Source organism: Pinus tabuliformis, chromosome 1_1 (assembly GCF_031772625.1).
Source record: "Pinus tabuliformis cultivar Carrire ecotype Pingquan chromosome 1_1, CPIR1, whole genome shotgun sequence".
Lineage (NCBI taxonomy): Eukaryota > Viridiplantae > Streptophyta > Pinopsida > Pinales > Pinaceae > Pinus > Pinus tabuliformis.
Genome location: NC_142297.1, coordinates 550,740,210 through 550,812,298, shown reverse-complemented (window position 1 = coordinate 550,812,298; position 72,089 = coordinate 550,740,210). Strand labels below are relative to the sequence as shown.

General features: G+C 37.6%; 2 protein-coding genes across 2 annotated transcripts; both read right to left on the bottom strand.

The window, feature by feature from the left end:
* Positions 1-29,329: 29,329 nt before the first annotated feature.
* LOC149214312 (disease resistance protein L6-like) lies at positions 29,330-39,705 on the bottom strand. The gene is made up of 3 exons (XM_089390874.1): positions 38,230-39,705; positions 37,764-38,096; positions 29,330-30,712 (listed from the first exon to the last, which is right to left on the bottom strand). The coding sequence occupies exons 1-3, from the start codon at positions 39,160-39,162 to the stop codon at positions 29,417-29,419; spliced, it is 2,562 nt and encodes an 853-aa protein (XP_089247000.1). The 5' UTR covers positions 39,163-39,705; the 3' UTR covers positions 29,330-29,416.
* LOC149214311 (toll/interleukin-1 receptor-like protein) lies at positions 39,430-39,984 on the bottom strand. Its single transcript, XM_089389360.1, has one exon. The coding sequence runs from the start codon at positions 39,982-39,984 to the stop codon at positions 39,430-39,432; it is 555 nt and encodes a 184-aa protein (XP_089245486.1).
* Between the last annotated feature and the right edge of the window lie 32,105 nt (positions 39,985-72,089).

The following is a 72,089-nucleotide window of genomic DNA, read 5'->3' as shown; positions in this document are numbered from 1 at the left end:
GATATGAAATTAAAACTCCCATGAGAGCAGAGAAGGAGCAGGTAGCAGATATACTGACCAAACCATTGGATCAGAAAAGTTTTGAATTTTTGATGAAATGTCTGGGTATGTCTAAACGCCCAGCAGTTGAAATTAAAGGGGAGTGTTGGAATATTAATTCCAACTGCAGGCAGAGTTTGCGGACGCGGACCGAGACAACAATGGCAACAGGAAAACCACTTCAACAAAACCACCTGACACTCATCGGACCGCCTTTTGCTGTGAAGTTGTTTCCGTACACACAAGCCCGATGCAATAAGATTTCTCCACGCGTCCTCTGTACGTTTGCAAAACCACTGCTCCATCGGAACGTAAAGGTTAATCAAGTAAGGGCTTCCGATATTTAACACAACCGTCCGGTTGATTTCTTCGTTATCCACCGTCGATTGCAATCAAGCTACCAGAATTTGACATGCAGTAAAAGCTTTGAGTTTGACCTCCGTATCACTGTTGAAGCCGTATGCAAGGCTGACTAAATTAATTGACCGCCATGCTGAAATAGTTAATGAAATTAATTGAGGTCATAGAATGTCGGTAAATGTTTTTAATTATATTGTTTTTTATCCACGACGGTATGGCATAAAAAATGGTATTGTCATGTAATTTTCATTATTCATCGAATATGCAATGAAACGCACTGTAGTGTGCAGAACGAAGAAGAACAGGGGGCAGAGTAAAAAGAAGGCGGGCAATATGCAGACCATGTAATTTGTAACCATAGCAAAGTGTGAGTATTTTTTTATGGTTGAATGAAAATGGGGACAGCACGCAGTAGCGTAGGTAATGTCCAGTCCAGTTTTTTTGATATTGTATTGGTAATGAAACAGTGGAAAATGCACAGCTCGTGCAAACAAAAAATTAGTCAGAGTCTATGGTCAGTGTGTTGCACAGTAGTGCATAAGAAATATATGTTTTTGTGGTGTTGACCATTCGAAAAATGAAAAGGTGAAAACGCACAGCAGTGCAAAGAAAATGAAACTGGAGCAGCTTGCAAATGGAGCATAGGTTTTTTGACACAACAGTGTGAATGGGAATGTACAGGGTGGTAATTTTTGTGGAGTTCATACATTGGAATGCATAGCAGTTTTATGTAATGTGAAGAACGGATTTGTAAGTTACAAAAATTTACACACATCTATGTAATTTTTTTTTATAAAGGAGGCAGAGTAATCTTGCTGAAATGTTTTTGGTGAATTCCTCTGAGTGAAAGAGGATGAATCTTGTATCATGAATTTTGTTTTAATGAATACAAAGCTTTTTATGGGGTGTGTAATACTCTGTTCTCAGAAATTTATTAAAGCTTCCCTGTCCTAAGATCCTGGAGTAAAACAGAGCATTGTTCTCAGAAATTTATTAAAGCTTCCCTGTGCTAAGATCCTGGAGTAAAACAAAGCATTGTCTCTGTGTTCAGTTTTTATTTGTTTTTGAGATTTTACCAGAAAAATCCCCAACACATTCTTATCTGAGTTTTTTGTTTAGTTTTTTGGCACTAAAGCATCTCCCCGGTATATGAGATATGTCAATCCACGATATGTTACTTACTTGTTACTGTTTTATACAGGATCAATATAATATAATCCCGCTTTTTTCTTCCTGAAAAAAGTTCAACTCTACTTTCAATTATTTATAATAGGGTTCCTCTGCCTTTCTTGCAAATACTCTGAAATTCTTTTAATATTAAACTTCTTGTGTTGTGTTTAGTTAATGATTGGTTAATTGTTTTTTAATATTAAACTTCTTGATTATTGGTTTTTTTTTTGTATTTAATTAATAATTGACTTACTACCTTTTTCATCTTATAATGTATATTTCAATTAATTAACTTGCTATTTTTCATATTATTCATTGAATAATAAGAATTTAATATTTAAAAGAAACTATGAAAAAGTTAATTGACTTGCTGCTTATCTTATCCCTGGAATAAGAAGAATGTGATCCCTTAATAAGAAAGCTGTGATATTCAAGGAGACTATGAAAAGACCAAACCGATCATTAATATATTATATAATATTTAATATGAAAATTACAAAATAGATATATTTTAATTTGTGTGATTATCACATGAAAGAGCTAACAGGAATACTATAGGGCATTAAATGTCCGGCTACATGCGTCCTTGTTAGCTCTTTAACACGTGCGTGGGTATTTTTTATTTATTTATCACCCCCCGCGCGTGTTAAAGAACTAACGAGAGTGCATGTAGCCGGGCATTTAATGCCCTATAGTATGCCCGTTAGCTCTTGCCATTATCATATATTTTACGTTGAAATTAATTAATAATCGAAGGTTGTACTTTCTTTCACAAGACTTGCAAGGTGGCAAAATCGTTAATATATTATATAATATTTAATAATTTTTGAAAATTACAAAATATATAAATTTCAATTTGTGTGGTTATCATATATTTTATGTCGTTGAAATTAATTAATGATCAAAGGTTGTACTTTCTTCCATAAGACTTCAAGGTGTACTTTCTTTCATGCGCTCAATAATTTATTTATACTTTATTCAATTAAATTTTTATATTTAAAAAGAAAACATAATATATAAAATTTAAAAAAATAAAAAATAAAAAAATATGTACCTCATTTTCTCTCTCCCACAATGTTTTCCACTGGCATGAGTTCAACACCGCAGAACCATCATCTAATTCCTACACTTGGCAAATGTCATTAGGCAGTTCCAAAGCCATAGAAGATTTGAGTATGTCAGCATGCTGGATATGTTTCTCAAACAATCACCATTAGCCCTCAACAGTTGCAACCTGCTCATATTAAAAAAACGCTTCCTACTCTGCACAGATTCTGCAAACAATTCACCAAAATTTCGACGCACCTAAATTGTTCTCCGAAACAATTAGAATAAAAAGATTCTCATCATTACAAAGTTTCAGAAATCACAATGTGTAATTCCATTTCTCTGATCTTAAATTTCAGAACACGACAAAATGTTAAGCTTCAAACACTTACAGATGATCGGTGGTCGGTGGGACACAAAGGGAGAAACCTTATTTGTCGGGTTCCAAAGGTGAATGCAAGGCTCTCTCTCCGCCAAAGTTATGCCCAAGTTTCCGAGGTGATCGTGCATTCTTATACAGTTTTCAGTGTCTACCTCAACCAGACACTTGTTCTCTAAATTCTCTCTAAATTCCGAAGACCAATGGAGCCTCTCTAGCCACAACCATCCTATATTCTTATTGTTTTGTGTTAGACACAGACCAAACCAAATACAACTTTATATTAATCGATCTTAATGAATGATGTATAAAATGTACTTATAAATACATATATAAATTGTTGATTCAGTTTCTCGGCCTTCTTGGACTCTATAACCAATCAACCTAACACAAACCTAATCCCGAGGATTAATTTTCTAACATTTCCCCCTTAATCCAAAGGGATGTATGAAAGTCCAAGAATGAGAGCCAAAAATGCAAAAATGCATCTAAGCCAAGCGTTGAATGTCTCTCAAAAATGGTTTTTAAGGATGACCACAAACTAGTGTGGGAGAACTGAAGGTCTCAACTAACACCAAATCTGAAACCTTCAGAGCAATTCAGAGAACAACCAAAAATGTGGTTTTAATGTGATCACTAACTCTGGAACTATCAATGTAGTTCCTTGAAAAATTCTGAATCTCGAAGTGCTCGTTCACAAACTCATTCAACAAAAACTAAAGTCTCTTTGGCTACAACTCTGGCTCTCATTGGTACAGGTTGTGACTCAGTGGATTTCTGACTCAGGCTCACTTGGCATCTCGAACCTGTGGTAGACCATCAACAATTCTCCCCTTGTCGGATTTAAGGTGTGTTAAAATTGGCAACAAGGGCCAAATTTGACTTTGGACAGGCATTTTGAAGAAGATAATGATGTCATTAAATTCCTCTTTTCGAGAGGACCAAATTCAACCTAAGTATCGTTAAATTTGGATAAGGAGAAATGGGTTTCTAAATTTATGTTCTCTCACATGTAAATTATCAATGTCGACCTCACCTCTGTGTCAGCTCATCAAGCCCAATGATCGCGTCTCTTGACCTCCATCGATTTTATATATAGAGGTTCCTTCTCCTTCATTTTAAACATATACATATCTCATTATTCTCTCTAAACTAGCTGTAGAAGAAGAAGACCTCCAGCGAAGGTAATTAGGGCAAGGATGGGATCTGTTTTGGGCCGAATTCCTCAGGTAGGAGGCCGAGGTCTGTATGGAGAAACTCTGGGCTTATCTGTGGCTCATTTAACATCAACTTCAGGACCGAGTTAGAGGAAGCTTGAGGCAAGGAGGTCGAGCATCTTCTTGGGTTCAGATTTTTTATAAAAGGGAGTCGTGGACCTAGGGCAGTTTGAGCAAAGGCTTGAAGGATTATTTCGGGTAGTTTCTTCTATGATTAAGTGCAGCTTCCTTATCAGAATAGGCCGCTTGATTGAAGGTGAGTTTAGGGTCCATTTTTATGTGTTTTTATACTCTAAGTTGGGCCACAGGAAATGGCAGCCGTTCATACAACCCTTGCTTTGTTTTGAAAGCAGTCTTCCATGCATCTTGTTCTGCTACTCTGACCTGATGGTAGCCACTACACAAGTCTAACTTGGAAAAGTAAACAACTTCTTTCAGCTGATCTAATAGATTATCAATGTGAGGAAGAGGATAACGATTCTTGATCGCTATTTTATTCAGTGCTATGTAATCAATGCACATCCTCCACGAACCATCTTTCTTTCTCACCAACACAATTGGAGATCCGCATGGTGATATGCTTGGTCTTATGAACCCTTTATCAAGCAGCTCCTGTACCTGCTTCTTGATCTATGCGTTCTCTAAAGCGGATAACATGTACATTACGATGTTAGGCAATGGAACATCTTGCTGCAAATGAATATCATGTACAATTTCCCTTTTGGGTGGCAGACCTTTAGGTTCTTGAAATAGAATATCATATTTTGAAACAATTTTTTCTAAATCATCTTTCTCTTTAGCATGACAGCCTTCAAATGCATTGGTTTTATCAGGGTTCTTTTCTTTTACAACCATTAGTAAAAAATGATTGCATGAATTTACAATTCTTTTCATCTGCCCTGAGTTAATGAGAGTGTAGTTATTTTTGAGCTGATGAGCTCTTACAATATATTCTATTCCATCTTTTGTGAGTTGATACTTATTTTTAGCTCTATAGAAAATGGCTTTTCTATCATACAAGTAAGGACTTTTTAAAACAATACCACATATATCCAAGGGAACTATATCCAAGTCAACCTCATCTACAAATGTTGACCCAAATGCAAGCCTAAGTTTACATTTTCTAGTCACTTGTAGCTTTGCTTTATCACATACCCAACCTAATGGATATGGCTTCTTGTGAGGTGTGGTTAGTAGTCCCAACGTCTTTACAGTTGCTTCAGAAATCAAGTTTACTTGTGAACCACTATCAAATAAAGTATCAATCTTTTGATGCTTGGAAATAACTCTAATATGAAAAAGCTCATGCCTTTTCCTCTCATTTTCTTCATTATCAATAGATTGTGCAGAATTATTAGTAGATGCTTCACAAATTTTTCCTTTTATACCTATAGCTATGACTGTTGTTTCATCACCTAAGTCTGACCCCAAATCTTTCTGAATAGCAGCAACAGTCTTCTTCTTCTTGCCATCAAACTTCTTGGGTTTTAGCTCTGGATGTAAAGACCAACAATGTTCATCATCACGCCCATCCTTCTTGCAGTGAGTGCATGAAGGTTTGTGTTTATGTACAACGTTTTCCTTCCTCTCTTTCCATTTTTGCTTCTTCTTTTCCTTATTCTTGCTTGCAGTGGGTTTTGATGATCCCCCAATCTCTTGGTTCACATTTTTTCCTCTAGCCTCTACATGTGTAGCATGAACAGATACCTCATCTATGCTAGTGGGGTTAAACATGAGAATGGTGTGCTTCAAATAGCTATGCAGACCACCTATATACTTCAACAAAGTTTCAGGTGAGTCTAGAGAAATGCCTACAATTAAAGCTCTTTTTCTAAATTCCTGGGTATAGCTTTGTACACTTTGCCCCTTTAATTGGTGAAGAGTTTGCCAACTCATCATTGCTTGTTGCATATAAGCTAGTAGATAGAATCATTTTTTAATGACAGAAACAAATTCACTTCAGGTAGAAAGAATTTTACCATGCTTCTTCAAATCAGCTTGGTTCCTACCTTCCCACCATACTCAGTTCCTCCAAGGTGAAGGCTGGCCAGCTGAATCTTTCTCCTTTCTGAATTGATATTCTGCACCTTGCAATATACATCAATCTGTCTAATCCAGTTATCTAGCTTTTCTACATTTAATTCTCCATCATATATTGGAAAATCAAATTTTACATCTAATTTAACCAGACATGTTTTCTTCTTTTTATTTGCAGGGCTAGAAGGAGGAGTTGATGGAGGAGGCTTTTCTCCTTTCCCTTTGCCTTATGGATGGCCATCTAGAAGAGGTTATTCCTTTGTCTTGTTTAGAGGTTGAAGGACTTTCACCTCAACCTTTCTTAAATTCTCGATTCATTTCTTCCACCATGGCTCTCATGGTCATGAAGTTGTCCATGAACTAAGAGTCTGATTCCAAGGGAATTTCTTCTGCCATTCTCCTCCTAGAATAGGCTCTTCCAATTTTTGGTTTAGCCTCAACCAGTTCTCCTTCTCCTAATTTGAGCTTTGACCTAGTTAGCATTCAACAATCCAGCACAATCTTTTCTAACCTTAACAAACCTAATGCTCTGATACCACTTGATTTGTAAATGAGATCTAAGACAATTTTTAAGGTATTACAGACTCATGTGCATGGATTTTCCTATGTTACTTTGTGCAATGGATTGATAAGATTGTGAAATACATAGACAATGAAGTAGTTAAAGATCATAATAGACAAACACACATAAACAAGGAGTTCACCCAACACTCCTGGGCTACGTCTCCGGGTCCAGCCTTCAGTGGTGACCTCTCTATTATGTCTTCAAAAGCAGAGTTTTTACAAAAGTGAGCTCAATTTGAGTCTCACACAATAGATACAAAACAAAAAGGCTTTACTTTGATCCCCCAAGTCTTTCTGAGTACACAGACTCTCCTCACTGACTCTCTGTCTCTGTTTGGTCTTTGTCTCAGCACTGCTTGCCTCTGTCTTCTGTCTTCTGTGGCTTTAAAGCCAATCGACATTGTCTGTTTGTTTCTCCTTCTCGGGCTCTCTGGTTTCTCAGCCTTTGTCCGCTCATAGCCCCCTCTGAGCATTAGCAATCATTTCTAAATGCATTCAAGGATGGTGGCCACCTGTTCTATAACGGAATGGGTCATCGATCCTTTGAAATCCCTAGAAACAACGTTCTCTGTGTTCACAGAGAAATACACTAAAAACACAAGGAAATTCACCAAACTGTCGTTTATCGGATTTGAAATACTATAAATTCCCCTTATAACTCCTATCAGATCCACCTTTATGTCGCTTATCACATCTCCATCGTTGATCTAGAAGATCTAGATCCAACGGCTATGGTTCATTTTGGGTGGCCCATGCGTACGAGAGTTAACCGCCCGAAAAGAGTGGTTTTTTTCTCTACATGGCATGGACAGGTGGCAGCCAATGTATGGGCTCGGGCGAAGCCCGACCAAAACCTCTTACTGCCTTTGGTCCTCCTGAAATCTCGCTTGTTTCGTGGTTTCCTTTTATATTTAAAAATACATTAAAACATGAAAATCCTACTTATATAAAACTTGAAATAATATATATTTGCATTAACAAACCCTTTCAAGTCCGGTTTCATCGCATCGACACATTTTATTTTGTTTTTCGTTTATTTAACAAAAATGCGATTTACATTGAAAAAGCCCTTTTTCCGGACTTGAAAATATATTAGATATCATTTATAATTTTATCGAGTCCGGTTTATCACAATCACATTTGTTATCGGCCTGCTCTTCTATGTAGCTCCGTGCGATATTGCGATGCAGCTTGGGTTGTCGATCTGCGCGTTTGATCGACGGTCCTCGTTGACCTCGCTGATTGTTGTCGCATATTCCATTTAGTAACCTCCGATAGCCTCCGCCGATTGCGGTTTGCTGATCAGATCTGAATCGTTGATTGACCAGACTCGACGACTCCTGTGCATCACTATCCAAGTTGCCGATAACTCTATTTTTGGTCATTTCTTCCTGTTTTTTCCTCCTGATAGTGTAATCTAATATTTCTAAAACTTCTTCTTTTGCGATGGTTTTTTGGATTTTGAAGACTTAGAGGGTGTTTTGGATCAATTTGGATCACCTCCACAAATTTTCCTCCTACCTACTTGGACTGAAAATCTGAGAGGAGAGGTTTTTTTTTTTTTTGAATATGTGACTCTTCATTGTGACTTTTCTCCATCATATTATAGTGTTCTTCTAATTATTGGAATTTTTCTTTCCTTTTCTTCCCTGGGGGTTAATAGTTTTCTTTGAGCCATTTCCTTAGATCCGTCTTGACATTTTTTAGCTTGGATTCCCAAACAAAGTTAGGGGAGCCTTGTATTTTCTGAGTCCAAGATTGCTTTATCATATTCCCAACTTTTTCATGTAGGCACCAATCTGCATTAAATTTAAATGGCAGTGGCCCGAGGTTTTCTACCTTTTCCATGAATATCATAATGGGGCAATGATAGGCCATTAAAGAGCCAATTGTTGTGAAACAAAAACCTATCTAAATGAGTAGCAATGAAATGATCACCGACCCTTATGTTTGACCAAGTGTAATTCCCGGACTTGGGTTTGATATCAATTAGATCCCACCGAACCAAGATTTCCTCCATTCTATCTCGAAAGTAATCCTTGACTAAAGATCCACCTCTTATTTCTAAAGCATTTAGGACTGTATTAAAGTCCCCTCCCATTACAGTATTAATATGGAGGTTCCTTTCCTTTAAACCCCCTAAAGAGGCCCAAAAGTCTCCCTTGTCGCTGTGAAGAACTGGGCCATAGATGTTTATGAAGGGGATTCTACTCCTTGTATCCTTTTCTTCCAAAAGAACCATTAGCTAGGATTTTGTCTTAATTTCCTCTATCAAGGTAAATTTGTTGTTCAACCCAAATACTCCTAATCCTCCTGAAGCTCCCCTTGAAGGCTGTGACGACCGCGCACTATCTCTCCAAAATTTTCCTGTTGCTTTCAAATTTTTTGCTTCTTCTAACTTAGTTTCCTAAAGAAATACTACTATAGGAGATTCTTGTCTAATCAATTCCTTGACTTCTAGGATTTTTGCAGGGGTTCCTAGTCTCCTTATGTTCCAGGATATAACTTTCATTATTTAAGGGTGGCGGAAGAGCGACCACCATCCATACCATCATTGTTTGATTTTTTCCCTTTCAGCAAATATGAAATGACTGTTTGATTCCCCAACTTCTTATTTATTTATGCATCCCTTTCTCTCTGAGTCCTTTTGTTTGGTCTTCCAGCTTTCTTGTTGGAGTCAGTTTCCTAGTTGTTGCACTCATCAACCCAGGTTAGAGTTTGGGATAAGTTCCATGTTACCACCCGATCTAGACCTTTGTGCAAACTACTCGGAGGAGCTTTTGGGATAGAGGTTGACTTTAGAGGGGAAACTTCACCTCCTACCTCTTTCAGACTATTTTCCACTACTCTTTCTTCTCTTTCCTGAGGCTCGACCACGATAGTCTGGGGAATCCCTTCCGTTTCCATTTCCCCAACACATAGAACTTTGAACGAGTTCGAAGAGGAAGGAACCACGTTGGGGATTGGAAAGTTCTGAGCTTTTAACGACGCTCTTTTGCCTTTCAGAGCTTTCTTGGGCTGTTGCCACTACTCCTTCTGAACTGCCTGAGCTTCCAAACTGTTTGCACTTATACTTTTAGTACAATCTCTGGCAAAGTGACCATAGTCATGATAGTGCCTGCATTTGAATGGTATTTGTTCATAGTCTAATACCTGTTTGTGCTTCCATTCTCCCAAATTTAGGTTTATTTCAGCTAGAAGTCCTTTCTCCAAGTCTACTTCCAAACAAATTTTAGCACAAGCAAACTGAGATCCTTTTGATTTAGCCTTGTCTAACTATTTCCCAACTCCATTGCCTATAGCCCGAAGGCAATCATCGCTCTAACAGGAAATGGGAAGATGAGGAAGCTTGACCCAGACAAGAATGGCAGTGAGAATGTCCTCATCAAGATTGAAATCCAGAGTCCATTTATTAAGGTACATCCCTCTGGAGCCAAAGAAATATTGTCCATTATGAAAGATGACCTCCTTATCCTTTTGAACTTCAAATAGAAAGATAAAAAAGCCATTACAAACAATAGAGAGACGAATTTAACCTGTCATCACAGGACCCCATGTTTTCTTTATCCAAGTCTCCATAGATTTGGGAGAAGGCCACATACCAGTAAATTTTCCAATAAGAGCCCTTTCAGAATACCCCAGAGAATTCTGCCTAGCACCATGTGGTAAGGAGACTTCCATGACCTCTGTTTTCTTCTTGACGAATTTGGAGGGAATGAATGTTGCAGGATGGGGATGCTTCAGGAGGGAGATCACCATATAATGGAAGGCAACTTCCACATCCATAGAGGGAGGGTGGGAGGCTCCCTCTGCAGATGCCATATGGAAGGTAGAAGGTTCAAATATGTTCCCGACGGAAGCTATGCACAAAGCCCGAGCTGTCGTCCTTCTTGCTTGTTGGTATCGGTCTTACACAACAGTGTTTTGGCAAGGCTATTTTGATTCATATTATTGTACTCTCTCTCTTTGTTGAACATTTGGTAATAATAATAAGAAGAATTGATTAAGGGTTTTCCCCATCTTGGGGTTTTTCCCTGCCTTGATCCATATCATTGTGTTCTCTTGTCTTGGCTTGTCTTCTGCATCTTTTGGTTATGTTATTTCTTCAATTATTGTCAATTCAATAATGATTTATGTGATTTCCAATGGAAATGAAATGGATTGATAAATGAGCTCATATGGAATATTGAAGTAACTATCCTTAACAAAGAACATGTTATCTAAAATTAACATGGAATTAGAACCCAGGTGAAGACAAGCCCAAGCAATAGAGAAAGCAATCAATAAGAATTTGCAAAAAAAGAAAAAAAGGATCACTAAAGATTAGGCTTCATCGCGTCAAAAGGCATGGATATATCTAGGACTGAGCTCCTTGAGGTATTAAGATAAATTCAGGGCATGATCTCAAGCCATAGTCATTGAGAGTAGGTCGAAAACTTATCCAAGGAAAGCAAAGACTATTTGAAGAGCAAAACCTTGATGCATAATCAACACTTTTTATTTTCGGACTGTTTTTTCATGTTTTTTTGAGGTTTTTCGGCTCGAGTGCCCGTTTTGAGGTAATAGTTCGTGTTTGATCAATAACTATGTTTATAATGTCATGATTACAAAAAGGTCATTATGAAGACTGAACCTAGTTACAATTTCCAATAGAAAAAACCCTGGGCACTTGATTTCTTTCGCTTACGTCATTGAAACTTAAGATTCTAAAAAAAATTAACCAAAATTAACCAGAATAGTTTCCGGAAAAGAGCAAAAACTTCTAACATTTAGACTACATCCATAAATTTATATCAACTTTATATACAAAAATATAAAGGAAATGAAATTAATTTTTATGTGTAATTTATTCAATTTTTAATATGAAATAGATGTGGCCTTTAAAGTCCTCAAGGTGTTGGATTAACAGTGAGGTTCAATTCCCCACCCTATCCAGTGTGTTATTCTTGGACATGACCATGATGTAGTGAGGTTCAATTCCCCACCCTATCCGGTGTGTTATTCTTGGACATGACCATGATGTAGCCTCACTGTTGCCAAACTTATACATATATATAGAGAGAGAGGTGCTTTCTAATTCAATGTATGAGGCAAATTTCATAATTCCTTCCATGCTTAACACGAACTTTACATATACCATTTAAAAAATATATATATCAATAACTAAAAATTCCATGTAAACATTGAGAAAGTATGTAAAGAAAATGAAAATAAATAAATAAATTGATGGTTAAAACAAATTATGACAATATTTGATAATTCCTCCCATTATTAAAATGATGTTTACATGTAACACACATATATATATATATATATAGATATATATATATATATATATATTAATAACAAAACCTTCACTAATTAATATGAAGTTAAAAAAATATTAATAACAAAAAAAATCAAGAAGAGATCAGGTAAAGAAAATGAAAATAAACAAATAAATAATTGATGGTTTATTAGTGTGTTGCTCAAGATAAATGAGTTGTGTAATTTCTTTCATTGATATGGGTTGTGTAATTTTTTTTTAATGAGTTGACATGGAATATCTAAAAGGAATACTAATAAGCAAAAAAAATTACTCAATATAAATGTCTATTTATTTATATAGAGAGTAAAACTTTGTCTATATTGCATTAAAATGAAAAACATATTATGTTAAAACATTTTATTAGTGTGTTATTAAATGTACTTTCTTTTATGCTTTGCATGAAATTGACACGTGGCACATATATAAATAACTAGCATAGATCCATGTTAATCTAATATTTTTCAAGCTTAGAAAGGAATCAAATTTTTAGATGTGAAAAAATTTATTTAAGTTTACACCTCAAGAAATTTCATCCCTCTGAGCCTCACTTGAATTGAAATTATGCCAAATTAATATTGAAAGTGCATTGATTATTTCATTAATTTAATATTGTTTGCTTTAATTTGTTATATCTATTATTGATTATGAAATTTTTAATTAAATATATTACTAGTCTAGATCCATGAGCCGAGAAGGATCAAATTCTTGAGATCAAACCTCTTAACACGGATCCCTTTCAATGTTTGGTAGATCTAGCGTTAAGATGGATAAGTTAAGATTGATGGATCTAGGTTGATTATAGTTATAATTATAAAAATAATTACTATTTTTAATTTTAATTTTAGTTTTCTGTAATTTTACCAATGTTTGATTGATAATTATAATTATTGATTTATTTTATTTTATTTTAGTTTTTAGTTATATTTTATTTTGATAAGCCAACGTATTTACAAAACATTACCATATCTCCCTGTATTAATGTAAAACAACAATAATATTATATTTCGTTTTTAATTTTAAAAATATAATAATCAATTTACTAAATTTTTAATATTTTTATATTTATTTTAATACAAATTTTTTTTTTTTAAATAAATCAACAACATTTATTTATTTTGTTATTTAAAATAAGATATTAAATAACATTGTGTTTAGAGCACTCCCTCTCCCACTTCGCAAAGTATTACAATACGAATTAATTGGAGGTGTGCACCTTCGTATGTTTCATAAAAATTACGATTTATTTAGAGGAATAATTTTATATATTGAGTATATGTAATAAAATAAAATAAAATTTATTTTAATCTCAAATGGAGAGGAATTGAGAGGAAAAATGTAATTTTATATATATAATTGATTTTCCTACTATTTCATTTAAAATCATTTTTAATTTACTTAATTCAAATAATTATATTTCATATTATTTAGATTTTATTAATTTTATAGGATGGATTTAAATTAGTTTTTACTTTACTTATTTTAAATAATTTAATTTTAAATAATTTAGATTTTGTTATGGTTTATGTAAAGTTTTTCCTGGAATACTGTATGGTTTTAGTGTATCACTGACGTGAATACTGTATAGCATCATTGTATCACTGAGGTGTCTTATGTTTTAACTCCACATTTCACTTATTTCTTATTTTTAAATTTGTATTAAATTTTATTCTAAAGATAGTTTTTTAATTTAATTAATTTTTTTTAAATTTAATTTTGTTTTAAATATTTGTATTTACAATTTTTTTTAATTATATTTTTTTCAATCAAAAAGTATAATATTTGAAGAGATACATTTCCACTTTAGTATGGTAACAATATTGTAGTGTCACATTTTGACTTAGTTAAAAATAAAATAATAATAAATCTCTCAATGATTAAAATTATAAAATAAAAATAAAAATAAATAATTGTAGTTTTAAATTATAAAATTATAAAATTACCTTGGTTTACAAACCCATGGTATTGCATAACTCATGGTATACTTGATCTTCCTGAACTCTTGGTTGATCTAGATTTAAGATGAATCTAAATTATTTATATAAACATTAAAAAAACCTATTATTTATTTTAAATTTATTTGACAATGATTTAAAATAAATTTTATTTTTAAGTTTAAAAAAAATTGGTTAAATTATTTAGAAGTTGATATTCTTGATTGTGTAGGAAGATATAAGCAATATGAAAGCAAGTCTTAATCAATGATACAAATAATATGAAAGCAAGTCCCATCACTAACTTCGGCCTCCGGAGTTTTGGTGTTTGGAATTGATTTGCAGTGGTCTCACTGATGTTGTTGAGCGAGTGGGTAAACCACATGATCATATGGCACCTTTCTAGCTATGTCTTCTGTTGTTGGCAAATATTAAGTATTATGTATTACACTAATTACAACTATAGATCCAGATCCAGTGTTATAACACAAATATTAAGCATAAGGTTAATTATTAGATTAGTATTTTTTATCTTATTCATTGAATATTAATTTATTTTCAGTGAATTAACAATATAAAAAAGTAGTATAACTACTTATGTATTACTTGAATTACAACCAAAGATCTAAATCCAGTGTTATAAGGCAAATATTAAGCACCATGTACTATGTTAATTATTAAGTTAGGTTTTTTTTTTAATCTTATTCATTAAATATTACTTTATTCTCATCTAACTAATAAGATAAAAGAGTAGTAAGTAAATTGTAAAATATTAAGCATCATGTATTAGGCTAATTATTAGGTTTGTATTTTTTTATTTTATCCAGTGAATATTACTTTATTCTCATCCAACTAACAAAATAAAAGAATAGTAAGTTAACCATTTGCTTAATGTATGATGCATAATATTCTCCCGGTTATAATACTCTACTCAAAGGCAGAAACTAATTATAAAATGCAGGAGCATGATGAATCCAAAACTAATAACATCTTGCTCAAGACATTGAAATTTTGCTCATGTGAGCCAAAAAAAATAAATTAAATAACTATACAAAACATTTAATAATGCTCACTCATAAAAAGCTTTGCACGTGAAGAAATTGGATCCCTCGGGGCTTATGTTAGATCCTTATTTAAGATGGATCTAATAAAAAATATATATATTTAAATTCTAAAAATTAAATAACTATACAAAACATTTAATATTGTACACTCATAAAAAATGTGCATGTGAAGAATAAAAAAATATATATTTAAATTCTAAAAATTAAATAACTATACAAAACATTTAATATTGTACACTCATAAAAAATGTGCACGTGAAGAAATTGGATCCCTCTGGGCTTATGTTAGATCATTATTTAAGATGGATCTATGTTGGTAATAAAAAGCAGGACAATGATAAATCCAAAGCTGTAATATTCTATTCAAGGCAAACACTGATAATAAGAATCAGGGTTTGGTTAGCATTTATAACCAATATACGCAGAGGCACCTGTGTCCAAGCATGGAATTTGACAAACATTTCTCTACTTTCTAGAGGTATTTGACTATTATGGAAAATTTTGAAACATGTGGAATTCTTTTTTTTTTAATAAGATCGGATAGTGGATATATTACCAAAGGTTGTGATGGAGCAAGCTCCTATTACAATCAACTGTAGCATAGGTGGAAACTAAGTCGTGAGCATGTGCTAGGAACACAGTCCCTTCTCTTGTGCTTATATTCAAAAATTCATAGATTTCTGTAGCTATTCTTGAATATTGTCTAACATATTGTCCTACTAGTAAAGCAAATTTACATAACATTGATTCTCTGATATTTTTTCATGGTTTGTAGACTGACTACTCTTGAGAGTGTTGATTCTTCTTGACTTGAATTCCATTTGGTTTGCTTCCTTCTTTTTCCCCTTGGGTTGCTTTTTCTTCCTTTTGTTGTTGTGTTGTTCCTTCTGTTGGTTGCTACTGTTCCTTCTGCTTGTTGTTCCTTTTGTTGTTGTGTTGTTCCTTCTGTTGTTGTGCTATTCCTTCTGCTTGTTGTTCCTTCTATTGGCTGATGTTGTCCCTTATGCTTGTTGGTTCCTTCTGTTGTTGTGTTGTTCCTTCTGCTTATTATTCCTTCTGTTATTATGTTGTTCCTTCTGCTCGTTGCTCCTTTTGTTGTTGTGTTGTTCCTTTTGCTTGATGTTCTTTTTATTGGTTGTGGCTGCTTGTTGTTCATGTTGCTTGCTGCTTGGCGTTCTTGAGTGTGACTAACAGGGAGGAGAGGCGCTGATGGGGGTGAGGTAAAGCGACGGAAATGGTCGCTAGAGGGGGAGAGAGGTTGGTGGTTGGAGGTTTGCACAGGCAGATGGTTGGAAGCTTGACATCTTTCCAGAGAGCCCTAAAGTGAAGATCTCCTTCGTGTCTGGGTTTTATTTCAAAATTCCGAGTACAACGCTCAATCTGAGTGTTGAGGACAATGAATCCAGATCTGCCTATTGTAGCTTGGTTAAGGCAGAGGATGAAGCGAGCAGGATCCTCCATTGAGACTAAGGTTTCCTTGAGGTAGCAGATAGTCTTTATTTGCCAGAGAGTTTGCTTGCTTGTTTAAATCCTGCAGAATGTGGTAAGAGTCAACTCTGTCAAAATCTTTCAAAGTGTTTGGATTCGCCGTAGAGTTTTGTTTAATGTAGGATTACAAAAATGATCTTCGGAGTTTAAAAGTTTAATCAGAAGCTTTGAGTCTTCGAAAATTTGAATTATTTTATAGCCTAGCTTCTTCGCAATCTGACAATCTTTTAAGAGACTGTAACTCTCTGCTTGATTGTTCGAGCTAGTGCCTAGGCCCTAACTGAAGCCGGTTTCACTCGATCTATCCGGGGAAATAATCAAACCCCTTGCACCTGTAGTTCTTGGGTTCCCCTTCGACGTTCCATCAAAGAAGATCGTAGCTCTTGAGGTCCCCTACCACCACGTGTTAAAGTCACATTCAGTGAGTCGCAAGTGCCAAGAAGGAGCATTCAACGATTTGTTGACTGAATCATTCCTCTCTCTTGTCGAGCAGGTTCCCAGCCACGCAGAAGCTTCTAAAGGTAAAGAGGAGGCGGGAGCTGATTTACCTGCAATTTGTAGCAAGAGGGCTTTCACTTTGGCCGCCACTACCACTGAATTCAGAAACCTATTGTTGAAAACGCAGTCGTTTCTAGCCAACCACAGTTTCCACTAAAGGCATTTTGGAATAAGTTGCCAGATGTTGTTCCAAACTGCGTTTTTAGCTTTTTTCTCTGGATTTTGGTCTGCCCAGGAGATGTAAAGAGAAACGATGGATGTCTGGGAGGGGAAGGCAGCACTAAGACTGAAAAGGACCAAATTCCAAACTGCTTGTGTGAAATCGCAGTCAACTAGTAAATGATTAGAGGTTTCAGTAGCAGAGTTGCATAAGCAGCATCTAAAGGGGCCGGGGAACCCTCTTTTGTTCAGATTTTCACCTACTAGTGCCTTTCTATGCATGAGTAACCATGTGAATAAATTCACCTTTGGTCGGCTAAAGGGGAACCAAACTGATTTCCAGAGTTACGGTGTCAGTGAAGGGGCATGAGTAGATTGTAAAGAGGAGAAACCTTGAGCTGCTGTGTAAATTCTTGTTTTTCCTTACCCCCATTTGTCCTTGGATGAGCGGTGGACAGGGGCGAGGCCAGAGAGAGCTGTATACAACAAGTGTTTTTTAGTGTGAAGAGGTTCTGGGACCCCTAGAAAATTCCATCCTGCCCAATTCCCTTTGCTATCCCAAGAGCTAATATATGCTAGTCGGAGGAGACCTTTGTTCACTAGCTAGATCTTTAACTCGTTGCAGGAATTTAGGGATGTAGAAATTTTGAATAATATGACACATATTCATAGAGATTATCCTGATTATACACTTATAAGTGGAACATGCATAATACATAACCTCCTCTACGTTGATCATCAATTTACAGAAGTAGAAACATTCACAGGAATACATAGAAGCATCAATCACACATATCAACACAGTATTTTCCCGGGGAAAGCATCTCGCTAAAAACCCCAACTATCTGTATATTATAGTGATTGAATCATGTAACATTACAAAGTACAATGCTTATCACAAGCAACCCAGTACCAGCTCTACCTGTTACACACAATATAGCTAAGATCTGATCTCCAAATCTATTCCACTGCTTGCCTGCCTCCACAGCTCAATACCTGCTCAAAAATTGATGAGAATGGTTTACCAAACTCGTATTTGGCCTGCAAATAATCACTCACACTGTGTTGGACGTGATCACAGGCTACAATTCTTGATATTGGCCAATTCATTGGCATACTCAATCCCTCTGATTTTGCAAATCATCATGCACATCTACAGTCACAACTGATAGCAATCTGATCCTCTAACACCTGTCCCTGCTGAACTGAACATGCACTGACATGCAACTGAGTTAACTGATGTATTCTATAGTTGAATTATGAGTTAATAACTTGTGAATTAATTAATAACTAATTCACCCAACTCATCTCTAGTCTATTGATCAGTTAGACTAAATACAACTAGTTTAACAAAGTTAAACTGAACACAACTCCATCAACTGCACCTCCAGTCCACTAAACTCAACTCACTTGAGTTCTAACTGAAGTCCTGCATGCAAATATTAGTCATCCCATAGGTAACCACGTATTTCCTTCTGGGATCTACATGTACCACATCCGTAGCTCATCCTGAAGTGTTCCAAGAGAATAAGATCAAGTTTATAGTCCAAATATTATTATGAGACAATAATATTTGACTTTTCTATTTTTGACAGCTAGTCTAAAAATAGACTTTGATCACTCATACTGTGATCACCCATACTATGGTCACCCATACTGTGGTCACTCATACTGTGATCACTCATAATGTGATCACCCATGCTGTGATCACCCATACTGTGATCATCCCTGCTGGGATCAAAAATAGAACTTGCACCATGATTTGCCTGCGGGCCCACTTGGTGAAGGCGACTCTTTTCACTAAGCTCCATCATCTTGTTGCAATCTCAACAAGCATTTCTTGTTGCACACTTTTCAACACTCCCTCTCAACAAGAAAGGCTTCCTCTCAAACTCGATCCTGTAACGCTGGAATGTTCTCCATGCAACGCATCTAGTCGGTCCACTTTCTCTGTCATCAAAGTCTCTGACTGCTATTGCCTTTGTCGATTGAAAACTCTGCATCTCTGTGCTCTTCAGTATCTGACTGCTCTAGCCTCTGTCACTTTGATCTCTTACTGCATCTGTGCTGCTGCTAGTTCTATCTCCCAACATTGCATCCGCACTGCACCTCCCAACTGACCTCCCTGTTGGGATAGAAACACCCTCTGATGTTGAAGCTCTACCTGCTGCTGACAAGTGATCCCTCTCTGATATCTGCGCTACTGCAACATCTCCATGCATCCCGCACAATTGCACACCTCTCTGTGCCACCTAGCACTGTGCAAAACACTTGTGCCTCTCGCATTGCTGCAGCCTGCTAGCTATGCGCTGTCCTGGAATTCCCTACACTGTCGCTCTCTCTGCCGCTCCATCTGCATCTGTCTCTACCCAATCAGTCAGTTCCTGCTACTACACATCTGGGGCTCCCGTAGCAAGGTCTCATCCAAGAGGTTGGGTACCTCAAGGATCCTACCCCTCCTCCTTGGGACGATCAATCCACATCACCCCACCTCCTACCTGGAGGTATGGCTGCATGCGATCCCTCAGCCCACCTGGCTCGAAGTTTCCCCTACTGGAGGTCTCTGGATGAGTAGATGTCTCTACTCGATCTCCTCTCAGCTTCCCCTGTTGTGGCTCCTCCACAACCTCCTGAAGCTGCTGCACCAATCGTGGCTCCTCCACAATCGTCTGAGACTTCTTCTAGCTCTGCATGTTGAGAGGTAATATACACTCCCTCTCAACCACCAAGTCTCCAACATTTGCCTCACTGCTCAAGGCTTTGCATGCATCTTGAACCTCAAGAGCATATAGGTTCCTGACCCATGAACCAATCTCATGACAACGAAAGCATCTCACCTTCGACTTATCAACCTTCTTCCCATCACTGGAAGTACTGGATTCAGAAAGAGAACCCTTCTCCTTCCCCTTCTTCACCTTACTCGCTAAGGCACAATTCTCCTCATCATCCATAGATGAAGAACTGTCTCTAGTGCGCCGTCTAATCTCCTCCTGCATCAAATCCAACCATAGTCGTTCCCAATTTGGCAGTTTCTCCCTTCCATTCACCAAGTCCTAGTAGCTATGCCAACTCTTAGGAAGGTCAAGGAGTGCTAGACTCACCATCCTCATTCGACAGTCACCCCCACACTTCCCAGCTCATCTCGGCATTGGGTGAACTTCATGAGATACTGGGGCATACTTTCACCATTCTCGCACTGAATGTTTCTAAGTTTTATCTCTTGCTTTGGAATTAAATTTGAATTCCACCAGCTCAAAAAAACTCAACCACTTCCGATCTAGAATTTGTGAGAACAAAGTATTTCTTGTATAGAGATCGACTGTATGGGCATTCACTGGATATCTCACCTTCCAAAAGAAGGATGAATCCAGAGGCTACCTGGCCCGATTACAGACTCTGCCTGAAGAAATAAAATGTAAACACTTTCTGAATAATAGATCTGATGATCAATCCTCGCTTGATATCCTGTAAAAATCTCTTCTACAAATCAAGCAGCTCCGATACCATGTAGAAACTTTTTCTACAAATCATCTAGCTTTGATACAATGTAGAATATTTGAATAATATGACACATATTCACAGAGATTATCCTGATTATACACTTATAAGCGAAACATGCATAATACATAACCTCCTCTACGCTGATCATCAATTTACAGAAGCAGAAACATTCACAAGCGTATATAGAAGCATCAATCACACATATCAACACAGTATTTTCCTGAGGAAAGCATCTCGCTAAAAATATTATAGTGATTGAATCATGAAACAATACATAGTACAATACTCCTCACAAGTACTCAGTACTATCTCCACATGCTACACATAATACAGCTCAGATTTGATCTCCAAATCTCCCCCGCTGCTTGCCTGCCTCCATCCGCATATGTCTCTACCCAATCAATCAATTCCTGCTACTACACATTGGGGCTCCCGTAGCAAGGTCTCATCCAATAGGTTGGGTACCTCAAGGATCCTGCCCCTCCTCCTTGGGACAATCAATCCACATCACCCCACCTCCTACCTGGAGGTATGGCTGCATGCGATCCCTCAGCCAACCTGGCTCTGATACCATGTAGAAATTTTGAATAATATGACACATATTCATAGAGATTATCCTAATTATACAATTATAAGTGGAACATGCATAATACATAACCTCCTCTACGTTGATCATCAATTTACAGAAGCAGAAACATTCACAGGCGTACATAGAAGCATCAATCGCACATATCAACACAGTATTTTCTCGGGGAAAGCATCTCGCTAAAAACCCCAACTATCTGTATATTATAGTGATTGAATCATGTAACATTACAAAGTAAAATGCTTATCACAAGCAATCCAGTACCAGCTCTACCTGTTACACACAATACAGCTAAGATCTGATCTCCAAATCTATTCCACTGCTTGCCCGCCTCCACAACTCAATACTTGCTCAAGAATTGATGAGAATGGTTTACCAAACTCGTATTTGACCTGCAAATAATCACTCACACTGTGTTGGACGTGAGCACAGGATACTATTCTTGATATTGGCCAATTCATTGGCATACTCAATCCCTATGATTGTGCAAATCATCATGCACAGCTATAGTCACAACTGATAGCAATCTGATCCTCTAACACCTATCCGTGCTGAACTGAACATGCACTGACATGCAACTGAGTTAACTGATGTTTTCTATAGTTGCATTATGAGTTAATAACTTGTGAATTATTTAATAACTAATTCACCAACTCATCTCTAGTCTATTGATCAGTTAGACTAAATACAACTAGTTTAAAAAAGTTAAATTGAACACAACTCCATCAACTGCACCTCCAGTCCACTAAACTCAACTCACTTGAGTTCTAACTGAAGTCGTGCATGCAAATATTAGTCATCCCATAGGTAACCACGTATTTCCTTCTGGGATCTACATGTACCACATCCGTAGCTCATCCTGAAGTGTTCCAAGAGAATAAGATCAAGTTTATAGTCCAAATATTATTATGAGACAATAATATTTTACTTTTCTATTTTTGACATCCAGTCTAAAAATAGACTTTGATCACTCATACTGTGGTCACTCATACTGTGGTCACCCATACTGTGATCACCCATGCTGTGATCACCCATACTGTGATCATCCCTGTTGGGATCAAAAATAGAATTTGCGCCATAATTTGCCTACGGGCCCACTTAGTGAAGGCGACTCTTTTCACTAAGATCCATCATCTTGTTGCAATCTCAACAAGCATTTCTTGTTGCACACTTTTCAACAAGGGAGGCAAAAGGGGCATTCCCTTGAATAGTATCCTCCCACAGTAAGGTTCTCAGACCATTGCCCGGGATTCTGTATAAATGTTGTTGTAAGTGATCAATGCATCTTTTGTTTAAATTCCAAATTGTTGTTCTTGTTGGAGTAGATGTTGTTGTAAGGTTTCTCAAGGAGCCTCCCTTTAGGTATTTCATCCAGAGGATCTTGCTGACAAGATGTTTTTTTTTTGCATATAGCTACCATATGATTTTTCCACCAAGACCCAAATTTTCCAGGCCTGGATCCCGAATCTATAACCCACCTTCCTGGAGTGGTCTTTTAAGGATATCCCATCTTACCAAATGTAACTTGCTCTGGTTGCCCTTACCCCCGTTCCATAGAAAATCCTGAAGGAGCTTGGAGATCTGTTTCGTGATAGACTTGGGCGCTAGCAAGAGGGAAGACTGGAAGATGGGGAGGGTGAAGAGGACTACCTTTATCAAAACCAGCTTCCCAACCTTTGTTAGCCATTGGTCTCCCCAATATGCTACTTTTGCTTTTATCTTGCTAATTACTTCGATCTAGAGGGAGGGAGGGCTTGGTCCCAAGGTTAAGGGAAGGCCTAGGTATTTGATCTTTTCCCATTTGTCATACCCAGGGAATCTCAATGAGCAAGCGATTTGAAGGATAGTTGGATGATATACATTCCAACCATAGACAACACTTTTTCTTTTGTTGAAAGGCTCCTATAATTAAGCAGAAGTGTTGAAGAATTTCATTGAAAGCCCTTGCTATCTTAATCGAGGTCCCTCCCAAGAGGAAAGAGTCATCCGCAAAGAGGGCATGATTTAGAGGATCCACACCTCTTCCTACCTTAATGCCTGGGATAGAGCCTACTTCCCTTTCAACTGTTAGCTTTCTACTTAGGGATTCTCCCAACAAGATATAAAGAAAGGGTGACAATGGGCACCCTTGGCGGAGCCCTCTTGTAGCTTGGAAGAAATCAGCAGGTCTGCGATTGACCAGGGGTGTTATCCAAGGTCTATATGTGCAAGCTTTTATCAAGTTGACAAACTCAGCACTAAAACCAAAAGAGAAAAGGATTTTATAGAGGAATGAGAGTTTAACCTGGTCAAAAGCATTTGACGTATCCAACTTGATGAGCATGCCTTTTTCCCTCCGAATGTGGCTAGAGTGGAGGGCTTCTTGCACTTGGATCACATTGTCTATGAGGTGTCTTCCATTGATAAAACCGCCCTGAAGAGGGGAGATCAAATTCCCTAACAGAGGTTTGAGTCTATTAGCTAAGAGTTTGGCGAGAATCTTGTATGAGGCATTGCAGAGTGAGATAGGTCGGAACCTATCGAAAGTCTCTCGGTTAACTTCTTTCGGGATTAATGCAAGGAAGGTGGAGTTGGTGCACCCTCCCATTTTGGCTTTCTTTTGGAAGGCTTTTATAATTAAGAGGAGATCGAGTTTTATTACATTCCATCTAGCTCTGTAAAAATGGATGGTGAAGCCATTCGGCCTAGGGGCTTTATCCGGCTCCATTGACCATATGACTTCCACTATCTCTTTTTCAGTAAAAGGCTTCAATAACCTAGTGTTTAAATCTGCAGTGACAAGTGAAGGGATGTTTGACAAAAATTCAGCCGCCAAATTATCATAAGAAGAACTATCCTCCTGAAACAGTTACTGAAAATGATATGTGGCAACTTGTTTTAAAAGAGGCTACCCTTTGATGAAGTCCCCCTCCTTGGTGGATATTTCCAAGATTTGATTCCGAGAGAGACGAGCTCTGCATTGTCTGTGAAAGAATGATGTGTTTCTATCTCCAGCTTGCAGCCAAAGGCTGTTGAGACTTGAGGCGCTAGTACTCCTCTTCGTGGCGAAAGGAGAGAAAAGAGTTGAACTGGGCATTCTGTTCGATGAACAGCTGAGCTTTGGTGGTTTCAGTATCTTTCATGCCTAGCTGAATCTCGGCTAAATCCTACACATACTTTTGTCTATTGCTTGTTGGAGTGGAGAGGGGTTTTTTTGCCCAGGTTTTTAAGGCATACTTAGTGTACTTAAGTTTCTGCTCCCACACAAAGCTGGGGGATCCTTCAACTGGTTGCGATCAAGCTTGAGCCATTATTTCCATAAAGCAAACTCTCGCTACCCAAAGAGGACTGAATCTAAAGGGAATAGGGCCTAAGTCTTCCTCTTTTTCTAGCAGTAGCGAGATGGGGTTATGGTCAAATGTTATCTTGGGCAGAATTTTTGAAGAGATTAAATGCTTCCCCTCCATCAAAGAACTTTGAACTAGAAACCGGTCTAGACGAGTAGCAATGTTGGCATTACCAACTCTATTGTTGGTCTAGGCATAACGACCTTTCTTAGGTGTGAGGTCGAGGAGGTCCCAAGAAAGAATCACAGACTCCACCGAGACATGGAAGCGATCTTTACCCCAAACTCCACCTTTTTTCTCTTTCGGATCTAAAGTGATGTTAAGATCCCCTGCCAGTATGATGTTTGGGGGAGTGTAGATTTCTAGGAAGTCTGAGAGAGAATTCCAGCAGTCCTTCTTTTCTAGGAAATTAACAGGGACATAAAGATTGAAGAGAGCCAAAGAAATCTTACTTGGAAGATGTTGAAGTTCTGTGTATATCCAGTGTTGGGTTGCGAAGGAGATTTTCAGCTGAAACATATCCTTTGACCATAAGGTTGCAAGACCCCCTGAAGTACCTCGGGCGCTGACCATTTTTCCTGAGTTCTTATTCCACCTGATTCGACTTAAGGATAGAAGAGCATCCTCTTCTTTCTTTGTCTCTTGGAGTAGGAGGATATTTGAGGGTTCCATTTTTTATAGACCTTTTACTGCTTCAGCTTTCAATGGGTTCCCAAAACCCCTACAATTCCAAGAGACAATCTACATTATTTACCAGGGAAGGAAGGAGTAGGCCCTCCCTTTGTGGGTCAAGCCCTTGTGTTTCTGCCTAATGACATTTCTATTGTGGACTGACTGCTCTGCATCTTTAATCTCTCCGCCTCTTCTTCTCTGATCTCCTTATGAGACTTCCTTCTTGCCTTTTTGGTGGATCGCTCAAAAGAGTCTTCTTCAGAAGAACCAGGGTTGTCTATCAACTTTTTCTTTTTGATCATTTCCGCATAAATGAGTGGGGATATGGCACCTCCTGGAGAGCCATGGGTTTCCTACGGGGTTGCGTCTACACAAGGGATTTCTGAGGTAGCTACTCTAGTTTGTTCCTGAGATCTTGAGCTTATTTCTGCATCTGCTATCTGTTCAATATATTGTTGCACCTATCCCTCTTCAAGTTCTGGTTGGTTTTGATCTTCTAGATGGTTTAGAACAACAAAAGGATTTGTTGAAGTGGTGGCATTTGCTGTGGCTTGAACTTTAGGTAGTCTCTTCCTAAAAGAGGGTCCTCCGGTCTCTGCATTCCCTCCTTTCCCTTTCGCTATGTTGGTCTGCTTGGATGTGCCTGCTTTTCGGGCTTGTGTCCACTGTTCGCCCTTCTCTTTTTCAGATTCTTCCTCAGTTTTCTTCTTGCAGTTTCGAGTGAAATGGCCATAGTCGTGACAGTGTCGGCACTTGAAGGGGAGCTGTTCATAATCAAGTTCTTGTATGTGAGACCAGCTAGCTACGGTTAGCTTGATCGCCTCGAGCAACCCTATCTCCAAGTAGACTTCAACACATATTCTGGCACACGAATATTGTTATCTCCTTTCAGCCCTATCAATGTATTTGCCTAGTTTGTTCGCGATGGTTTCCATAGATTCCAGATTCCAGCAATGAAGAAGGAGGTGGGGTAACCTTACCCACACAGGAACGGTTGAAGGAATATCTTGGGAAGGATCAAAGTCTGGCACCCATTTATTGAGATAGATCCCTTGGGGGCCCATGAAATATGGACCATTTCGGAAAATAATGTTTCGATCTTCTGCTGAATCGAAGACAAAAACATAATAGCCTCTACCTACCAGATGATTTCGGATTCCTTCAGAGACAAGGGGCTTCCAATTTCGCTGGACCCATCCATCAATAGCTTTGGGAGAGGGCCAGAGGCCCATAAATTGGCCAATGAGCCCACGTTCTGCTAGGTTCAACTCAATCCGGCACGGGTGTTCAGCAAGGAGTTCAACAAAGGGGATGGATTCGGCTTTCTGTACAAACTTCTGTTGATTCGAGTTTGCTTTCCTCCTGCCGCAAGAGGCTACCAGGCGTTTGAAGGCATCGATCTTAGGAGGGAGTGGAGGACGAGGGTCCCCTCCGGCATCCATGCAGGCAGAACTCGAATTTTTACTAGTTGGATTGTTTTAAGGTTTACCAACCAGCTCTCAGCACTACCTCTACATGTGGAAAATATTTAAAACCTTAAGCATTATAAGTATTTAAGTCGCCTATCATAAATAGTTGAAATAGATGTTAAGTTAAACCAGTGCCTTGTTCCTATTCTTTTAGTTGCCTATCTTTTTTTTGTAAATTAACTCGAAATGAAATTTTTATAGAAAAAAACAATAGGAAAAAAATATTTAAGTTGCTTATCATAAATAATTTAAATAAATATTAAATTAAACCAATACCTTGTCACCATTTTTGGTAGATTGACTAGAAATAAGATTCTTATAAAACAATAATAATAAAAAATTGAAATAATAACATTCTTTATTTAAGTACTATTGGTATATGTTTTATAAACAATTTTTTGATTTTATAAAACTAAACTAATAACTTATTGTGTTTTATTTTTAAAAATGACTACCTTCAAACTTATTTTTTAACTATTATAAAAATATTTAACATTTAAAAAAAAAATTGAGTGTCAAACATCTACAACGTGAAATTCAAATCTACAAATTCAAATAACATGAAAAAAAAACAAATAGCCGTCATCAAATTTCCAGGGTTTTTTGTGACCCTTTCAGTCACTCAGTCTACCCCTCCAGGATTATTAATGACTCAAAATCGCACATGTGCTTCCTCCACCTCTGCATATTTATAAACCATCGCAGTCTGGAGGTTAAGAAAACCTTCGCCAGCCATTTGTACCGGCGTTTTCTTTCCTATGGATTCGAGTATCTCTGCACCAGCTGGAAGGGACAAAATTAAAAGAAGCTATTGCTCTGTTCATGTAGCCATTTTCTCTATGAGATACCCAGAGTTAAATTGGTGCCTTGAGGTACTCCGTCTTTTGTTGAAGTCGAGGGCTACCAGTATTTCAATATTTTTACCATTTGAAGCCTTCCGAGATTAGGTGGGCATAAGGTAAAGAGAAAGGCACTATATATGCGTGGCGCGGCTCTCCAATTAGTCAAGTCATGCATATTAACCAGTCTCGGAGACTCAAGGTAGATACCATTACCGCTGAAGTGAGCTAGCGTGGGATACTCAGCGGCTGTCAGCGGTTTTTGTTTCGAGTAAAATCTGTCAGCGGTTTTTGTTTCGAGTAAAATTGTGATTTTAATATTGTAAATTATTGTGTTGGGTTCTTAATTCACTGATACTTGGATATTCAAAATTGCAATTTCCAATATTTCAAAACAAATTCTTCCCAATATAATTCTAACGAATACATTCCTTCCAAAGCACACATTCCTTATAAAGCACAATTTATTATTATTATTATTTATTTATTTATTATTATTATTTTTACTTTATTTGTCAAGCAATGAGACTTGGATACTGTAATTTCAAATATTTCAAAACAAACTCTTTCCAATCTAATTCTAAATCACATATTCTTTTTTAAGTACATTTTTCTATTTTTTTTTAAGGCTACCATAATTAGTGTTCCACGAAACTCGTCTCCGAGGGTTAGGGTGCGCATCCCCCTTGGGATGGGGGGACGTCTGGGGAAACGTTTCCCCACGTCCCTCTTTTGGGGAGACACAAAGGGGGACATTTCTCCAGTGTGGGGACGCCTAGGAGTCCCCTCAAAATGGGCTATGCGTCCCCTTTAAATTTGCTTGTAAACAATGATTTATGACAGGGGAAACTTAGTATTTGATCATATTGCCTTATTAATGCTATGCAATTCATTGTAATGTTAAATTCTTAAAGTAAAAGTGACATTCTCCTTTATTTTTCATTTTCATCATTTTACTTAAATTTTTAACATTACCATGAAATGACTCAAGATGTTTGAGAGTGGTTCCGACCTCATTGGATTTCATATGCAGAAAGTAGAATTTTAGATCTCACTCAAAATCCAGCAGACTTAACAGTTTTTCAAGAATTCAAGATTTGATGGATTAGAATTCAAGATTTGATGGATTGCAATGTTTCCATCGGTTTTTCAAGAATTCAGGATTCTATGGATTGCAATGTTTCCATTAGATTTTGTTATGTACAAGGTTATGGAATTAGTATTTAATCAAGAGCACCAAGCCCTGTGTGTACTTTAGAGTGACTTTTAGACTTATCACTCCATTATTTTTGAGTTTAGTTATATCAATTTACTATTCCAGTCTTTAGATTTCAGTGTTTATTATAGTTTATTTTTCATAGTACTAATTAGATTCTAGAATGATAAATGATGAATTTTAATTTTAAATCAATTTAAAATCTAGAATAATGAATAGTGAATTTAATTTTTAAATCAACGTAGATTTTAAAATGGTGAATAATGAAATCCACTCTTCCTGCATGCCACAAAGAAGCAAATCCTTTTAAGTTGCTTTCATTTTATAACTGCACAAGTTTTTAAATTTCCACTCTTCCTGCTGTAGTTTTGTAGGGCTCTTCAATCTTCTTTCGTGTGGGCTGAGCCTGCTCAAGTACTCCATGACTGAAACAGAGGGTTGCCATACAATCCCCCTTCGCCCAATCTCAATTCTTCGGACAACTACTTTTCAATCCAATGGCTGCTGCTCTCATCATGATTGGAAAAATCGCTTTCATCACCACCATCAGAACATGGTATTTGAAGATTCCACGCCAAATCCCGACTCCTCTCCAGATTGGCAACCTCCAGAGATAACAACGTTCCCTAATCCCTGACACTCGTGGATGTCCAGAAGTACAAGTTTTGAAAGACCACAAAGCCCTGTTATTTTCTTCAATACAGGACAATCTTCTAATTCCAGTGATACCAGTGATGTTGGCAATGTTCCAATCTCGACCAGCTTATGACAAAATTTGATGTCAAGATGTTGAAGGTTGGAGCAAACCCCTTCAGAAAATGATATTTCCTTTATTTGCGTCCCCCAAAGCTGTAACTCTTTGAGACGGAGCATACACTTGCCAATAGAAGAGAATAATATGCGCCCATCTATTGATGCATTTTTTCCTTTTGCAATCTTTCCAATTCCGGCAAATGACAGGGCATGTAGTGGGCAATCTGTTACACTCAAATCTTCAAGATTGTTCAACTCAGTGACACACATTGGTAAATACTCTATTATTCCCTGCCGTATCCAAAGCTTTGTCAATTGTTTCAACTCGCCAATTGAGTCAGGCAAACATTTCAATCTAGAGCACCCAGAAAACGTCAATTCCTTTAAACACCCTAGATTACCCAGGGAAGCGGGCAACATTTCCAACATAAGGCATTCTATTACCAGAACTTTTAAATTGCTTAGGCTTCCAATAGCACATGGCAATTCTCTTAATTTTGTGTTCCACAAATATAATTTTTCCATGGAACGCTGACTTGTGACTTGGGCAGGCAATTCTTCCATATCCCCACAACATTGAAGATCCAAGCTTTCCAATGTGGTGATATTCCCAAATGTTTCACCCGACAGCATCAACCTGCTGCAGTCCTTCAATCTGAGATGTTTAAGTTGAACTAAATTCCTGAATGACGGTGGGAGCGTTTGCAAATTGAAGCTCTGAGACAAGTCAAGATATTGAAGGTTTGTAAGATTCCCAAAGGAATGTGGCAGCATTTGGAAATACGAGCCAGACAGGTTAAGATAGTGGAGATTTGTAAGATTCCCGAACGAGTCTGGAAGCTTTTGCAAATAGGAACTTCCGGACAAGTCCAGATATTGGAGGTTCGTAAGATTCCCGAGCGACTCTGACAGCAACTCCATATGTGTGTGTACTCTCAGATGCTTCAGTGACCGGAGATTAAAGAACTCTTCGTGCAATGTTTCGACATAATTGGCTACAATTTTCTCCAGGTGCTTCAGTTTTCCTATGGACTTTGGAAATTGTAGAAGGCTATGACCAATAAGCAACTCCCTCAACTCCAAAGGTGCCTGCAATGTGTGGAAAAATGGAGTCTTTAAATGTTTTTTTTCAATCACAAATTTAAATGAAAATTTAAATATGAACTGGGTTTTACCGATACCCAATCTAAATTCTGAACTAAATTCACCCAATCTAAACATAAAACCCCTCACCCAAGAGAAAAATTCAATACACCAAATAAAAATTAACACATAACTTTGTATATCACCATCACCCTGTTAGAATTAATGGAGAAATATATTTGAGGAGGGACTTAGTTCATTAGTTGAATATGGTTTTGATTAGGATTTAGTTCCTATTTTTTTGGATTTTGTTCTAACTTCTCTACTTGTGTAAAAGCTATATATATTTTTGAGTGTAAGATGAAAAGGGTAGAGCGTTTTGCCAGTGGCAGTCTCCAGATATAGTCTCTCACCTGAGAGCTACCCAGTTTATCAGTGTGTTTGATTCTTTAATTTCTATCATGGTATCTGAGCCGCTGAGGGCCTGTCCCCTCCTAAGCTTGGCCCGCCCTGGGCTGAGGGAAATAAAAGAAAAGTATATTTTGTTTTAGTTCACCCAACTACAAAATTATATTTCGTAGACACACCCCGGGTGCATTGCAAGCATTAAAAACCAGGTTTGAAAACTGTTACTGAGTACTGTCAAAGAAAGCTAATCGGAGCAGATCCGATTGAGTCATGAGATCCCTAAAAAAAGATTTTTAAATTAACAAAATAGCAAAATAAAACTGGTTTCAACCCCGTTCAAGAGGTGAAAATCTGAATATTGTTGAAATCGTAATTTCAACGCAGACGCCAGAAACCGTCGAGCAAACCTGCCGGAGAGTTCTCGGGCCAGTTTCCGGGGAAGGGAATCTCCGTACTCTTCAACCCGAGAAAATTTGGAGCTGACACGTGGTTTACCATTGACGTAACGCAACGTAAGTTTCTCGGGAGGTATTGTTCAGTCACATGATGTCTTCCGATATTGTTGTCAGCCGTCCGATGGGGCTCTTCGTTCTCCGCCGTCGATCTCCGAAGATGCAGTCAGCCCGCATCAAATCAATGTTTGCGTGGAGTGAAAACTCAAATCTGTTGACCGCCACTCCTACCTGCATACGAGCCTGCAACGATTTAAATGCTTGCGTGGAGTAAAAACAAGTTGGGTTGACCGCAGGTTTTATTAACGCATTTAATAAATTGTCATAGTGGTGGATAGAACTCTTAAGTTTCTTTTACGGCATGTAAATTTAATGTTTGTTCTTTGGGAGTCGTAGTTTTTTTTTGCATTATGTTTTAGCGTTAAATACATATATAACAAGGCAAAAATAAAGTGTGCTCTGGGGTTGTTATATGTGGACTATTGTAAAAGGAATAGAGGGCGCAGCATAGGTTACATATATGGTAAATTGTAAAATGCACAGAGTGCATGGTGAAAAGAAGAACGCATATGAGAGTGCGTAAAAATAGTTTTTGCTGCAGCGAAAAAAAACTATGTTGACTTGCAAGAAAACTATTGTGATGCACAGACGTGCATAAGTGAATGTGAATGTTTTTATGCGTAGACCTCTGTTGATTTTGTAAAAAAAAAAATGCACAGCAGTGCGAAGAAATTACATGGAACAAGTTGTAATGTTTTTGTGAGACATAGTAAAACAGAGGTGTAGCAAAAACCATGTGTGGTTTTGCACAGCAATGCATAAAGAAAATGGTGGAGCGTTTTTTTTGTAAGTCTGTGTAAAAATTTGTTTTACAACAGTAATGTAAAAATGGGTTTTACAGCAGTAAACCCAGCTCAGTAAATTCTGAGGAGACAGAGTAGTTTTTATTGGTTGAAATTTTTGTGGTGAATCTCTCTCAGCAAAGAGGATGAATGTTGTTTCAGGCTTTATATTTTAATTAATAGAAATGTTTTATGGCTATGTAATACTCTGTTCTGAGTAATTTTATTTAAAAGCTTCCCTGTGCATAAAGATCCTGAGGCAGAGAAACAGAGCATTACCTCTGTGGTGTTAAGTTTGTTTGGTTTTGGTATTTCCCCATTGAAAAATACCCAATAGTGGTATCGGAGCTAGTCCAGGCTCTTTGAAGACTCAAAGAAGCTGAAGGAAGGTGTGGTTGCAGCACAGAAAGCTTCTCCAGCAGTGTGAAGTTTCAGCCAAAGGGATTCAGGTATTTCTCAAGTTTTTGAGTTATTATTAAAGGAACAGTGAGTGATTTAAAGAAAACACAGTCAAGTATTTAAAGCCTAGATAAGAATGGCAAGGTCAAAGAAGAAAGCCTCCAAGCCTGCTAAAAATGTGTCTCCCTCCTTTATTAAAATAGAAGACAATTTATTTGAATACATTTTGTTTGAAACCCCAAAGTTTGATGGAAACTTTGATGTATGGGAAATAAAGATGAGGGCTTTCCTAATGTCTGAGGGGATTGAAGTCTGGGAGTCAGTGATTGATGACAACAAGATGGATGAAGAATCCATGGAGTATGATGCACAAGCAGTAAAACTAATCTTGGATGGACTCCCTGATTCTGTGAAGAAGAATCTAGGAAAATATTCATCAGCAAAGGATATATGGGATAGACTGCATGACCTTCATGCAAAGGGACCACTGACCATGACAATGAGTCAAGAAGAACCCATCATAGAAGCTGAGAATGAAAAGCTTGACCTCATCAAGCTTCAAGTAAGAGAAAGGGATGAAGAGCTTGCCAAGCTTAAGAAGGAACTTGAAGAAAGCAAGAGGAAACATCATGAAGAAGTCATATCCATGACAAATCAGCTGAATGAAGCAAAGAAGCAGGTAGATGTCTTGATAAGCCAACTTGAACAAAGACACAAGAGAATGAATAAGCTTGTAGAAGAGATTGGACAGTACAAGGTAGAGGTCTCCTCCCTTAAGTCCGAACTGCAAGAAGCCAGGAAGCAGCCACAAAGAGCTGAAAAGAAAATGAAGAGCAGTGAAGCAAAAGATGAAGAAATCTCCAAAATGAAGACAGATATTATCTCCTTCAAAATAGTAGCAGCTGAAGCTACTCGTAGCAAGGAAGAAACTGAGGAACAACTTGCAAAGAAAAATAATGTATGTGAAAAGTTGGAAGAAGAGATTGTCCTCCTCAGGAAGAAGGTTGAAGGGATGAACAAGATAATGAAGAGCTCTCAAGCATTGGATGACATGCTTAGCTATCATAGATCTCCATTTGATAAATCAGGACTTGGGTATGTAGGTGAATCCTCAAACAAGGATGAGGATGCTTTAAACAAAGGAGATGTGAAGAAGCCAGAAAGAGATGGTGATGCTCCTAGTTCCAGCGAAGGCAAGGAGAAAAATGAAGGCAGCAATAGAAAGAATCCTGCTCCAAGAAGAAATGTAGCTGATGGCAAAAAGGCAAGAGGTAATGGTGATCATCAAAGGATCTCAAGGCAGCAAAGCTTCAGAAGTGCATCAAGGAAACCTCCATCTCCCAGGTACCAAAGTTCATTTTATGGTTATTGTTATGCTTGCTCAAACTTTGGTCATATGGCAAAAGACTGTAGAGTATTTCATGGAGATAAATGTTGTGGTCTTCGACAACCTCCAAGAAACAATTTTAGAAGAAATCATGAAATGTCATTCATGAAAAATGTAGAATGCTTCAAGTGTCATAACATTGGGCATATGGCACGTGACTGTAACTTGACATGGGCTCTTACACAAGCTAGACCCATGCAAAAGAAGAAAGTTAAACAAGTATGGAGAAGGAAGGTAATACAATCTGAAAACCCCTTGAACTCCCCAGTGGATCTAAATTTGTTTTGAGAAGAGTCTGCCAAAAGAAGACAAGCACACATTAAAGGGGAGCTTGTAATTTTTGTTTGCTGAATTGTATTTACAGTCATTTGTTGATGAAGGGTGTATTGCAGCACAGCAGTTGCAAATGAAATCTTTGTTAATCCCTCTGAAAGGTAATATGCAGCAGTGATGAAATCAGCAATGTTTTTGCTTTGTGCTTATGCAATATGCACAGAAATGCATAAAGAATAAAAGATGGCAGCGCTGAAATGTAAAGAGCAGTAGCAAGATAAGGAAAGAATGCAAAGCATGGAGACCCTCACAGCAGTGGGAGGACAAAACATAAAACAACAGTTTGAAATTTTTTATTCAGCACATGCATTGAAATGCATAGCAATGGAAGGTAGTTTCCTTCTATGTAATGTGAGAGAACATACTCACAGCAGAGTGAGTATAATACACAACAGTGAAAAATGTAATGTTTTTCTTCATATGCAATGCAGCATGCAAAGAAATGCATAAAGAAAAACAAGGACATCAGATTCTTAATGCACACTGGATGTATAAGAATGTGTGTGGCAGCAGAAAATTGAAAGGGATTGCACAGCAGTGCGTTGTGAAAATAAAATGAATGAAGCTGAAGATTGTGTGAAGAAAGGGTGCATAAGAAAAGGCAGCAGCCTGTGTTATTTTTTTGTGGAGAATGAAGTGCCAAGAGTATGGGCACAGCAGTATGATGAAACAAAAGGCAGCCACAGTGCAAATTGCAGAGGCAACGCAGCAGCAAATAAAAACCCAGGGATGACAGTCTATGGTTATGGGTATGGACAACAGTGAATATAAAAAAAATTGCAGCAGCAAGTGTATGGACAGCAGCAGCTTGAAGAAAAGTTTTCCCATCGTGAAGAAGGAGAAGCACACAGCAATGCAAATGTGAAAAATGCAGCAACAAGAAGTTTTGAACAGCAGCACATGCAAAAGAAATTTTCCTTACAACAGTAAAGGTAAATGTAATGAATTTGTTGTTCATTGAGTTGAAATGCAATATATGCAACAGCAGTGAATGTTTACACACAACAGTGTAAATTTGTAAGTTGGGACAGTGTAATTGTTCCAGAAAAGACAGAGTATTTTGTCTTTGAAAAGTGCACAAGCAGTGCAAGTGTAGACACAGCAGTGTGGGATAGACAAAGTAAAGAAGATGGCACAACAGTGCAGCAGAAAATATGCATCAGCATAGGAGAACATTGTAATGAGTTTGCACACACAGCAGTGCAATGATTGTTTGTTTTGGAACTGCATTTGAAGCAGTCATTTGGTGAAACCCTCTATTAAAGAGGAAGGTGCTTTTCAGCACATTGTCATTAGTGAATCCCTCTATCAAGAGGATGATGCTTTTCAGCATAGTCACAGGTGAATCCCTCTGTCAAGAGGAAGGTGCTCTTCAGCACATTGTTATGGTGAATCCCTATGTCATGAGGAAGGTGCTCTTAAGCACAGTTTCAGGTTAATCCCTCTACTAAGAGGAAGACAACTTTGTTTGTTTGTGGAGCTGCATCAGAAGCAGTTGGTGAATCCCTCTATGTGAGGAAGATATCTTTGTAACAGCAGTGTTGGGGAATCCCTCCATGTGAGGAAGTGCTTGGGTATGTTTGAATGCCCAGCAGTTGAAATTAAAGGGGAGTGTTGAAATCGTAATTTCAACGCAGACGCCAGAAACCGTCGAGCAAACCCGTCGGAGAGTTCTCGGGCCAGTTTCCGGGGAAGGGAATCTCCGTACTCTTCAACCCGAGAAAATTTGGAGCTGACACGTGGTTTACCACTGACGTAACGCAACGTAAGTTTCTTGGGAGGTATTGTTCAGTCACATGATGTCTTCCGATATTGTTGTCAGCCGTCCGATGGGGCTCTTCGTTCTCCGCCGTCGATCTCCGAAGATGCAGTCAGCCCGCATCAAATCAATGTTTGCGTGGAGTGAAAACTCAAATCTGTTGACCGCCACTCCTACCTGCATACGAGCCTGCAACGATTTAAATGCTTGCGTGGAGTAAAAACAAGTTGGGTTGACCGCAGGTTTTATTAACGCATTTAATAAATTGTCATAGTGGTGGATAGAACTCTTAAGTTTCTTTTACGGCATGTAAATTTAATGTTTGTTCTTTGGGAGTCGTAGTTTTTTTTTGCATTATGTTTTAGCGTTAAATACATATATAACAAGGCAAAAATAAAGTGTGCTCTGGGGTTGTTATATGTGGACTATTGTAAAAGGAATAGAGGGCGCAGCATAGGTTACATATATGGTAAATTGTAAAATGCACAAAGTGCATGGTGAAAAGAAGAACGCATATGAGAGTGCGTAAAAATAGTTTTTGCTGCAGCGAAAAAAAACTATGTTGACTTGCAAGAAAACTATTGTGATGCACAGACGTGCATAAGTGAATGTGAATGTTTTTATGCGTAGACCTCTGTTGATTTTGTAAAAAAAAAAATGCACAACAGTGCGAAGAAATTACATGGAACAAGTTGTAATGTTTTTGTGAGACATAGTAAAACAGAGGTGTAGCAAAAACCATGTGTGGTTTTGCACAGCAATGCATAAAGAAAATGGTGGAGCGTTTTTTTTGTAAGTCTGTGTAAAAATTTGTTTTACAACAGTAATGTAAAAATGGGTTTTACAGCAGTAAACCCAGCTCAGTAAATTCTGAGGAGACAGAGTAGTTTTTATTGGTTGAAATTTTTGTGGTGAATCTCTCTCAGCGAAGAGGATGAATGTTGTTTCAGGCTTTATATTTTAATTAATAGAAATGTTTTATGGCTATGTAATACTCTGTTCTGAGTAATTTTATTTAAAAGCTTCCCTGTGCATAAAGATCCTGAGGCAGAGAAACAGAGCATTACCTCTGTGGTGTTAAGTTTGTTTGGTTTTGGTATTTCCCCATTGAAAAATACCCAATAAATATATGATTCGATGGACCTCAGCATATCGATAGAGACAGGAAATAAAACAGATATCAGTTTGGACCAGCTTGTTATATGAAGGGCGGTGATAGTATATCATCCGAACTTAATATCAGAAAAAAGTTAAATCTTCACCCAAGCTAAAAATAGAAGCCCTCACCCAGAAAATTTCAATATACAAAATCAGAAATAACACATAAAACTCTAACCCAAAATTTATTTGTTATAAAAAAACTTCAATATGCAAAAACCCCTCTCAAAAACACATAGAAACCCTCAACCAATTTTTTTTTTTTTTTTTTATTTAAAAAGAAAACTCAATATATTAAAAGAAAAAAACAGACATGTACCTCATTTTCTCTCTCCCACAATGTTTCCAACTGGCATGAGCTCAACACTGCAGAACTGTCATCTAATTCCTGCACTTGGCAACCGTCATTAGGCAGTTCTAAAACTCTTAAATTTTTTATCGGAATCCAGGAAGGCAGAGAGGGGTAGGGATAGTCATTCCAGCAAAGCCATAGAAGATCCGAGTATGTCAGCACATTGGATATGTTTCTCAAACAATCACCGTTAGCCCTCAACAGTTGCAACCTGCTCATATCAACATAACGTTTCTTACTCTGCGCAGATTGTGCGAACGATTCGCCAAAATTTCGTTGAACCATGGTAATTCCACGCACCTAAATTGTTATCGAAACAGTCAGAAGAAAAAGATTGCCATCATTGCAAAGTTTCAGAAATCACAACGTGAAATTTCATTTCTCTGATCTTAAATTTGAAAACACAACAAAATGTTAAGCTTCAAACACTTACAGATGATCGGTGGGACACAAAGGGAGAAACCTTGTCAGTTGGGCGCCAAAGACGAAGGCAAGGCTCTCTCTCCGCCAAAGTTCTGCCCAAATCTCTGAGGTGATCGTGCATTCTTATACAGTTTTCAGTGTCTACCTCAACAAGACACTTGTTCTCTAAATTCCGAAGATCAATGGAGCCTCTCCAGCCACAACCATCCCATATTCTTATTGCTTTGTCCCTGTCTTCTCCTACAAAGAAACATGCAATATCTAAGAATATCCCTTTGTCCTCTTCATCAAGACTGTCGTAGCTAACTTTAAGACTTTTTTGTATATCGGTGGGAACTATGTTAGACAATTTCCACAATTGGTCCTGCCAATACCCTATCTCAGGGTTTTCCAAGTAAAGTAGCGCCCCTATCACTTTGAGAGACAACGGCAATCCTTGGCACACCTCCAAAAATTTTCTAACCACTTGTTCAAATCCCAAAACAGGGCAAGGTTGGTGGAAGGCGTGCAAGCAAAAAGGCTCTTGAGAATGTTGTTTATCGAGGCCTGTCAGCTTGTAAATGGATGTCTCTCTTATTCCAGACCTCATAAAGATACCCTTATCGCGGGATGTAATTAAAATCAAGCTACCTGAACGAAGGACGTCCTTCACAGGTGAACATAACGCACGCAGCTGTTCAATAGAATCCACATCATCAAAAATTATGAGCGCTCGACAACGCGAGGCACGATGCATGAACATCCCTATGCCTTCATCAATGTTATCAATTGCCTGCTCCTGTCCAGTCAAGTCCTTATAAAGTTTACTCTGTAACGATGGTAAAGAACCCCTCGCTGCAGCTTCTCTTACATCAAACAAAAAGCAGGATCGATCATAATCCGATCTCCTACTGTTGAAAAATTCTTTCGCTAAAGCAGTCTTGCCAACACCACCAAGGCCCATTATACCCACAACCTGGGTTTTCGCGCTGCCATGTTCCAATAACACGGCCCTTACAAAATCAAGTAGCTTTTCATTCAAACCAGTTGGATATGTGGCCACATCCAATGGTGGTTTTATAGCCTTTTTCTGAACTAGATGTACGACCTTATCCACAAGCTCACCCTCGTCCCTGACAGCAAAAGCTAGTGAGAAACATGTCTTAAAAGCACAATCCGCCCGTCTTTTCTATCAAACATTAAGTCATTCGTACAATATAAATTTGAGTTCTCACCTGTTACACGCCTCCAGCTCCAGACCGCTAATCTCTGCAATGCGAGAAAGAGCGTCCCTCCAGTTTGCAATAGTCTCGGGGTCGTATCTCCGCTTCATTTTGTGAGTTTGAGGGTCCCAAGTCTTCTTCTTTTCTAGGCTGCGAAGGGCTTTCGCATACATATTGCCTTTCTCTTTACCCTGTGTCCACCTAAGCTGGGAAGGCTTCACATGATAAAAAACTGGAATAATTGTAGCCCTCGACTTCAACATCAGCTGGAGCTCCTCGAGGCACCAATTTGACTCCGCGTATCTCATAGAGGAAATTGCTACATGAACAGAGGCCGTTGCAATAGCCTCTTCTATTTGAACAGTTAAATTCTCCCCTTCCTGCAGTTCCTGCTGGTCCAGAAATACTCGGAATCCATGTAAAAGAAGGCGCCGGTACAGATGACTGGCGAAAGTTTTCTTAACGTCTGGACCGCGATGGTTTATAAAAACATCAAACTTGTAATTGGGGTTGGGCGATGAAAAGGTGGAGGAAGGGGAAGCAAATGTGTGATTTTGAGCCATTAATAATATTAGATACGCAAATAAGATGAAGAAAGGGCAGATTGAATGCCTGAAAGTGCACGGATATCTGTGTAGTGATAGCAAATAAAATGGAGAGGGGCTAGATTGAATGGCTGAAAGGGCATGGGTATCTGTGTAGTGATGAAAACCGTGTAGCACTCCCTTCCCAACTAAGTCTGCCTCTTCTTCTTCTGAGTGCTCTATCTCTGAATGACTGTAATGGCACGGATCTGTGTGTAGTGATAGCAAATGAGATGAAGAGGGGGTATATTGAATGACTGAGATGTAGAGATGTAGAGATGAAACACGTGTAGCACTGTTTACTCCCTTCCCACCTAGAAGTCTGCCTCTTCTTCTATGTCTCTTTCCTATCATTGGTTACCAAAGTCAACCAAAATCCAGTTAAACAAATTGGCGTTGTCTAATTATTTTGCATTTTTGGAGTTTTCAGATAGAATTTGGTAAATCAATTTTTGTTAGGCTATTGGAATGAACATTCAATGGCCCCGTACGCAAATAATTGGGCTATTGGACACCCTGTCGTCTCCTCTCCTCGGCTTTTTAATTAGATCGTGTTATTTTATTTTGTTGTTTAATATTCATTTTTAATGTAAAAACAAATTCGGTATCCTGAAACACGGGGATTGTGCGGTGTTCACAACTCAAATTAACATGGAATGTTCTCGATTACTTGTACTTGCATTTTCCCTATCCCAAGCTTCTGATCTTCTCCTATGGTTTTAATATCCCAAGCTTCTGATCTTCTCCTATGGTTTTAATGTTCATGTTTATGGTCTTTCTCCTTTCTGTATCTCTTTTATTTTTTCTCAAATATGGTTGGTCTTATATGATCGTTTTCATCGCTGTTGCATGCTCTTAGCAAGATGCTGAAGATATCTCTACTAATGTCACTCCATTCTTATCTAAATTTTTTGGCACGGAAGCATCTCCCCCGATATATGATATATGTCAATCCACGATATGTTACTTACTTGTTACTGTTTTATACAGGATCAATATAATATAATATAATCCAGCTTTTTTCTTCCTAAAAAAATCACTTGTTACTGTTTTATACAGGATCAATATAATATAATCCCGCTTTTTTCTTCCTGAAAAAAAGTTCAACTCTGCTTTCAATTATTTATAATAGGGTTCCTCTGCCTTTCTTGCAAATACTCTGAGATTCTTTTAATATTAAACTTCTTGTGTTGTGTTTAGTTAATGATTGGTTAATTGGCTTTTAATATTAAACTTCCTGTGTTGCGTTTAGTTAATCATTGGTTAATTGTTTTTTAATTTTATTTGGATACCTATAAGTAATTAAATACATTATAATATCATGTATTTAATTAATAATGGACTTACTACCTTTTTCATCTTATAATGTATATTTCAATTAATTAACTTGCTATTTTTCATATTATTCATTGAATAATAAGAATTTAATATTTAAAAGAAACTATGAAAAAGTTAATTGACTTGCTGCTTATCTTATCCTTTGAATAAGAAGAATGTGATCCATTAATAAGAAAAATGTGATATTCAAGGAGACTATGAAAAGACAGCAAATCGATCATTAATATATTATAAAATAGATACATTTTAATTTGTGTGATTACCACAAGCAAGAGCTAATGGGCATACTATAGGGCATTAAATGCCTGGCTACTTGCGCCCCCATTAGCTTTTTAACACGCGCGGGTATTTTTTATTTATCTATCACCCCCCGCGTGCGTGTTCAAGAGCTAATGGGAGCGCATGTAGCCGGGCATTTAATGCCCTATAGTATGCCCGTTAGCTCTTGCCATTATCATATATTTTAAGTTGAAATTAATTAATAATCGAAGGTTGTACTTTCTTCCAGAAAACTTGCAAGGTGGCAAGATCGTTAATATATTATATAATATTTAATAATTTTTGAAAATTACAAAATATATAAATTTCAATTTGTGTGGTTATCATATATTTTACGTCGTTGAAATAAATTGATGATCAAAGGTTGTACTTTCTTCCATAAGACTTCAAGGTGTACTTTCTTTCATGCGCTCAATAATTTATTTATACTTTATTCAATTAAATTTTTATATTTAAAAAGAAAACTTAATATATAAAATTTATAAAAAAAAAAATTAAAAAAAAATATGTACCTCATTTTCTCTCTCCCACAATGTTTTCAACTGGCATGAGTTCAACACTGTAGAACCGTCATCTAATTCCTACACTTGGCAAACGTCATTAGGCAATTCCAAAGCCATAGAAGATTTGAGTATGTCAGCATGCTGGATATGTTTCTCAAACAATCACCATTAGCCCTCAACAATTGCAACCTGCTCATATTAAAAAAACGCTTCCTACTCTGCACAGATTCTGCGAACGATTCACCAAAATTTCGACGCACCTAAATTGTTCACCGAAACAATTAGAATAAAAAGATTCTCAGCATTGCAAAGTTTCAGAAATCACAACGTGAAATTCCATTTCTCTGATCTTAAATTTCAGAACACGACAAAATGTTAAGCTTCAAACACTTACAGATGATCGGTGGTCGGTGCGACACAAAGGGAGAAACCTTGTTTGTCGGGTTCCAAAGGTGAACGCAAGGCTCTATCTCCACCAAAGTTATGCCCAAGTTTCTGAGGTGATCGTGCATTCTTATACAGTTTTCAGTGTCTACCTCAACCAGACACTTGTTCTCTAAATTCCGAAGACCAATGGAGCCTCTCTAGCCACAACCATCCTATATTCTTATTGTTTTGTGTTAGACACAGACCAAACCAAATACAACTTTATACTAATCGATCTTAATGAATGATGTATAAAATGTACTTATAAATACATATAGAAATTGTTGATTCAGTTCTCGGCCTTCTTGGACTCTATAACCAATCAACCTAACACAAACCTAATCCCGAGGATTAAGTGTCTAACATTCCCCTTAATCCAAAGGGATGTATCAAAGTCCAAGAATGAGAGCCAAAAATGCAAAAATGCATCTAAGCCAAGCGTTGAATGTCTCTCAAAAATGGTTTTTGAGGATGACCACAAACTAGTGTGGGAGAACTGAAGGTCTCAACTAACATCAAATCTTGAACCTTCATAGCAATTCAGAGAACAACCAAAGATGTGGTTTTAATGTGACCACTAACTCTGGAACTATCAATGTAGTTCCTTGAAAACTTCTGAATCTCGAAGTGCTCGTTCACAAACTCATTCAACAAAAACTAAAGTCTCTTTGGCTACAACTCTGGCTCTCACTGGTACAGGTTGTGGCTCAGTGGATTTCTGACTCAGGCTCACTTGACATCTCGAACCTGTGGTAGACCATCAACAATTCTCCCCTTGTCGGATTCAGGGTGTGTTAAAATTGGCAATAAGGGCCAAATTTCACTTTGGACCGACATTTTGAAGAAGATAATGATGACATTAAAGTCCTCTTTTCGAGAGGACCAAATTCAACCTAAATATCGTCGAATTTGGATAAGGAGAAATGGGTTTCTAAATTTATGTTCTCTCACATGTAAATTATCAATGTCGACCTCACCTCTGTGTCAGCTCATCAAGCCCAATGATCACGTCTCTTGACCTCCATCGAGTGCATGAAGGTTTGTGTTTCTGTACAACGTTTTCCTTCCTCTCTTTCCATTTTTTCTTCTTCTTTTCCTTATTCTTGCTTGCAGTGGGTTTTGATGATCCCCCAATCTCTTGGTTCACATTCTTTCCTCTAGCCTCTACATGTGTAGCATGAACAGATACCTCATCTATGCTAGTGGGGTTAAACATGAGAATGGTGTGCTTCAAATAGCTATGCAGACCACCTATATACTTCAACAAAGTTTCAGGTGAGTCTAGAGAAATGCTTAGAATTAAAGCTCTTTTTCTAAATTCCTCGGTATAGCTTTGTACACTTTGCCCCTTTAATTGGCGAAGAGTTTGCCAACTCATCATTGCTTGTTGCATATAAGCTAGTAGATAGAATTGTTTTTTAATGACAGAAACAAATTCACTTCAGGTAGAAAGAATTTTACCATGCTTCTTCAAATCAGCTTGGTTCCTGCCTTCCCACCACACTCAGTTCCTCCAAGGTGAAGGCTGGCCAGCTGAATCTTTCTCCTTTCTGAATTGATATTCTGCACCTTGCAATATACATCAATCTGTTTAATCCAGTTATCTAGCTTTTCTACATTTAATTCTCCATCATAGATTGGAAAATCAAATTTTACATCTAATTTAATCAGACATGTTTTTTTCTTTTTATTTGCAGGGCTAGAAGGAGGAGTTGATGGAGGAGGCTTTTCTCCTTTCCCTTTGCCTTATGGATGGCCATCTAGAAGAAGTTCCTCTATTCCTTTATCTTGTTTAGAGGTTGAAGGACTTTCACCTCAACCTTTCTTAAATTCTCGATTCATTTCTTCCACCATGGCTCTCATGGTCATGAAGCTATCCATGAACTAAGAGTCTGGTTCCAAGGGAATTTCTTCTGCCATTCTCCTCCTAGGATAGGCTCTTCCAATTTTTGGTTTAGCCTCAACTTAGTTCTCCTTCTCCTAATTCGAGCTTTGACCTAGTTAGCATTCAACAATCCAGCACAAGCTTTTCTAACCTTAACAAACCTAATGCTCTGATACCACTTGATTTGTAAATGAGATCTTAGACAATTTTTAAGGTATTACAGACTCATGTGCATGGATTTTCCTATGTTACTTTGTGCAATGGATTGATAAGATTGTGAAATACATAGACAATGAAGCAGTTAAAGAACATAATAGACAAACACACATAAACACAACAAGTTTAATAAGGAGTTCACCCAACGCTCCTGGGCTACGTCTCCTGGTCCAGCCTTCAGTGGTGACCTCTCTATTATGTCTTCAAAAGCAAAGTTTTTACAAAAGTGAGCTCAATTTGAGTCTCACACAACAGATACAAAACAACAAGGCTTTACTTGGATCCCCCAAGTCTTTCTGAGTACACAGACTCTCCTCACTGACTCTCTGTCTCTGTTTGTTCTTTGTCTCAGCACTGCTTGCCTCTGTCTTCTGTCTTCTGTGGCTTTAAAGCCAATCGACATTGTCTGTTCGTTTCTCCTTCTCGGGCTCTCTGGTTTCTCAGCCTCTGTCTGCTCATATCCCCCTCTGAGCATTAGCAATCATTTCTAAATGCATTCAAGGATGGTGGCCACCTGTTCTGTAACGGAATGGGTCATCGATCCTTTGAAATCCCTAGAAACAACGTTCTCTGTGTTCACAGAGAAATACACTAAAAACACAGGAAATTCGCCAAACTGTCGTTTATCGGATTTGAAATACTATAAATTCCCCTTATAACTCCTATTGGATCCACCTTTATGTCACTTATCACATCTCCATTGTTGATCTAGAAGATCTAGATCCAACGGCTGTGGTTCATTTCGTGTGGCCCATGCATACGAGAGTTAACCGCCCGAAAATAATGGTTTTTTCTCTACATGGCATGGACATGTGGTAGCCAATGTATGGGCTCGGGCGAAACCCAGCCAAAACCTCTTACTGCCTTTGGTCCTCCTGAAATCTCGCTTGTTTCGTGGTTTCCTTTTATATTTAAAAATACATTAAAACATGAAAATCCTGCTCATATCAAACTTGAAATAATATATATTTGCATTAACAAACCCTTTCAAGTTTGGTTTCATCGCATCGACACATTTTCTTTTGTTTTTCGTTTATTTAACGAAAATGCATTTACATTGAAAAAGCCATTTTTCTGGACTTGAAAATATATTAGATATCGTTTATAATTTTATCAAGTCCGGTTTATCACAATCGCATTATTATCAGCCCGCTCTTCTGTGTAGCTCCATGCGATATTGCGATGCAGCTTGGGTCGTCGATCTGCGCATTTGATCGACGATCCTCGTTGACCCCGCTGATTGTTGTCGCATATTCCATTTAGTAACCTCTGATAGCCTCCGCCGATTGCAGTTTGCTGATCGGATCTGAACCGTTGATCAACCAGACCCGACGACTCCTGTGCATCACTATCCAAGCCGCCGATAACTCTGTTTTTGGTCATTTCTTCCTGTTTTTGCCTCCTGATAGTGTAATCTAATATTTCTAAAACTTCTTCTTTTGCTATGGTTTTTTGGATTTTGAAGACTTAGAGGGTGTTTTGGATCAATTTTGGATCACCTCCACAAATTTTCCTCCTACCTACTTGGACTGAAAATCTGAGAGGAGAGGTATTTTTTTTTTAATATGTCTCTTCATTGTGACTTTTCTCCATCATATTATAGTGTTCTTCTAATTATTGGAATTTTTCTTTCCTTTTCTTCCCTGGGGGCTAATAGTTTTCTTTGAGCCATTTCCTTAGATCCGTCTTGACATTTTTTAGCTTGGATTCCCAAATAAAGTTAGGGGAGCCTTGTATTTTCTGAGTCCAAGATTGCTTTATCATATTCCCAACTTTTTCATGTAGGCACCAATCTGCATTAAATTTAAATGGCAGTGGCCCGAGGTTTTCTACCTTTTCCATGAATATCATAATGGGGCAATGATAGGCCATTAAGGAGCCAATTGTTGTGAAACAACAACCTATCTAAATGAGTAGCAATGAAATTATCACCGACCCTTATGTTCGACCAAGTGTAATTCCCGGACTTGGGTTTGATATCGATTAGATCCCATCGAACCAAGATTTCCTCCATTCTATCTCGAAAGTAATCCTTGACTAAAGATCCACCTCTTATTTCTAAAGCATTAGGACTGTATTAAAGTCCCCTCCCATTACAGTATTAATATGGAGGTTCCTTTCCTTTAAACCCCCTAAAGAGGCCCAAAAGTCTGCCTTGTCGCTGTGAAGAACTGGGCCATAGATGTTTATGAAGGGGATTCTATTCCTTGTATCCTTTTCTTCCAAAAGAACCATTAGCTAGGATTTTGTCTTAATTTCCTCTATCAAGGTAAATTTGTTGTTCAACCCAAATACTCCTAATCCTCCTGAAGCTCCCCTTGAAGGTTGTGACGACCACACACTATCTCTCCAAAATTTTCCTGCTGCTTTCAAATTTTTTGCTTCTTCTAACTTAGTTTCCTAAAGAAATACTACTATAGGAAATTCTTGTCTAATTAATTCCTTGACTTCTAGGATTTTTGCAGGGGTTCCTAGTCCCCTTATGTTCTAGGATATAACTTTCATTATTTAAGGGTGGCGGAAGAGCGACCACCATCCATACCATCATTGTTTGATTTTTTCCCTTTCAGCAAATATGAAATGACTGTTTGATTCCCCAACTTCTTATTTATTTATGCTTCCCTTTCTCTCTGAGTCCTTTTGTTTGGTCTTCCAGCTTTCTTGTTGGAGTCAGTTTCCTGGTTGTTGCACTCATCAACCCAGGTTAGAGTTTGGGATAAGTTCCATGTTACCACCTGATCTAGACCTTTGTGCAAACTACTCGGAGGAGCTTCTGGGATAGAGGTTGAATTTAGAGGGGAAACTTCACCTCCTACCTCTTTTAGACTATTTTCCACTACTTCTCCTTCTTCTCTTTCCTGAGGCTCGACCACAATAGTCTGGGGAATCACTTCCATTTCCATTTCCCCAGCACATAGAACTTTGAACGAGTTCGAAGAGGAAGGAACCACGTTGGGGATTGGCAAGTTCTGAGCTTTTAGCGACGCTCTTTTTCCTTTCAGAGCTTTCTTGGGTTGTTGCCACTACTCCTTCTGAACTACCTGAGCTTCCAGACTTTTTGCACTTATACTTTTAGTACAATCTCTGGCAAAGTGACCATAGTCATGACATTGCCTGCATTTGAATGGTATTTTTTCATAGTCTAATACCTGTTTGTGCTTCCATTCTCCTAAATTTAGGTTTATTTCAACTAGAAGTCCTTTCTCCAAGTCTACTTCCACAAAAATTTTAGCACAAGAAAACTGAGATCCTTTTGGTTTAGCCTTGTCTAATTATTTCCCAACTCCATTTCCTATAGCCCGAAGGCAATCATCGCTCTAACAGGAAATGGGAAGATGAGGAAGCTTGACCCAGACAAGAATGGCAGTGAGAATGTCCTCATCAAGATTGAAATCCAGAGTCCATTTATTAAGGTATATCCCTCAGGAGCCAAAGAAATATTGTGCATTATGAAAGATGACCTCCTTATCCTTTTGAACTTCAAATAGAAAGATAAAAAATCCATTACAAACAATAGAGAGACGAATTTAACCTGTCATCATAGGACCCCATGTTTTCTTTATCCAAGTCTCCATAGATTTGGGAGAAGGCCACATACCAGTAAATTTTCCAAAAAGAGCCCTTTCAGAATACCCCAGAGAATTCTGCCTAGCACCATGTGGTAAGGAGACTTCCATGACCTCTGTTTTCTTCTTGACGAATTTGGAGGTAACGAATGTTGCAGGACAGGGATGCTTCGGGAGGGAGATCGCCATATAATGGAAGGCAACTTCCACATCCATAGAGGGAGGGTGGGAGGTTCCCTCCGCAGATGCCATATGGAAGGTAGAAGGTTCAAATATGTTCCCGCCGGAAGCTTAGCACAGAGCCTGAGCTGTCATCCTTCCTGCTTGTTGGTATCGGTCTTATAGAACAATGTTTTGGCAAGGCTATTTTGATTCATATTATTGTACTCTCTCTCTTTGTTGAACATTTGGTAATAATAATAAGAAGAATTGATTAAGGGTTTTCCCTATCTTGGGGTTTTTCCCTGCCTTGATCCATATCAGTGTGTTCTCTTGTCTTGGCTTGTCTTCTGCATCTTTTGGTTATGTTCTTTCTTCAATTATTGTCAATTCAATAATGATTTATGTGATTTCCAATGTAAATGAAATGGATTGATAAATGAGCTCATATGGAATATTGAAGTAACTATCCTTAACAAAGAACATGTTATTGTAGAGCCTCTAATTTGCACCTAATTATCTATCATTACCTACAGCCTTTCCCTACTTATCTCTCTCTTTTGCCCTATTTTCCTCATAAACCTATCCAGATCATTACATTTGATGTCTTTAAGCATGATTGGTTAACTTTGCTAATGTTTGACTGTTTGTCTAGATTTTTGACATATGCACAGAGATTTCGCAGCTGTCTGGCAATTCCGCAGCCATTCAGCAATTCCGCAGCTATCTAGTCATTCCACAGCCTTTTCATTGATCTCTATGTTCCACGTGTCATTTTGAAAAACAAATCACATGGGCACGTGGGAATGAAGGTGTTAAAGGTTCCTATGCTATTGGTTCGGTCGGCAACGCCACCCACACCTCCGGTCAACGAGGATCAAACTTCGGTCAACAAAGCCAGCTCAAACGGTGCTGCGTGAGCTGATAGGTCACGTCACTCCAGATGGCGATTCCTCCACTCTATGCAGGTTATGGGAGACAGGATCCAACCTTGGATTCAACCTCCATGACGACCGTACCCTCCAGATAACACACGGACCTGTTTACGTGTTGTTGTACCTTTAATTAGCATGACTGTTAGTTAATTTCTAGTTTCATGTTTTACGCAGTAGGCAGTTGTTCATACGCCTATAAAATCCAGCGTCTGCGTACGCTTAAGGATTAGTTTTTAGTTGCTTTGTTTATGTAATTGCTACAATTTTAGTGTATACAGAAACTCTGTTTTGAAGCTGCTGTTTCAACACTTTTTACTGTAATTTCTGCATATGAGTTAATAGAAGACTGTGCTGTTTTGACTCCTTCAAGTAGCTGATCTTTCCTTGGGTTTTTTGGATGGAGGGCCCCCGTTCATAACAACCTTTGTACAGTAAATTTACCTTTATGTTCTTGGGCATTCCCTTCTTTTGAATTCAACAATTTTCCTTTTCTTTAAAACATGTACAGTTTTGATTTACTTTCACTGTCATTTCATTTCCAGCATTTACTTTAACTGATCAGGATTGTTTTCTGCAGGTGTTAGCCCGGGATTGTGTGTCTTTGTTGTATTTGCTTTATCTCTAATGGTATTTTCAGTTGTCATATTCATAGTTGCTGCCTTTACTCTGTTTTTCTAGCTTGATTTCTAGTTTAGTTTCTCAAGTTGTATGCTAACATATTGATGGTCTCCTCATCATAGGTTGTTCATCTTTAAGAGATCAGAATACTAATAAATCACAGCTTGCTTTGAGTAGTTTTTTGACTTATATCACTAACTCTTTCTTCACTTGTTACACATTACAATGTATGTTGGAAGCAGAATGTTGGAGAGAGGCAAAGTGGTGTTATAATTTGTCATCTTAGAGCTTGATTACTTTTTAGACTTATATCTAACTACTTCTTAATCGTGTTTCACATAGTACTATATGTTGGAAGCAGAGTGTTAGGAAGAGATGAACATTATAATTGGCCTTTAAAGTGGTTTTTCTTACCTTTTTATTGCAGCAGCATGAGTAGTGACTAGTGCCATTAGAAAGTGGTTTTTATGCTTTGCTTTCAGTTTCATTTCAAGTTATTTCTTTCAAGCTCTTTCTTTGCAAGTTTAGAAGGTAGTTAGAAACCACCAATAACACACACTCACTTATTTAGAAATCACCTTACACACACTATCACTCATCTGTTTATAAAACCTCCATTCCATCTTAGGAAGATAAATTGACCACAAACAACACCCCCAAACGACAAAAAGATCTAAGAGGTTGCTTAAGTACATATAGTACACCTTCACTTCATCAGCTTACGAGCCCCGGGTTGACAATTAATGACATCAATTTAGGAACACTAAATTGACTAAACATTTTGGCGCCGTTGCCGGGGAAGTGAAATTAAGTAGCCATATTCTTAGAGAAAAAAAAAAACATAAAATTTCAAGAAAAGAAGTTGATAACCTATCAAAGTATGCTCTCCTCTTGCACTACAAAGTGATCTGGAGGATCAGAAAAGAGAAAGTTATTGATTTAGTAGTTTCTTGAGTATGCTCTCTTCTTGCACCTAGAGTGACCTGGAAGATCAGAAAAAGAACTATTAACTTGACTTGAAGAAAAATAAAAAAATGACATGCATAGAGCTAGAGATTCTAGGGAAAGGTTTTTAGCTAGAGCTCGAAGTTCAATTTTTACAAGTCCATCTGCTTCAAGGAATAGACAAGAGACACCTCCCTCATCTCCAACCGACACTCCTAGCCCTAGAATTCCTGGAATTCAAGAGCCAAGAATTGACTCTCCCACACCTTCTATTGAATTTGAACCAGGAAGAGACCCTTCTCTTTCTCCTACAGAAAGACCAATTGTAATTGAGGAAGTAGCATCATCTGAAGAAGAAGGAGAAATCTCTTCTCATTCACCCTTTGTAGAAGAACCAGAAGATCTTGAAATCCCTAGGGGAACTATCATGGCAGGGGAAGAAGGAGGTGGTAGAGGTAGAGGTAGAGGAGGAAGAGGAAACAACAATGGAGGAGGTAGAGGTCCCCTTGGAGGAGGAAATAGAGATGGGGATAACTCATTTGGGTTTCCTATTGTTAATGAGGATTCCCGAGCTACTATGAAAAACATATCGCCATCTGTCCTCCCAAATTTCCATGGGTTAAGAACTGAGGACCCTGAAACATTTTTATTTGAGTTTGAAGTTGTGTGTCGAACTTATGACTATCTGGATGACTCTCAGAAACTCAAATTGTTCCCTTCAACATTAAAAGATCAAGCTTTGAAATGGTTCATGGGGTTACTCACTCAATCCATTAGGTCTTGGGATGAAATGAAACAAACATTTTTGGATAGGTATCTGGACTATTGTATGCCTACTAATCACAAGGACGAGGTATTTAAAATGATACAAAGAGAAGATGAGAGCTTAGAAGATTTACTTGAAAGATTTCAATATAACCTGAAAAGAGCAAAAATGAGTAACTTGGATGAAGAGACCTTAAAAGCCCTCCTATTAAAAGCCATTAGAGATGAATGGATAGATATCTTAAACATGATGGGGAAAGGGGATATATCTCAACTTTCACTCAGTGATATAGCAGAACTATGTATCCATCTCTCAAGGGGCAAATCAAAAACTCAAAAAGGGCCTAGAGATCCTTCTCTCCTTAGAGCAAATAAATCTGCAACAGGATCAGTAAGTAGGGCTGAAATCGGCAATATGCTTGATGAATTCAAAACTGACATCTTAGGGAGTCTTAGTGAACAATTAGATACCCTTAAGATTCACAATAAACAAAAAGCAGAAGCTGAGGCTTTGGCCATTTTTTGCCCGAAATGTAGAAAGAAACATGCTTTAAGAGAATGTCCCTTGGATGCACACGTTGTAGAAACATACGTAATTTGTTCAGAAACTCATGATACCAAGGATTTTCCTTCAATTTCTGGCCTCAAAGCAGTCTTTCAAGAAGATCCAAATACACTTGAATCTCTCTGTTTTGTTGCAAGGAGACCTTGGCAAGGGCAACAGAATCAAGGGTTTAACAACTCTATGAATTTTCAACCCCAACCAAATTGGAATCCTTGGCAACAACCCTGGGCTCAACCTCAAAATCCTTTTCAATCATGGATTCAAAGCATGCAAAATCCTTATGGGAGATTTGCTCAATTCTATCAATATCCTCCATCTTTTCAGAACCAGCAAGCTCCATAACTTCCAAATCAAGTTCAACAACTATCATTGCCATACAAAATCAAAATTCTCAACTCTTGCTTCAATCCCAACAGAAGTCAAATCAACTTCCCTCTCAGCCATTACCAAATCCCAATAATAGGAACCCTCAAAATGCTTACATGATGGAAGGTCAACCATTTCCTACCTATATGATTGTTCCTCTAAATGAAGTACAACTCAGATCAGGTAGAATCCTAGATCAACCTTCTATAAATGTTCAACAACCAAGCATTTCTGAGGAAGAATCTCTTAAAGTCAATAAGGGTTCTGAATCATCACTTCAAAACCAAAATATCCAAAAAGAAAAAGAAAAAGAATCAACCCCCACAACTCCCATAGTTGAGAAACCTACATCCTTAGCTACACCTCCTTTTCCTGAAAGATTACAAATTGACAAAGGAGTGGAAAAGCAAATTTGGTTGCCTGACTATAATTTTCTAGATGAATTGAAGAATGTATGTATCAAGATTCCCTTGTTACAAGCCATTAAGGAAATTCCCATTCTAGCAAAGACAATAAAGGAGTTGAGTTTGAAGAAAACAGGAAAGAGAACCAGAGATACCAAAAGGATACATCTGGTTGGAAAAATTGCAGACATTATGATGGGTAAGATTACCATGCAAAAATATGTGGATCCCGGTAGTCCTATTGTCAAAACTCATATTAATGGGGTTGAAATCCCAAATACTTTGATTGGCTTAGGAGCCGCTATCAACATCATGAGTAGACAGACCATGGATCAGTTAAAGCTTCCTAACCTTCTCTTTACACCTACTTTACTACAACTTGCAGATCGATCAATCATTAAACCTGATGGTGTATTGGAAGACATTCCAGTCTCTCTAGACTCTTGGGAATATCCAGTTGATTTTATGATTTTGACTCCCAAGAACAATCTAGGAGGACATCCTCTTACCTTAGGAAGACCTTGGCTAGCAACAACTGATGCTTTTATCAGTTGTAGGTCTGGAGACATGTATATATCAGATGGTAATTCCACCAAGAAATTCAACTTGTATCCTCCAGCAAGGGCAATAATAGAAATAGGAGAAGATGAGTGGGTCGATGATGAGGATACTATACAACCTGTTCTAACCATCTCTGAGATCAGTGAAGACATTCAAATCCTAAATACATTGGAAAATTTTGAAATATCTTTAGAATATGACTACACAATTTCAGTTAGATGCGGACATTGAATATCTCTCCTCTAGACAGATGTCTCTCTTCTCAATGGAAGAGTTTGGTAGTTCTACAGTTGAAATCCTTCCAGGGAAAACATTGAATATTAATAGAAACTTGGAAGGACCACAACAAGAAAAAGTAACCAAACTTTTGCAAAAACATTCTACTGCATTTGCATGGGAATACACTGACATGAAAGGCATCGATCCTAAGACTTGTATTCATCACATCTATATTGAAGAAAACAGCAGACCTATTAGGCAACCACAAAGAAGGATGAATCCAAACCTTAGGGAAATTGTGAAAGAAGAACTCCAGAAATTACTCAAGGTAAACTTCATTTACCCCATTTCAGATAGCCAATGGGTTTCTCCCTTGGTTATAGTGCCCCAAAAGAATGGTAAATGGAGAGTTTGCATTGATTATCGAGAATTGAACAAGGCAACCTTAAAGGATCATTTTCCTCTACCTTTTATTGATCAGGTACTAGACACTTTAGCAGGTAAGAAGTATTTCTCATTCTTGGATGGTTTTAGTGGGTATAATCAAATTCAGGTAGCACCTGAAGATCAAGATAAGACCACATTCACCTGTCCTTGGGGAACTTTTGCCTACCGAGTACTTCCTTTTGGATTATGCAATGCACCTGCTACTTTTCAAAGGGCCGTATTAAGTATCTTTTCAGATCTAATCCATGATTGTGTAGAGGTCTATATGGATGATTTTACAGTCTATGGTAATACATTTGAAGAAGCTTTGGAAAATTTGGAAAAAGTACTGATAAGATGTAAGGAAACAAATCTTTCTTTAAGTCATGAAAAGTGTTTTATGATGTTTACTGAAGGGATTGTTTTAGGACATCATATTTCAGGAGATGGAATTAAGGTTGATAGATCCAAAGTTGAGGTCATCTCCAAGTTACCTATTCCAAACTGCCAAAAGGATGTTAGAAGTTTTCTTGGGTTTACTGGGTACTATAGAAGATTTATTGAAAACTTCACCAAAATAGCATCCCCGCTCTTCAAATTACTTACAAAGGACTGTGAATTCAAATGGGATCCTGAATGCCAATCTGCATTTGAAGCTTTAAAAACGAGAATATCTGAAGCACCCATTCTAAGAGGGCCAAATTGGAAACTTCCTTTCCATATTTCTACAGATGCTTCAGATACAGCTCTAGGAGCTGTTTTGGGACAAAAGGATTTGATCCCTTATGCCATTTATTACACCAGTAAAAATTTGACTCCCACTGAGTTAAATTATACTGTGACAGAAAAAGAGTTCTTAGTTGTGGTACATGCGATCAATAAGTTTAGACACTACATAACCGGCTATGAAACTTTTGTTCATACTGATCATTCTGCCATAAGATATTTAATGAACAAACCTGTTACTAATGGCAGAGTCACCAGATGGCTCTTACTTTTGCAAGAATTCAATATTACTGTGTTAGATAGACCAGGAAAACAAAATACAGTAGCTGATTTCTTGTCTAGAATCCAAAATGCTAACGAAGATTCTCCTGTAGAGGATAAGTTTCCTGATGAGTATTTGTTTGCAATAACTACTAAAACCCCTTGGTATGCAGATATTGCTAATTATTTGGTTACAGGGAAACTACCTCTACATCTTTTTCCTAATGAAAGGAGAAAGATTATTCAGCAGAGTTCAAGTTATTCATGGATTTCTAATGAATTGTTCAAAACAGGGCTAGACTGTGTGATTAGAAGATGTGTTCGGGAAGATGAGATGCCTGACATTCTTAAGGCATGCCATGACGAGCCATGCGGTGGACACTTCGCTGACAAGAGAACAGCCTATAAAATCCTTTCTTTGGGATATTATTGGCCTACTCTTTTCAAAGATGCAAAGCAATATGTCAGAAGGTGTGACAGATGCCAAAGAATTGGGAGACCAACTCTTTCAAGTGAGATGCCATTGCAGCCACATGTACTCATCGAACCTTTTGAAAAATGGGCTTTAGATTTCGTTGGACCCATTAATCCACCATCTAAGCAAAAGAAGTATATATTGGTTTGTACTGACTATGTTACTAAGTGGGTAGAAGCAAAAGCTTTGCCTTCTGCCACTGAAAATTCAGTTGTTCAATTTCTTTTTGAGGATATTTTCACTTGTTTTGGTGTCCCAAGAGAAATTGTAACAGATCAAGGAAGCCAATTTACATCTAATCTGATGGAGAAGCTGATGGAGGAATACAAGATCAAACATAGAACATCTACTCCTTACCATCCGCAAGCAAATGGTCAAGTGGAATCTACAAATAAAGTCCTTGAGAATATCATCACCAAGACTGTTCATCTGCATAGAAGAGATTGGGCTGAAAGGCTACCTGAAGCTTTATGGGCCTATAGAACTACATGGAGGAGTACCACAGGATATTCTCCCTATGAACTTGTTTATGGGAAAGAAGTCCTGCTCCCCATTGAGTTCCAAGTCAAAACTTTCAAGATGGCAGTCCAGTTGGGGATGAATCTTTCAGAAGCCCAGAAGCACAGAATGGAGCAGTTAAATGAACTAGATGAGATAAGACAAGATGCCATTTTAAGAACTGATCTAGTTCAGCATCAAAGAACAAAATGGCATGATAGATACATCAAGGAGAAGAAGTTTTAGAAAGGAGATTGGGCTCTATTGTTTGATTCAAAGTTTAAAGACTTCAAAGGAAAATTTCAAACTCATTGGCTTGGGCCATATGAGATTGATGAAGTCTTTAACAATGGAACAGTTCGAGTAAAAACTATTGATGAATTTCATACTCCTCTTATTATGAATGGCCATCGCTTGAAGATCTACCAGAAGCCACTCTCAAAAGAGGAATTTGTCAAGTTGTTTAAAGAAGATTCTGCAATCAGGTTGGTGGAGAAGGATTCTTCTCCTCTATCAGCCTAATCTTTTGTTTTGAAAAAAATAAAAATAAATAAATAAATAAACGTATAAGCCTGAAAACCAATCTCTGATTGGCAGTCTTATGCAGAAAATCTGAGGTGAAAATCAGGGTCACCTGACACCTCATATTTTCCAAAAATAAAAATCTCTCACTCCTCCTTGTTCCATCTCATTTCGCCTACTTCATTCACCATCTCATTCATCCAATCACTCTCACTCCACCTCATTTCTTTCCATCCATCCATCCATTACATTCCATCTCACCAATAAAGTCATTGTCAGATTTATTTCACACAGCTAAAGTTGTTTTGTGCAGACAGAGGGTATCACTGCAGTTTCCGCAGCTGAGGAGCAATTCCGCAGCCAACATCCCAATTCCGCAGCCGATACACTTTCTGCACCTGCATAAAAAAAAAAAAAAAACACAGTCTGTTTTAAGAAGGAATCTGCAGTCCAAAAGTCATCAGCAATAATTGAAAAAAGGTCATGTAGCAGCAATAAACAATGAAAGGTTAGTGTCAGATGAGCAAAAGGAATCAAAGCGCGGATACATAAGGTATGATCTAATTTCTAAACCTACGGTTATAACATTTTGCATGGTTTCCGGATTGTGTTTTTAGCCATTTAATGTAATGATTACCAATCCTTTCCATTACTCGACCGGAAATCCACGTATCTCTCAGCCTTAACGGTCCCTATTCATCACGATTTTAAAACTCAAACACGGCTGCTCTTCCATTAAACTCTTGTACCTGAGTGACGTAGACAATTGTACTACGGCTCTCTGCGTTATGATTCCGCAGCCAAATGTACACTCATGACCGATGTCTAAGGGACTTAACCGTTTCTTCCCATTATTCATAACCCTCCTACGCATGTATAATCTCATTCACGCTGTTGATTCACTTCCGCATTTCCCTTGTTTTCCACTGCTCTGCCTTATTCACTACTCTGCCACCGTAACCATACTCTGTTTCATTTTTTTCTCCTTTGCTAAACTTTGACCACTGTTGTGAGTGTATTACGGCTGTTATGTTGAAGTCGTAAATCTATTGTGTTGAAGCCACTGTTGAAGTCGTATAACCCTTTCTCCAAAGTATTAAAACAGAGCTGTAAGACAAACCAGAGAGCTGATGGGTAAACTTTTGAGGGCAGAGCCAGAGGGCTCCAAATTTCTGGAAGGATATCCCCAAATCAAAGACGCTTTGCAGAAGGAAAATTGGCTCCAGTGCATCCAAAAATTCAAGGGTTACCATAGAGAGGTCACAAAGGCTTTTGCACGTTCTTTCAAAGACAAAGACAACCAAGTGGAGATAGGAGATCTGAAATTTACAGTCACCGAAAGCAGTTTAGCACAGGCCACTTCACTACCACAAACTGGGGAGAGATGGTTCAAAAACCGATCAGTAAAAGACCAGCAATGGAAGCAAATTCTGAAGAATCCAGGTATGGACACTAGCATTTTTACAAAGGGAATCCCTGTTAATCTTGTCAAAGAAGAATGGACAGCTTTGCTTCTACTAGTACAAAAATTCTTTACATGTGAGGGAAGGTTTGGAATTCTATATGTTTACCATGCCAAAATTATGATGCATTTCTTAGGAGAGCATGACATTAACCTTCCATATTTTTTACTCTCAAGCCTTAGAAAAATGTGCTCAATAGTCCAAAGAAACCCAAGAAACATTGAGCCACATTTGTATCATCATGGGCTTGTCAAGATACTAGTTGAAGAACAGTTGAAAGCAAAAAGAGATACATGGGAAAGATTTCTTGTAAGGAATCATTTCCAAGAGATAGGGGAAGCCTCTGGTGGTTCACCTCAAGTGCCTAAAAAGAGTAGAAGGAAAAGAAGAGAGGAAATTACTCCAGAAATTGTTGTCCAATTAGAAACTGCTGTCCCTGAAATTGTTGTCCAAGAAGAAACTGTCCAAGACCTTGTTGAAGAAGAAATTGCTGCACATCATTCTGAAGAAGAAAATGACCTTGAGCCTGCTGTAGACATTGACCAAACAGCCCAAGAAATCATTACAGAAACCCTGCAAGAAATTGTCCAAGAAGCTGCTCAAAAGAAAAAGGAGAGTAGGAAGAGACAAAAGAAAGATAAAGGAAAAGCTATAGCCCAAGAAACCTACCTTACTCCTGAAAATTCCAGTGAAGAGGACACTCAGCCATTGGCACATAGATTGGCCCAACTTCATGAGGCTGCCCTTTCCAAGAAGATGCAAAAACAAAAGCAAAAGCAACAAAAAGAAAAACAGAGCATCACCACCGTGAGGAGGAGCAGCAGGCTACAAGACAAAGTGGGGGCCACAAAGGATAAAGAGTCACTCATTATTGACTTGAGCACACCTGAAAAGGTTGCTACAAGACTTGACTTTGAGAAAAGCCCTCCACATGTTGAGCATGTTGAGACTAGTCCTCCACGTGAGGAAAGTCCTTTTGAGCATGAACCCGAATTTGAGCATGAGCCTAGTCCAAAGAGGTCACCAGAGATTGACCCAGATCATCAAAAAGTTTATAACTACCTGGAGACGTTAGAACAAGCTGCTGCTGGTCCAAGCACTGTTCTACCTCTTGAGCAGCAAGTTCACTCACTCAAACAGGAAATTTTTGAGCTTGAAATTTTAAATCGCCACTTCATACAAGAGAATGAAAAATTGAAGAAGCAAGCTAAAGTGGACAAGATGGTCCACGATAATACCATGCTTCATCTGGGCCTTTGGCAAAGGAAAAACAGAAAGCTAAAGAAGAAATGCAGGAAGCTAAGCAGAGCTTTGGTCAATTTAAAATTCAGATGCTTGGTGAGGAAACCAAGAGTCAATGTGACCACACAGAGGAAGAGGAGAAGACTAGATGTCTTAGCAGAGGCATCTCAGCAGGTGGATTAAACAATGTTTTCGTTGCATGAGGACATGCAACACCCTCGTAGTGGGGGTATGTAGAGCCTCTAATTTGCACCTAATTATCTATCATTATCTACAGCCTTTCCCTACTTATCTCTCTCTTTTGCCCTATTTTCCTCATAAACCTATCCAGATCATTACATTTGATGTCTTTAAGCATGATTGGTTAACTTTGCTAATGTTTGACTGTTTGTCTAGATTTTTGACATATGCACAGAGATTCCGCAGCTGTCTGGCAATTCCGCAGCCATTCAGCAATTCCGCAGCTATCTAGTCATTCCGCAGCCTTTTCATTGATCTCTATGTTCCACGTGTCATTTTGAAAAACGAATCACATGGGCACGTGGGAATGAAGGTGTTAAAGGTTCCTATGCTATTGGTTCGGTCAGCAACGCCACCCACACCTTCGGTCAACGAGGATCAAACTTCGGTCAACAAAGCCAGCTCAAACGGTGCTGCGTGAGCTGATAGGTCACGTCACTCCAGATGGCGATTCCTCCACGCTATGCAGGTTATGGGAGACAGGATCCAACCTTGGATTCAACCTCCATGACGACCGTACCCTCCAGATAACACACGGACCTGTTTACGTGTTGTTGTACCTTTAATTAGCATGACTGTTAGTTAATTTCTAGTTTCATGTTTTACGCAGTAGGCAGTTGTTCATACGCCTATAAAATCCAGCGTCTGCGTACGCTTAAGGATTAGTTTTTAGTTGCTTTGTTTATGTAATTGCTACAATTTTAGTGTATACAGAAACTCTGTTTTGAAGCTGCTGTTTCGGCACTTTTTACTGTAATTTCTGCATATGAGTTAATAGAAGACTGTGTTGTTTTGACTCCTTCAAGTAGCTGATCTTTCCTTGGGTTTTGTGGATGGAGGGCCCCCGTTCATAACAACCTTCGTACAGTAAATTTACCTTTATGTTCTTGCCATTTCCTTCTTTTGAATTCAACAATTTTCCTTTTCTTTAAAACATGTACAGTTTTGATTTACTTTCACTGTCATTTCATTTCCAGCATTTACTTTAACTGATCAGGATTGTTTTCTGCAGGTGTTAGCCCGGGATTGTGTGTCTTTGTTGTATTTGCTTTATCTCTAATGGTATTTTCAGTTGTCATATTCATAGTTGCTGCCTTTACTCTGTTTTTCTAGCTTGATTTCTAGTTTAGTTTCTCAAGTTGTATGCTAACATATTGATGGTCTCCTCATCATAAGTTGTTCATCTTTAAGAGATCATAATACTAATAAATCACAGCTTGCTTTGAGTAGTTTTTTGACTTATATCACTAACTCTTTCTTCACTTGTTACACATTACAATGTATGTTGGAAGCAGAATGTTGGAGAGAGGCAAAGTGGTGTTATAATTTGTCATCTTAGAGCTTGATTACTTTTTAGACTTATATCTAACTACTTCTTAATCGTGTTTCACATAGTACTATATGTTGGAAGCAGAGTGTTAGGAAGAGATGAACATTATAATTGGTCTTTAAAGTGGTTTTTCTTACCTTTTTATTGCAGCAGCATGAGTAGTGACTAGTGCCATTAGAAAGTGGTTTTTATGTTTTGCTTTCAGTTTCATTTCAAGTTATTTCTTTCAAGCTCTTTCTTTGCAAGTTTAGAAGGTAGTTAGAAACCACCAATAACACACACTCACTTATTTAGAAATCACCTTACACACATTATCACTCATCTGTTTATAAAATCTCCATTCCATCTTAGGAAGATAAATTGACCACAAACAACACCCCCAAACGACAAAAAGATCTAAGAGGTTGCTTAAGTACATATAGTACACCTCCACTTCATCAGCTTACAAGCCCCGGGTTGACAATTAATGACATCAATTTAGGAACACTAAATTGACTAAACAGTTATCTAAAATTAAAATGGAATCAGAACCCAGGTGAAGACAAGCCCAAGCAATAGAGAAAGCAATCAATAAGAATTTGCAAAGAAAGAAAAAAAGGATCACTAAAGATTAGGCTTCATCGCGTCAAAAGGCATGGATATATCTAGGACTGAGCTCCTTGTGGTATTAAGATAAATTCAGGGCATGATCTCAAGCCATAGTCATTGAGAGTAGGTCGAAAACTTATCCAAGGAAAGCAAAGACTATTTGAAGAACATATAAACCTTGATCCAGAATCAACACTTTTTATTTTCGGACTGTTTTTTCATGTTTTTTTGAGGTTTTTCGGCTCGAGTACCCGTTTTGAGGTAAAATTTCCTGTTTGATCGATAACTATGTTTATAATGTCATGATTACAAAAAGGTCATTATGAAGGCTGAACCTAGTTACAATTTCCAATAGAAAAAACCCTGGGCACTTGATTTCTTTCGCTTACGTCATTGAAACTTAAGATTCTAAAAAAATTTAACCAAAATTAACGAGAATAGTTTCCTGAAAAGAACAAAAACTTCTAACATTTAGACTACATCCATAAATTTATATCAACTTTATATATAAAAATATAAAGGAAATGAAATTAATTTTTATGTGTAATTTATTCAATTTTAATATGAAATAGATGTGGCCTTTAAAGTCCTCAAGGTGTTTGGATTAACAGTGAGGTTCAATTCCCCACCCTATCCAGTTGTTATTCTTGGACATGACCATGATGTAGTGAGGTTCAATTCCCCACCCTCTCCGGTGTGTTATTCTTGGACATGACCATGATGTAGCCTCACTGTTGGCAAACTTATACATATATAGAGAGAGAGGGGTGCTTTCTAATTCAATGTATGAGGCAAATTTCATAATTCCTTCCATGCTTAACATGAAGTTTACATATACCATTTAAAAAAAAAATATGAATAACTAAAAATTCCATGTAAACATTGAGAAAGTATGTAAAGAAAATGAAAATAAATAAATAAATTGATGGTTAAAACAAATTATGACAATATTTGATAATTCCTCCCATTATTAAAATGATGTTTACATGTAACATTTAAAAATATATATATTAATAAGAAAACCTTCACTAATTAATATGAAGTTAAAAAAATATTAATAACAAAAGAAATCAAGAAGAGATGAGGTAAAGAAAATGAAAATAAACAAATAAATAATTGATGGTTTATTAGTGTGTTGCTCAAGATAAATGAGTTGTGTAATTTCTTTCATTGATATGGGTTGTGTAATTTTTTTTTAATGAGTTGACATGTAATATCTAAAAGGAATACTAATAAGCAAAAAAAAGCACTCAATGTAAATGTCTATTTATTTATATAGAGAGTAAAACTTTGTCTATATTGCATTAAAATGAAAAACATATTATGTTAAAACATTTTATTAGTGTGTTATTAAAGATGAAGAGGTGTACTTCCTTTTATGCTTAGCGTGAAATTGACCCATGGCACATATATAAATAACTAGCATAGATCCATGTTAATCTAATATTTTTCAAGCTTAGAAAGGAATCAAATTTTTACATATGCAAAATTTTATTTAAGTTTACACCTCAAGAAATTTGATCCCTCTAGAGCCTCAATTGAATTGAAATTATGCCAAATTAATATTGAAAGTGCATTGATTATTTCATTAATTTAATATTGTTTGCTTTAATTTGTTATATCTATTATTGATTATGAAATTTTTAATTAAATATATTACTAGTCTAGATCCATGAGCCGAGAAGGATCAAATTCTTGAGATCAAACCTCTTAACACGGATCCCTCTCAATGTTTGGTAGATCTATGTTTGGTAGATCTAGCATTAAGATGGATAAGTTAAGATTGATGGATCTAGGTTAATTATAGTTATAATTATAGTTATAATTATTATTTTTAGTTTTAATTTTAGTTTTCTGTAATTTTACCAAATTAATATGTTTGATTGATAATTATAATTATTGATTTTTTTAATTTTATTTTAGTTTTTAGTTATATTTTATTTTGATAAGCCAAGGTATTTACAAAACGTTACAATATCTCCATGTATTAATGTAAAACAACAATAATATTATATTTCATTTTTAATTTTAAAAATATAATAATCAATTTACTAAATTCTTAATATTTTTATATTTATTTTAATACAAAACTTAAAAAAAAAAAATTAAAATAAATCAACAACATTTATTTATTTTGTTATTTAAAATAAAATATTAAATAACATTGTGTTTAGAGCACTCCCTCTCCCACTTCGCAAAGTATTACAATACGAATTAATTGGAGGTGTGCACCTTAGTATGTTTCATAAAAATTACGATTTATTTAGAGGAATAATTTTATATATTGAGTATATGTAATAAAATAAAATAAAATTTATTTTAATCTCAAATGGAGAGGAATTGAGAGGAAAAATGTAATTTTATATATATAATTGATTTTCCTAATATTTCATCAATTTTATAGGATGGATTTAAAATAATTTTTAATGTACTTATTTCAAATAATTATATTTCACATTATTTAGAGTTTATTAATTTTATAGGATGGATTAAAATTAGTCTTTATTTTACTTATTTTAAATAATTTAATTTTAAATTATTTAGATTGTGTTATGGTTTATGTAAAGTTTTTCGTGGAATACTGTATGGTTTTAGTGTATCACTGAGGTGAATATTGTATAGCATCATTGTATCACTGAGGTGTCTAATGTTTTAACTCAACATTTCACTTATTTCTTATTTTTAAATTTGTATTAAATTTTATTCTAGAGATAGTTTTTTAATTTAATTTATTTTTTTAAATTTAATTTTGTTTTAAATATTTGTATTTACAATTTTTTTTAATTATATTTTTTCAATTAAAAAGTATAATATTTGAAGAGATACATTCCCAGTTTAGTAGGGTAACAATATTGTAGTGTCACATTTTGACTTAGTTAAAAATAAAATAATAATAAATCTTTGAATGATAAAAATTATAAAATAAAAATAAAAATTAATAATTGTAGTTTTAAATTATAAAATTACCTTGGTTTACAAACCCATGGTATTGCATAACTCATGGTATACTTGATCCTCCTGAACTCTTGGTTGATCTAGATTTAAGATGAATCTAAATTATTTATATAAACAGTAAAAAAACCTATTATTTATTTTTATTTATTTTAAATCTATTTGACAATGATTTAAAAGAAATTGCATTTTTAAGTTTAAAAAAAAAATTGGTTAAATTATTTAGAAGTTGATATTCTTGATTGTGTAGGAAGATATAAGCAATATAAAAGCAAGTCTTAATCAATAATACAAATAATATGAAAGCAAGTCCCATCACTAACTTCGGTCTCCGTAGTTTTGGTGTTTGGAATTGATTCGCAATGGTCTCACTGATGTTGTCGAGCCAGTGGGTAAACTACATGATCATATGGCACCTTTCTAGTGGGTAAACTACATGATCATATGGCACCTTTCTAGCTATGTCTTCTGTTGTTGGCAAATATTAAGTATTATGTATTACACTAATTACAACTATAGATCTTATAACACAAATATTAAGCATAAGGTTAATTATTAGATTAGTATTTTTTATCTTATTCATTGAATATTAATTTACTTTCAGTCAATTAACAATATAAAAAAGTAGTATAACTACTTATGTATTACTTGAATTACAACCAAAGATCTAAATCCAGTGTTATAAGGCAAATATTAAGCACCATGTACTATGTTAATTATTAAGTTAGGTTTTTTTTTAATCTTATTCATTAAATATTACTTTATTCTCGTCCAACTAATAAGATAAAAGAGTAGTAAGTAAATTGTAAAATATTAAGCACCATGTATTAGGATAATTATTAGGTTAGTATTTTTTTATTTTATCCATTGAATATTACTTTATTCTCATCCAACTAACAAAATAAAAGAATAGTAAGTTAACCATTTGCTTAATGTATGATGCATAATATTCTCTCGGCTATAATACTCTACTCAAAGGCAGAAACTAATTATAAAATGCAGGAGCATGATGAATCCAAAACTAATAATATCTTGCTCAAGACATCGAAATTTTGCTCATGTGAGCCAAAAAAGAAATTAAATTAAATAACTATACAAAACATTTAATAATGCTCACTCATAAAAAACTTCATAAAAAGCTTTGCACGTGAAGAAATTGGATCCCTCGGGGCTTATGTTAGATCCTTATTTAAGATGGATCTAATAAAAAATATATATATTTAAATTCTAAAAATTAAATAACTATACAAAACATTTAATATTGTACACTCATAAAAAAAATGTGCACGTGAAGAAATTGGATCCCTCTGGGCTTATGTTAGATCATTATTTAAGATGGATCTATGTTGGTAATAAAAAGCAGGACAATGATCAATCCAAAGCAATATTCTATTCAAGGCAAACACTGATAATAAGAAACAGGGTTTGGTTAGCATTTATAACCAATATACGCAGAGGCACCTGTGTCCAAGCATGGAATTTGACAAACATTTCTTTACTTTCTAGAGGTATTTGACTATTATGGAAAATTTTGAAACATGTGGAATTCTTTTTTTTTAATAAGATCGGATAGTGGATATATTACCAAAGGTTGTGATGGAGAAAGCTCCTATTACAATCAACTGTAGCATAAGTGGAAACTAAGCCGTGAGAATGTGTTAGGAACACAGTCCCTTCTCCTATGCTTATATTCAAAAATTCATAGATTTATGTAGCTATTCTTGAATACTGTCTAACATATTGTCCTACTAGTAAAGAAAATTTACATAACATTGATTCTCTGATAATTTTTCATGGTTTGTAGACTGACTACTCTTGAGAGTGTTGATTCTTCTTGTCTTGAATTCCATTTGGTTTGCTTCCTTCTTTTTCCCCTTGGGTTGCTTTTTCTTCCTTTTGTTGTTGTATTGTTCCTTCTGTTGGTTGTTCCTTTTGTTGTTGTGTTGTTCCTTCTGTTGGTTGCGACTGTTCCTTCTGCTTGTTGTTCCTTTTGTTGTTGTGTTGTTCCTTCTATTGTTGTGCTATTCCTTATGCTTGTTGTTCCTTCTATTGGTTGATGTTGTTCCTTATGCTTGTTGTTCCTTCTGTTGTTGTGTTGTTCCTTCTGCTTATTATTCCTTCTGTTATTATGTTGTTCCTTCTGCTTGCTGTTCCTTTTGTTGTTGTGTTGTTCCTTTTGCTTGATGTTCTTTTTATTGGTTGCGGCTGCTTGTTCATGTTGCTTGCTGCTTGGCGTTCTTGAGTGTGACTAACAGGGAGGAGAGGCGCTGATGGGGGTGAGGTAAAGCGACGGAAATGGTCGCTAGAGGGGGAGAGAGGTTGGTGGTTGGAGGTTCTCACAGGCAGATGGCTGGAAGCTTGACATCTCTCCAAAGAGCCCTAAAATGAAGATCTCCTTCGTGTCTGGGTTTTATTTCAAAATTCCGAGTACAACGCTCAATCTAAGTGTTGAGGCCAATGAATGCAGATCTGCCTGTTGTAGCTTGGTTAAGGCAGAGGATGAAGCGAGAAGGATCCTCCATTGAGACTAAGGTTTCCTTGAGGCAGCAGATAGCCTTTATTTGCCAGAGAGTTTGCTTGCTTGTTTAAATCCTGCAGAATGTGGTAAGAGTCAACTCTGTCAAAATCTTTCAAAGTGTTTTGGATTCGCTGTAGAGTTTTGTTTAATGCAGGATTACAAAAATGATCTTCGGAGTTTAAAAGTTTAATCAAAAGCTTTGAGTCTCCGAAAATTTGAATTATTTTATAACCTAGCTCCTTCGCAATCTGACAAGCTTTTAAGAGACTGTAACTCTCTGCTTGATTGTTCGAGCTAGTGCCTAGGCCCCAATTGAAGCCGGTTTCACTCGATCTATCTGGGGAAAGAATCAAACCCCCTGCACCTGCAGTTCCTGGGCTCCCCTTCGACGTTCCATCAAAGAAGATCGTAGCTCTTGAGGTCCCCTACCACCACATGTTAAAGTCACATTCAGTGAGTCGCAAGTGTCAAGAAGGAGCATTCAACGATTTGTTGACTGAATCATTCCTCTCTCTTGTCGAGCAGGTTCCCAACCACGCAGAAGCTTCTGAAGGTAAAGAGGAGGCGGGAGCTGATTTACCTGCAATTTGTAGTAAGAGGGCTTTCACTTTGGCCGCCACTACCACTGAATTCAGAAAACTATTGTTGAAAACACAGTCGTTTCTAGCCAACCACACTTTCCACTAAAGGCATTTTGGAATAACTTGCCAGATGTTGTTCCAAATTGCGTTTTTAGCTTTTTTCTATGGATTTTGGTCTGCCCAAGAAATGTAAAGAGAAACGATGGATTTCTGGGAGGGGGAGGCAACACTAAGACCGAGAAGGACCAAATTCCAAACTGCTTGTGTGAAATCGCAGTCAACTAGTAAATGATTAGAGGTTTCAGTAGCAGAGTTGCATAAACAGCATCTAAAGGGGCCGGGGAACCCTCTTTTGTTCAGATTTTTACCTACTAGTGCCTTTCTATGCATGAGTAACCATGTGAATAAATTCACCTTTGGTCGGCTAAAGGGGGAGCAAACTGATTTCCAGAGCTATGGTGTCAGTGAAGGGGCATGAGTAGATTGTAAAGAGGAGAAACCTTGATCTGTCGTGTAAATTCTTGTTTTTCCTTACCCCCATTTGTCCTTGGATGAGCGGTGGATAGGGGCGAGGCCAGAGAGAGCTGTATACAACAAGTTTTTTTTAGTGTGAAGAGGTTCTGGGACCCCTAGAAAAGTCCATCCTGCCCAATTCCCTTTGTTATCCCAAGAGCTAATGTATGCTAGCCGGAGGAGACCTTTGTTCACTAGCTAGATCTTTAACTCGTTGCAGGAATTTAGGGAGGCCAAAGGGGCATTCCCTTGAATAGTATCCTCCCACAGTAAGGTTCTTAGACCATTACCTGGGATTCTGCATAAATGTTGTTGTAAGTGATCAATGCATCTTTTGTTTAAATTCCAAATTTTTGTTCTTGTTGGAGTAGATGTTGTTGTAAGGTTTCTCAAGGAACCTCCCTTTAGGTATTTCATCCAGAGGATCTTGCTGACAGGATGTTTTTTGTCTGCATATAGCTACCATATGATTTTTCCACCAAGAGCCAAATTTGCGAGGCCTGGATCCCGAATCTGTAACCCACCTTCCTGGAGTGGTCTTTTAAGGATATCCCATCTTACCAAATGTAACTTGCTCTGGTTGCCCTTACCCCCGTTCCATAGAAAATCCTGAAGGAGCTTGGAGATAAGTTCCGTGATAGACTTGGGCGCTAGCAAGAGGGAAGACAGGAAGATGGGGAGGGTGAAGAGGACTGCCTTTATCAAAACCAGCTTCCCAGCCTTTGTTAGCCATTGGTCTCCCCAATATGCTACTTTTTCTTTTATCTTGCTAATTACTTCGATCCAAAGGGAGGGAGGGCTTGGTCCCAAGGTTAAGGGAAGGCCTAGGTATTTGATCTTTTCCCATTTTTCATACCCAGGGAATCTCAATGAGCAAGGGATTTGAAGGATAGTTGGATGATCTACATTCCAATCACAGACAACACTTTTTCTTTTGTTGAAAGGCTCCTATAATTAAGCAGAAGTGTTGAAGAATTTCATTGAAAGCCCTTGCTATCTTAATCGAGGTCCCTCCCAAGAGGAAAGAGTCATCTGCAAAGAGGGCATGATTTAGAGGATCCACACCTCTTGCTACCTTAATGCCTGGGATAGAGCCTACTTCCCTTTCAACTGTTAGCTTTCTACTTAGGGATTCTCCCAACAAGATATAAAGAAAGGGTGACAATGGGCGCCCTTGGCAGAGCCCTCTTGTAGCTTGGAAGAAATCAGCAGGTCTTCCATTGACCAGGGGTGCTATCCAAGGTCTATATGTGCAAGCTTTTATCAAGTTGACAAACTCAACACTAAAACCAAAAGAGAGAAGGATTTTATAGAGGAATGAGAGTTTAACCCGGTCAAAAGCATTTGACATATCCAACTTGATGAGCATGTCTTTTTCCCTCCGAATGTGGCTAGAGTGGAGGGCTTCTTGCACTTGGATCACATTGTCTATGAGGTGCCTTCCTTCGACAAAACTGCCCTGAAGAGGGGAGATCAAATTCCCTAACAGAGGTTTGAGTCTATTAGCTAAGAGTTTGGCGAGAATCTTGTATGAGGCATTGCAGAGTGAGATAGGTCGGAACCTATCGAAAGTCTCTGGGTTAACTTCTTTCGGGATTAATGCAAGGAAGGTGGAGTTGGTGCACCCTCCCATTTTGGCTTTCTTTTGGAAGGCTTTTATCATTAAGAGGAGATCGAGTTTTATTACATTCCAGCTAGCTCTGTAAAAATGGATGGTGAAGCCATCCGACCTAGGGGCTTTATCCGACTCCATTGACCATATGACTTCCACTATCTCTTTTTCAGTAAAAGGCTTCAATAACCTAGTGTTTAAATCTGCAGTGACAAGTGAAGGGATGTTTGACAAAAATTCAGCTACCAAATTATCATCAGAAGAACTATCCTCCTGAAACAGTTACTGCAAATGATATGTGGCAACTTTTTTAAAAAGAGGTTTCCCTTTGATGACGTCCCCCTCCTTGGTGGATATTTCTGAGATGTGATTCCGAGAGAGACAAGCTCTGCATTGTCTGTGAAAGAATGATGTGTTTCTATCTCCAGCTTGCAACCAAAGGCTGTTGAGACTTGAGGCGCCAATACTCCTCTTCCTGGCGAAAGGAGAGAAAAGAGTTGAACTGGGCATTCTGTTCAATGAACAGTTGAGCTTTGGTGGTTTCAGTTTCTTTCATGCCTAGCTGAATCTCGGCTAAATCCTGCACATACTTTTGTCTATTGCTTGTTGGAGTGGAGAGGGGTTTTTTTGCCCAGGTTTTTAAGGCTTACTTAGTGTACTTAAGTTTCTGCTCCCACACAAAGATGGGGGATCTTTCAACTGGTTGCGATCAAGCTTGAGCCATTATTTCCATAAAGCAAACTCTCGCTACCCAAAGAGGACTGAATCTAAAGGGAATAGGGCCTAAGTCTTCCTGTTTTTCTAGCAGCAGCGAGATGGGGTTATGTTCAGATGTTATCTTGGGCAGAATTTTTGAAGAGATTAAATGCTTCCCCTCCATCAAAGAACTTTGAACTAGAAACCGGTCTAGACGAGTAGCAATGTTGGCATTACCAACTCTATTGTTGGTCTAGGTATAATGACCTTTCTTAGGTTTGAGGTCAAGGAGGTCCCAAGAAAGAATCAGAGACTCCACCGAGACATGGAAGGGATATTTACCCCAAACTCCACCTTTTTTCTCTTTCGGATCTAAAGTGATGTTAAGATCCCCTGCCAGTATGATGTTTGGGGGAGTGTAGATTTCTAGGAAGTCTGAGAGAGAATTCCAGCAGTCCTTCTTTTCCAGGAAATTAACAGGGACATAAAGATTGAAGAGAGCCAAAGAAATCTTACTTGGAAGATGTTGAAGTTCTGTGTATATCCAGTGTTGGGTTGCGAAGGAGCTTTTCAGCTGAAACATATCCTCTGACCATAAGGTTGCAAGACCCCCTGAAGTACCTCAGGCGTTGACCGCTTTTCCTGAGTTCTTATTCCACTTGATTCGACTTAAGGATAGAAGAGCATCCTCTTCTATCTTTGTCTCTTGGAGTAGGAGGATATTTGAGGGTTCCATTTTTTATAGACCTTTTACTGCTTCAGCTTTCAATGGGTTCCCCAAACCCCTACAATTCCAAGAGGCAATCTGCATTATTTACCAGGGAAGGAAGGAGTAGGCCCTCCCTTTGTGGGTCGAGCCCTTGTGTTTCTACCTAATGACATTTCTATTGTGGAATGACTACCCTGCATCTTTAATCTCTCCGCCTCTTCTTCTCTGACCTCCTTACGAGACTTCCTTCTTGCCTTTTTGGTGGATCGCTCAAAAGAGTCTTCTTCAGAAGAACCAGGGTTGTCTATCAACTTTTGTTTTTGATCATTTCCGCATAAAAGAGTGGGGATATGGCGCCTCCTGGAGAGCCATGGGTTTCCTACGGGGTTGCGTCTACACAAGGGATTTCTGAGGTGGCTACTCCAGTTTGTTCCTGAGATCTTGAGTTTATTTCTGCATTTGCTATCTGTTCAATATATTGTTGCACCTGTCCCTCTTCAAGTTCTGGTTGGTTTTGATCTTCTAGAGGTTTTAGAGCAGCAAAAGGATTTGTTGAAGTGGTGGCATTTGCTGTGGCTTGAACTTTAGGTAGTCTCTTCTTAAAAGAGGGTCCTCCGGTCTCTGCATTCCCTCGTTTCCCTTTCGCTATGTTGCTCTGCTTGGATGTGCCTGCTTTTCGGGCTTATGCCCACTGTTCGCCCTTCTCTTTTTCAGATTCTTCCTCAGTTTTCTTCTTGCAATTTAGAGTGAAATGGCCATAGCCGTGACAGTGTTGGCACTTGAAGGGGAGCTATTCATAATCAAGTTCTTGTATGTGAGACCATCTAGCTACGGTTAGATTGATCGCCTCGTGCAACCCTATCTCCAAGTCGACTTCAACACATATTCTGGCACACGAATATTGTTATCTCCTTTTAGCCCTATCAATGCATTTGCCTAGTTTGTTCCCGATGGTTTCCATAGATTCCGGATTCCAGCAATG

What these genes read in the sequence shown, in the direction of transcription:
- LOC149214312 (XM_089390874.1), bottom strand. Translation starts at nt 39,162, where the DNA reads ATGGGCCTTGGTGGTGTTGGCAAGACTGCTTTAGCGAAAGAATTTTTC. An exon ending in TTGTGTCCCACCGATCATCT is followed by an intron (nt 38,097 to 38,229) that starts GTAAGTGTTTGA and finishes ATAACAATTTAG; the next exon opens with GTGCGTGGAATTACCATGGT. An exon ending in TGTGGGAGAGAGAAAATGAG is followed by an intron (nt 30,713 to 37,763) that starts GTACATGTCTGT and finishes CACACATTGCAG; the next exon opens with GCACCTTTGGAGTTGAGGGA.
- LOC149214311 (XM_089389360.1), bottom strand. Translation starts at nt 39,984, where the DNA reads ATGGCTCAAAATCACACATTTGCTTCCCCTTCCTCCACCTTTTCATCG.